We start from the raw sequence: 59,219 nt of genomic DNA, 5'->3' as shown, positions 1-59,219 counted from the left end.
GCTCCCCCCCACCCCCCCCGGGGGCTTCTGCCCCAAATGCAGATTTCCCTTCGTTAACAGAGCATAACTAGTTAATTTCATTAATGGGAGGTCAAACTCCCTCTCGTTGGCAGGCAGTGCCGGCGCTGTGCTGAGCCCTGCTGGTCAGTGACGCCCCATGGGGCCTCGTGGGTGTTAGCATCCAAACATCGCTCAGATGCCCCCGTGAAACCCGCGTGGTCGTCTCCATCTTCCTCCTAATCAACAGCAGCCAAATATGCCCAAGACTGCTGTGGAGGCAGGTGTGGGGAAGAGAGAAGCAGGGAAACTTTCCTTTCTCCAACTAACTTATATCTACCATTTAAATGGTCAACGTAGTGATGTTTTTCCCCACATTTTCTTTCTTGTTGTGGGTTTTTTTTTTTTTTTTGGTGCTGAAAAGTTTTCTCGAGTGTCTCTAGACACCCTTTAAATTTAAACTTACTGCTGGGCTTTCCCTGCTCGTCTTCCATGGATGCTTAGAAGTGGCCAACAAGGCTGAGACTGCAGTTCTTGAAGAGAAAGGCTTCCTGCTCTCTGCTGCAGAGAGCGGAGGCCGAGCCGGGTGTGGAAACGCACTCACATCCTACTGTTTAATGCAATTGTACAAGGGAATTAATTAGGGAATTCATTTGAAGCTTCATCTTATTTAGGAAAACTCTTATGGCCATGTGAGAAAAAGCTATTCCCTTTTTCCTTAAACCAGCAATCGGATCGCCTGAATAAGGATTTCCAGATTTAGCCCCACCGATGGCTCGAGCTGGTTTGCCTCAGGCTCCCTTTTTTTTTTTTTTTTCTCATAGGACGCAAACCCTTTGGAGATATTCTTATACGTTAATAAACATCCTCATCTTCAGCCTTCCCGCGTTCCTCCCACACTTCCAAATTTTGCAAAGTATTGTCTTGTGTGACCGTGACCCGCAGGCGCTGGGGTGCTGCTGTCCCCCCCCTCCCTTGTTCCTTGTTCCTCCTTGCACCCGCCTGCGCTTGTGGGAATGTGAACTTTGCGAAGTGATGGCAAACGCCGCCTCGTTCGGCGAGGGATGTTTTTACATTGCGAGTAAAGGAAGAGTGGATAGGAAACCTCCTTCTTCTCCTGCTTCTTGTTTGGAAACTCACATATGACATCTACTTTTTGCATGCCAAGTTGGGCCCGTCGCTCATCAGAAACACGGGAGCAGCCAGAGGAGGAACGAGCTGCCCCGCTCCCGGAGCATTGTTTAATATGGAAAGAGTCTCTTGCCTTCGGGAAGGACGATCCTGAGAGCCGGGCTGCTGGCTGGGGATGCCTTGCACCGAGTGGAGGGGGATTCCTTGAAATCAAACCAAGAAGTTGAGGGGAGGAGTGGGTATTTGTGGATAAACCGGGGGTGTTGCGAGCTGAGTGGGTGGCCTCTGCTCCATCGCATCTTCTCATTCCCCGAGCTCCTCTCCGTGTGCCGGTGGAGAAGTTTGGCTGCCCAGCTTGCTTAACGCTGGGGCACAGGCTCACCCCATTGCCCGCCCGCAGGACTGTCTCAGTCTTGGGGGCTGCTCAGGATGAGGTTTAGCACTTTTAATTCATGAACTGGAGCACATCTGTAAACATCCTTTAGTCTTGTGGTTGTTTCAAGAGATTTGGCCAAAAGCGTCCATTCTTGACTGCTTCCTGGTGGGGAGGAGCTGGGATTTTCTTCCATCTAGCTCCTGCCAGATGTGGGCAGCTGTGGGGTGAGCCAGTCTGCCCAGCACCCTGGGCCCATCTCCGTCTCCTCCAGCGCTTGCATTCAGCGCTGCCGCCGCGCTGCCAGAGTTAGGGGTGGGTCAGAAAGGTGGACGTCTGTCCTTCTGAGTTGGACAGAGAGCACCAGCCTGGCTTCAGGCAGGTGGGGAGAAGCCGGAGGCCGGGGGGACTGTCCCCTGCAGCAGCATCCCGGGACTGGCCGGAGCTGGACCAGAAATAGTTACGCAAGGCAGAAAGGAAAGGAGAGCGAGTTCACATCGCGCCCAAGGAGCAGAGCAGGTAGGACAATGTTTGGAGTGGTTGTACAACTCCGGCGCTTCCTGTTTTCCCGCGGGCAGGAGCTGTGATTGTCACTTCTTATTCAGCTCCTCATCCTGGGAGGAAGACGGTATCGGGCTGTCCGGGGGCAGCAGGATGTTTATGTGGTAGGCTGAGTCAAGGTGCTGCTTTTAATACTCCCTGGAGCAGAGTCATTGGGGGAAATGTACATTTTAGATTTTTATTTTTATTTAAAAGAAGGCTCATCGACATCCAAAAGCGCTTCGCAATCGCCATGCGGGCTGTGTGGCTTATCGCCAGCGCCGAGTGTCATTTTTTTCTGAGGCTATTACACAAGGATTTTACAAGGTGCCGTGAACTATTGGTGATTTAGGGAGGATTCGTGTAATTAGAGATGCTATATTGAGAGGCTTTGCTTAATTACTATGTAAGCTGTTAAACTTCACATTCACTCAGCCGGGCCCTCGTCAACATGAACACCTAACCATGGCGGAGAGAAGCTGAGGCAGCCGTACAAGCCGTACAAGCTGGAACATAGGAAGTTCCCTTCAAATACACGGAAAAACTTCTTTACGGTGAGGGTGACAGAGCACTGGAACAGGCTGCCCAGGGAGGTTGTGGAGTCCCCTTCTCTGGAGACTTTCAAGACCCACCTGGATGCAGCCCTGAGGGATGTGCTCTGGGCAATCCTGCTTTAGCAGGGGAGTTGGACTAGATGATCTCTAGAGGTCCCTTCCAACTCTGAAGATTCCGTGATTCTGTGATTCTGTACCACCTCTGCTGCGTTCTTGCCTGGAGGACCCCTCTCTCCCTGCTTTATTAGGGACAAGGGCATTTTCCTGGGAGAGGGGGACTCAGTGAAGCTGAGCTTCTTAAAAACTAAGGGGATTACAGCCATCACCTCTCTGCAGTAGCAGATGGAAATCTCATGGAGGGGAAAAAATAGCACGTGTTTGGATCCAGGCATGCAGGGGAAGGATGCTCATGGGACTAGCGCCCACCCCCTCCATCCCATCCCCTGCCATGGGACTAGCAGCCATCCATCCCATCCCTTGCCACGGGACTAGCAGCTATCACCTCCATCCCAGCAGCTCCTCACGCAGCTTCACGGTACCGCCCAAACAGCCCAAGACCTTTTACCACCAAGCATTTCTCTAACCACGTCCCAGTCTTGCTTTGCATCCCAAGCACTTCCCAGCTCCTCCTGGCCTTCCTCGCTCTTTCTCTGACTTTTAAGCTGCAGGAGCACCACAGGGGCCTGGGAGAAACCTGAAGCGCACACAGGCAAACCAGGCAGGACATATGTGTGTGTGGTAATTTGGAAAATCTAGTCCTTCACCTTTTGTTTCTCATTTATTTCTAATATGAAGCAAGTCTTGTCCTGGCTGTTATGTTCCTTAACAACACGTACTTTACAGTGCGACTCTCAGCTGCCCTTTGCATTTTAGGCCCTGACTAAGCAAATTGCATGGGCAAATCCTTATCTATTCAATCCAGATACTTCTCCTCCTTGAACTGCTGTTCCTTTTGGGATCAGAGTAAGAGGGCGATCCACAAAGCACCCTTGGAAGCCACTTCTCCACCCCACCAATGTGTGGGCAAAGCCTGTGCTTGATCCCCATCTTCATGGAGATTGCCCTTTTATTTTGTTCTCTTGGATGGCCGCAGCAGCACTGATGGGGGCTGCGCAGAGGGAACGTGGGTCTGAAATGTCTCAGGACCTCCTGGAAAAGAGGTGGTGGTGGTGAAAAATGTTGGGATGGTGGGAAGGAAGCCTCGGGTGTAAAACATCACTCACTGGATCCAGACTTTGATCTCCCTCCAGTGGTCCCTGAAGGGAGGGTGAGGTATGAGCTGGGGGGAGATGGGCAAAGCAAGACGGGATGTCATGGGATTTGGGCTTGTGTCTCCCATGGCTCCTCTTTTCCTGACCCTCGGCTCCCTCACTGCAAAACAGGGACGCCTTCTCCAGGCTTCACACCCTGCACCTTCCCCATTTTTTTGGAGGAAGTACTTTTGCTTTACATTTACGGTGTTTTCCTCCTTTTGCCTCATGTTTTTGTGCTGCTGCCTGGCCGGGCGAGGAAGCCACTCTTGGGGGGGATGATTTCTCAGGCAGCTTTTGGCCCAGGGACTGGCTTTTGCTGGTGGTCCCTGAAAGCTGAACTTGTTTGAGGGCATGGCCAGACATCTGCCCATCGCCCCTGGCCTCTCCCAAGGGTGCGCTGCCACGTTACGCTGCTGGCTATCAAATTTTCTTGGTCACTGGTTGTTTCTATTACTCATGTAGCAACCCTTCAGCTCTTCAGAGATCCCTGGCTTTTTCTGAGCCACTTTCAGAGGCAACGGCAGCACGGCTCACTTGGGCCACCTCCACACCTGGCTTTGCGGGATGTTATTTCTGATGAGCGAGGTTTACGGGAACTCTGGAGCCTCTGGTCCCAACTGTTTTACTGTACCAGAAGTGGCAGGGGGAAAAGGGTTTAAGGTCTGTTTGTTTTACTTTTTGGTCCAGACAATAAGCCAGCAAATACTCCCAGGTTGTTTATATTTGGATAAGGCTGCTCCGCGTCCTGTGAAAGGAAAATGACACATCTGCTTCTCCTGGGGAGAGATGGTGTGGGACAGATGGACCTTGCTACAGGCAGGCGCAGCTGCCAGAAGCCTCTTGATGCCACTTGTGTGATGCACAGGGTGGCCTGGGCGCTTCGGTCCAGCCAGGGAGGGCACGGCAGGGGCACAACTGCCTGGTTTGTTCCCTGTTGGTGGCATTAAGGTTGGGAGCAGATGCACAGGAAAGGCAGAGCTTGGCCCTCAGTGCCAGCCCCACGCTGCTGCTGCCGCCTCCTCCTCTCCCACGGGCTCCTGCGGGAAGCAGGGCTGTGGACACCGTGAGGTGGCCTCATCAGTCTTCCCACCCAACAAATTGTTTTTGGAGTCTTTTGGGATGTGAACCACAAACCAAAATTCTGTTTTCCTGCATTTTTCCCAAAAGCATGGCACCTCCCAGTGTGATGCCGTGACGGGAAAGGGCAGGAGGCATCACGGGGGGTTCAGCTGCAGGGCTTTGGGCTGGTTCTTCTTGGCTCCTCACTGGGTACCGCCCACCTGACCCCACTGGAGGACACCCAGCTCGTCGCACCTGCATGTCTCCATCCCTCACCGGCCCTGAGCCTCACGTCTTCTCACAACTAACGGGATTTAGCTGCGGCAAAGCCAGGATTGAGCCAGTGAGCACTTGGGCCACAACAACCCCATGCGTCGCTACAGGCTTGGGGAAGTGTGGCTGGAGAGCTGCCTGGCAGAAAAGGACCTGGGGGTTCTAATTGACAAGCGACTGAACATGAGCCAGCAGTGTGCCCAGGTGGCCAAGAAAGCCGATGGCATCCTGGCTTGTATTAGAAATAGTGTGACCAGCAGAAGGAGGGAGGTGATTGTCCCCCTGTACTCAGCACTGGTGAGGCCACACCTTGAGTATTGTGTTCGGTTCTGGGCACCTCAATATGAGAGAGACATCGAGGTGCTGGAGCGAGTGCAGAGGAGGGCAACGAAGCTGGTGAAGGGCCTGGGGAATAAATCTCATGAGGAGCGATTGAAGGAGCTGGGACTGTTCAGTTTGAGGAAGAGGAGGCTGAGGGGAGACCTCATCACTCTCTACAACTACTTGAAAGGCCATTGTAGAGAGGCTGGTGCTGGTCTCTTCTCACAGGTAATTAGCGACAGAACAAGAGGGAATGGCTTCAAGCTGCAGCAGGGTAGGTTTAGGCTGGACATTAGGAAAAAATTCTTCACAGGAAGAGTGGTCAGCCACTGGAATAGGCTGCCCAGGGAGGTGGTGGAGTCACCATCCCTGGATGTGTTTAAGACTTGTTTAGATGTGGTGTTAGGGGATATGGTGTAGGGGAGAACTTCGTAGAGTGGAGTTGATGGTAGGACACGATGATCCCAAGGGTCTTTTCCAACCTAAATGATTCTAGGAATGCCTGGCCCCATCCAGCCGGCTGGTGGAGCCCCTTGCCTCGACACGAGTCTTATCTGAGCCTGGGCAACCGCAGAATTCATTCGGGGGGTACAACACGTACAGCATCCCCCTCGGTGATACCTTCCCAAGGCTGGGTCTCGTGGGTGTGGGAGCATCTCGCCCATGGCCAACTGCAGAGGGACGCTCCGTCCTCCTCTCCTCTATGCTGACACGCTCCTGCAAACCAAACACGTACCCGAGATCTTTTCACGGGAGCTGGGCAGCCCTTCGTGGCTAGGCAGAAGCAGGAAGGTTATAAAAGCAATCCAAAAACTTTTTTCTTTTTTTTAATTTATTTTTTAAATTACTCACTAGCTGCTTGCCCGACAGGGAAAGGTCGGGCAGAGAGAGAAAGTCATGATCCTGAGGCCCTGCAGCGCCGCTGGCACTGAGACACGTCAGGGGAGAGGAATTTTCTTGGCCGGGGGGGATCGAGTGCCTGTTTTACCACTGTGGGGCCTCGGCAGCTCCCAGGATAGCTCTGCCGGCTTCACCCTGGGACAGGAGCTTTGAGAAACCTCCAGGAGCTCACAGCTCCGCTAGACTCTGTAACTCCAACTGGGTCCCACATCCTCCTTCTTGATCTCAAAATTGGTCAGAATTTTTTTTTTTTTTTTAAATTTCCTCAGGGTTATTTTTACCTAAAAGTGAAGAAAAGAGAAACTTCTCTTCCTATTGTTTTTTCCCCAGAGTTTTTGGAAGGAGGAAGAGGGGAAATGACTTTCCTCCCTCATTCAAAGCTGGCAAACACAGCCAAAAACTGCCTCCTCCTCCCTTTTTTTTACTTTTATTAGTAAACCTCACCTAACTGTCTGTAAATTGGGCGTTCCTGTGGATATTTTCATTCTGTGAAAAAACCCACTCCCCCACCTCTCCTCTCTGAGGAGCCTACACAGCAGATACAGGTCGAGGGATCTGCTCTCCATGAGCTCAGGGCTTTGATGGACCCTGCTGGGGGTATGTGGGGAGACGGGAATATAAAAGCCTCGCAGTTCTGTCACTTCTGTTTATCCATGTCTTCATCTTGGTTGACAAGAAAATCGTGGCAAAATCTTCCATCACCCTGCTATCTACCACACTCCTAGCCACCTCCACCGCTTCGTGAAGGACATTGGTTTTGGTGACCAGCCTTTGGTCACAAGGCCTTGGTGACATGGCCTCCTCCTCGGTGCTTCCCCTTCCATTTTGGGGTGCAGTGATTGCAGCATGGCAACATAATGTGTTAAATTACACTGATTTAAATATAGGGTTTTTTTTTTCCCCCCCTTCAAATGGTTGTTCTCAAACAGTTGTGACAATATTATTCAGTGTGATCTCATTTGTCTCCCTGCAGGTGCTGAGGTGCATTTGGTTTAAACCTTTCCAAAAAGGCTGGAGACAAGGGAAGCGGCTTCTCGTCACCTGCAGCACCACGTTTCTGCAGAAATAAAAACGTGATGTTATGAACGAAAGGGCCTGGAAACGCTGAAAAGTCACTTGAGAAGAAAAGTGATGCAAATGAGCAAATCGCCATCCTTTCACCTGCAGCCGTGATTAAAGCAGCAGCAGATCCCGGAGCTGGGGCAGTTTCGGTCTGAAAAAGCCCGAAGGATTTCAGCTGTGCTTCCTTGTGCGGGGCATAAAATGCGGCAGCTGTTAAAAGCCACGCTCTGGTGCTCCACCTGCCCCCTGTGCTGAATTCAAACGCGGGCAATGAAACTCTTAACAGGGCAAGACAGGCGCAAAAGGGAGGACCAGAGACCTCTGTGCCTGAAGGAAAGGTCCAGGAGCTGCCTGGTTCTACGACATTTCGTCTTCCCTTACACCTATTTCCACTGAATGTGCCGCATGGGAAAATATACCATTTGGGAGCTCTTTGGAAGCAGTGATTCCAGATGCGCCATTGCTAACTCTTACCTAAGGCCTTGTGGCAGGTTTTGCCTCTGGGAGCTCGTGACCCCAGCTGGTGGCTGTGCCCTGGTTGAGCACCCTCAGCTGATTCTCCTGGTGAAGCTGAAGAAGGAGGCAAAGAAGATGGGTGATGGAGAGATAGGTCCCTTGGGAAAGACACCCACAAGCAGGCATCTATCGCTCGCTTCAGCCTCGGGGGGAGGACAAGTCGTCAGGGAAGGGGTGGGAAGATGCTGTAGACCCCATGCCAAAAGCAATGCTTTCAGCAGCTCCCCAGTGGTGGGAACTGGCATCGCTGCTGGGATCGATGTGAGAGCGCTGCCCCAGCCCTTGGGGTTTAACGGGAGGGGAGCACTGAAATTCCCCTGAGAATCTGGGTCCTCCTGGGGCTTTTTAAGACCCTTGGCTGGTGGTTTGGTGTTGCTCCAGCACATTCCCACTCCCTTACTCCTTCTCCGGCAGGCCCTTTGAGGAAGACCGTGCTGGTGTCCCAGGAGACCTGCCAGTGCCAGCTGCCTCTATAAATACTCCTGCTATAAATTCTGAGAGCTCGGTCCCTGGCAGGCACATCCCTGCCTCCCATCACCATGTTGTAGGGTGCCGGGCTGGAAACTCCCAGGCTCTGAGCACTGCCACAAGAGAAACAGCAATTAATTCCTTGTTAGGAGGCTTACATTTCAATTTTCAATTGATTAATAAAAGCGATGCAGTGGTGGCTCTCTGGTACTGCAGCATTTCCGTTCCCTTGGTCTTATTTAAGTCAAATATTTTAATTTTTGCACCGGGATGAACTGGTGTTAGAAAGAACACATGGACACGCGTGCCTGCAGAAGCACTGCAGGCTCCGTGGCGGTGAGCCTGGGAGCTGGGGTGAGATGTTGGTGTGTTGGGATCAGGCCTGCGGGTCTTTGTTTCGTTGTTTCGTGGAGGAATCAGCATGGAGCTCCCTACCGTTGTGGGATACCTCCTCCCATTTGGAAGGCTCGAGCTTCCCCAGTGGGCTGAAGGCAGCTCTTGCCGCTCTCACTCCCCCAGCCCGCGGAATAGCAGCAGGGGTACTTCTCAGGTTGAACTAAATGGGACATTTTTTTATGCCGTCCTTGCCCAGATTGACTCTCCGAGCCTTTCCATGTGGTGAGGCCGAGTCCCCGGGAATGGCCCGTGCGTGGAGGAGGAGGAAAACCTCGCCTGCCTGCATGTCTCTGACAGCCCCCCGCGGTATTAAAGGATGCCTCAGGGACGGGCTGCAGCCGGAGCTGCTTTCAGTCCCCAGTGCCCCATCATCTGCATCCACACCTCCAGCGCGAGAATCGAGATGGATTCTCAAAAGGGAAAAAAAAAAAGGGCACTTTTCCTCCTCTTCTCAGGGAAAACTCTCACTTCCTTTTACTGGCTTGCCAGGAGGAATGGCTTGCTGGGGGCTGAGGAAAGTTTCTGCTCGAGACCTGGGAAATGCGTGAATTCCTCTTCACATCCCTCTTGGCACATCTCCTTTTGGCACTTGAGGATTTCTTCCCTGGTGGCAGAGAAAAGCCGGCAAGAGGAGAGTAGGAGCTGGTGGGCGGCAGAGCCCTCGCCAGCGTTCTCCCTTAATATAAACAATGCTGGTGACCTCGGTGGCTTTGGGATAAGGTTTCGGTGTGTGAGCACCTGCCCAGGGCAGACATAGCTGAGGAGAGCGATGCTTTTGCATTACAGGAGGCTGAGCATCACAGAATGGTAGGGGTTGGAAGGGACCTCTGGAGATCATCTAGTCCAACCCCCCTGCCAGAGCAGGGTCGCCTAGAGCAGGTTCAGGCTCGAAACAGCCTGTCCTGAAATTATGTGTCCCGCAGAGGTGTGGAGCGACCCCCCTGAGGCAGGCCTGTATGTACTGCCCTCCCCCCAGCCCGGGAGCTGCGTCGGGGAGCACCGGTACGGGAGCGTGTCACGGGGGAGTGGGAAGGGTGGGAGGAATGTCTGTTCTCCCGTGCTTATATTTATCTCCCGGTTGATGACCAGGCTCAAAAGGCAGGATACGCCTCCCTGGAGCCCAACAAACTCACAAACATCTACCTGGGGAAGGATGCAAACCCGAACCCCGCTACTAAAAATATTCAGGCAAACAGAGATTTTCCAAAACAGAGTTCCGGAAATGCTAAATTTGGTGGCGATTCATTGAGGGAGGGGAGGCACAACCGCTTTATTCTTTTTTCCCCTAAGGCAAGCAGGAACAATGTGAATCCCGAACGCCATTCCTCCTGCCCCCTCAGCTGGGCTGCCGTGCTTTGAAGCGCCCATCAATAACCCCGTGGGCACCGGCTTCCCAAGAAGGCAGACCTGCCGCAAAAACAGGAATCCCTTATCGGGCGGCAGGAAATTCTATTTTTACGTTGAAGTTCAGATTAAAAATAAAAGGGAAAGATATCCACGGCGGGTGCGGGCTAAAATTAAACCCTGAGCTGCTTCTCCCCTCATGGCTGGCTCCTGCTGCTCGCCTGATGGAGAAACCGATGGTGAAGGAGCGTCGAAGGAGCCCGCTGTCACTGGGTGCTCTCGGTGGGATTTGCTCTGCTGTGGTGCTTTTCTCCTCCCAGTGAACTTTATGAGCGTGGCTTAAACTAACCCCCTTGGACCACTGCTGTGGCCAAGGCCTGTGTCCTGGGCAGGTGGGGAGAGGCTCTTTTGCATCTTCATCATGTGGCTCCTTGATGTATTTCTGAGACAAAGGCTTCAGTTTCTTACTGCCCCGTGAGCTGCCCTGACATACATCCAGCCCAAGCCTTTCTCTGACCAAAATTCCTGCATCCAGGTGTCCAACATGATATACGGATGCATCATGAGGGTTTGTCTTGCCCAAGTGACTCCACCGTTGCCAGCTTTGCGTCTGCTCCTCTGCAAGGGATGGACCGGCACATCTGGTCTGGATTTTGAGCATCGCCTTACAAAGTTCTTTGGGATCTGTAGTAATGAAACAAGCCCTGAGCCACAAGCCCCAAATCTCTTCCTTTCCTGCTCTCCAACACTGAAAAGCGACTGCCAAAACAGCGCTGTGGCTGTGTATTTTCATTGCCGCTGTGATTTGTACAACAAATACAGCCCATTTGCAGCTATGCTTTTGTTCTTCGGCATCTCGGGGCTCCGCCAGCTAAAGCCGCGCTCGGGGCTTTCCTCTGAGCTGCACCAGCTTTTCCCAGCTCTGCGGGCAGGGTGCCACCAGGGCAAGTCCCCCAGGGACCATCGGTCATGAAGGTGGCCCTGATGGCACCTCGTTAGCAGTTCTGTCAGGGCACCTCGTTTCAGGCTTATCTGTATTGGACCTTGGACCAAGAGGCTTTCTGCTTGGCTTGCAAAAAGCATTTAAAATCTACCCAGAAAAGTCACTTGGTAGAACAAATGCACGAGATGCACGTCTCCTGACTGACCACACTGATGTTTTTTATGTGTGTGTATATATACGTGTATATTTAGGACGAGGGGTAACAGTTTCAAACTGAAAGAGGGTAGATTTAGATTGGATATTAGGAAGAAACTCTTTACTGTGAGGGTGGTGAGGCACTGGAATAAATTGCCCAGTGAAGTTGTGGCTGCCCCATCCCTGGAAGTGTTCAAGGCCAGGCTGGATGGGGCTTTGAGCAGCCTGGTCTGGTGGGAGGTTCCCTGCCCAGGGCCGGGGGGCTGGAACTAACTCATCTTTAAGGTCCCCTCCAACCCGAACCATTCGGTGATTCTATATATTTATAGGTATAGGTAAAACCTATTTCCTGTCTGGGAAAAGTCCCTCTCAAATGTCCATGGAAAGCAGGAAGGCTTTCATGCTCAGGTGGGGGCTCTTTGCACCACGACAGGGTTTCCAGCTGGGTGAGAGATGCCCAAACCCCATGGAGGGCTATAACCAGCTCCCTGGGGGTTACAGAGGCAGCAGGATGCTCGCAGCTTGCTTTATCGGTGCATGGCCAGGGACAGCTGCTTTAGGGCCTGGAGGACGAGCGGAGTGGGAGCACAGCCTTGCCAACCTTGACACAGCCCAGAAAAGCAGCAAGAGGAATATAAATGGCAGTCAGAGATGATAAACTGCATGTGAAAATTGAATGTTTCAAAGCTCAACAGCAGCAACGGAGCAAATGTGCTGAGCCTGGGGGGAAGCTCAGCCCCCGCTTGCCCTGGGGGTACCGCCACCAGCTCTGCCCAGGCCGGCCCTACACAGACTTTACCCAGTAACTCCTCTGATTTGCTAATTCTGAGAGGGGATAAAGAAAAATCTGTGTGACGACCTTTTTCTGCAGCAAACCTTCACCCTGAGCCTTTGGCTGCAGAACGTACCCCGAAAGGTGGTTTGCTTGGAAGAAGCGCTTCAGGGCATTCGCAGCCTCCATCGGGAGAGGGAAGCCCGGAAAAATCAAGTGGGGCAGCCTGAGGTAGCCAGACCCTGGCAAGTGCTTAGTGGAGGTTTGTCTTGCCAGGTGAACAGGAGTTCGAGAGCAGAATTTCTTTCACCTGAGCTGGTGTCCTCCTAATTAATGCAATTATAGGCAGGTTTGAAAGGCTGGGGAGAGAAGGGCAGTGTGGGGTTGCTGCTGAGAGCCAGGCTGGGTGGAGGGAACAGCCTTTGGAGAACAGGTAGGGGATGGATGGGAAATCATTTGGTGGTGGTTTTGGATACTCTTGAATGCTTAGGACTGGAGGGAGCTGCCTGGGTTGTTGCTTCAGTCATAGTGTCATTTTTAGAAGGTGGCCTTTTGATTTTTGGGAGGTGGTAGGGTTGCAGCATGTACCACCGCTCCTGTTTCTGTCTGGTCTAGTCAGGTGCATGTATTGAGATTTAATGTTATGGTGTTGTTTGCTCTGCCTGTCTTCTTGTGAACTGAAGCGGGTACGTAGGAAGAGCCACTCTCAGCCTTTCTAGCTGACAGGGGCAAGAAATTAAATTGCGTTGGGCAGCCCCGTGTGTGAGTGACCGTGTGTGGCTCACGTGCAGTGGAAAATGAATGTCCGAAAGCCCACAAAAATGCAAGCCTGTGATCTCCACTATGTTGTGTAAGTACTTCTCGCTTCTGTCGCTTACTGTAAGATGAAGTGGTGAAATTTGGCTTAAAGGAAAAGTGATGTGAAACAGTGCCTAGTCTGATTTGGAAAAAACACTGATTAGAGGGCTGCTCTTCCTCCGTGTGGTGTAATCTATTTTGAACTTCACCCTGTAAAATTATCTTGCTTATGAATAGAAGGTTTTGCTTTGCAAAACATCACTTTGCTGTTTCGCACCCTGGAAATCACTGTCACGACTGCTCAGGCTGCTCTTGTGCTGGAGAGCCTGGGGGGCTCTGCCCCTGCCTTCGTCCTTCCCAGGGGCAGAGACTACAAACCAGAGGACAAACAGAGCATTTAAAGTTATTTTTTACTTCACTTTCTGGCACGGACTGAATTCCTAGCTGGCTATTCCTCTTTTAATGAGAGATGGTTTGGGGGATTAAACGTTAAAATCCTGTTTGGGAATCTGGTGTTCCCGGGGGGGACATTGCGTGTCCATATTTGATGTTGAATGAAGTGCGTGCAATGATTTTCCTTTGCTCTCTGAAGACGAGAGCCTTGCGGGGCCGGTGAAAACAGAGGTGCGTGTGAACGCCTTTGGGCTGGGACTTGGAGGGGGGCGAATGCTTCACCAAAAGCCCCTTGGGCAGGGTGGCGCTTGCAGGGAAGGGGCAAATGAGAGGTACTCCTTTCTCTGATATAGCCTGTTTGGCCCAGGTATAGGACCTGTGGTCTGGCCCTAGTAATCGGGAACAGTGGGTCCAGGAGGTGCGTGGATGGAAAGGAGAGGGCTTCCCGTGGAGGCCATGGGGACCCCTGAGCTGCTGTGAGCACAGGGCAATCCGCCGGTGGCTTTGGGGCTTCAGATGAAAACCCGGGTCTGAGATCCGCCCCTCCCCCCGGCCATGAACATAGGGCAAGGTGGGCAGTAAGCAGAAATAGCCGCCCATCTGGTGGCTCTCCTCAAGCATTCACACACACCCAGATGTGATGGAGGTCACACCACCCCCAGTAAGACAGGTAAAGGCAGAGCTCGTGTCCCTGGAGACTTCAGCCTCTTTTGCCTGCACTAGAAACCGCAAGTGTTGCCAGCGGCAGTGCAGAATGTGAGAGGAGAGAGCGCAGGGCAGGAGCAAAGGTGGGCGCTGAAGGTGATCCATCGTCTCGAAGTGGTGATGGACTCCGCATGCTCCGCTCGCCCGCTGCCCCAGCTGCTCGGGTTTCTTGGACCTGGTCCCCATTTCACATTCAGCAAAACAGAACACGGTTTGCCGCACAACGTGTTTGGGGGAGGAAAAATAAAATATCTGTTGGTCCTTCCTTTCTGAGATGTTTGAGAGAGTCAATTTTTATCGGGGGGAGGGGGGGAGGGAACAAAACCAACCCAAACCTCAAAACAGGAAACTCTTATCAGCTTGCCAGGAAGCTCTATTGCTTTGTGGAAGTGTTACCCTACGGTCATTGCTACTTTCAGTAGCTGTTTGTGAGTAATTTATGGCTTTAAGATGGGCGCCAATCTTCCATGCAAGCAGAGGAGAGGCCCTAAAGCTGGAAAGGGTAGTGGTAGGAGCGGAGGGTGGAGGGGAAATACCAAAGAACAGGATTCGTATTATCTCACTACATATATTTACAACGATAAGGCTTTCATTGTCTTCTATGGTAAATTATGATCCTGTTTTTGTTCCGTATTCGGATCAGGAAACAACAAACCTGTGGCTTCAGAAAAGGCGCAAGCTTAGCCTTCAGTGACTGTTAGTCAGCAGAAGTAATCGAGGGGCTCGGGATGACATGGAACTTCTTGGTGGGGGAATTTCTAAATTATTGCCTTATGAAGTTCTGTGTGCTTGCATTCCAAATGTGTGCAGGTGTTTTTGTAAGACTATACATACAGTTGCATATATAATATTAATAGCATATATACGTATATAAAAGCTATAAAAACTTGTCACAGGGGGCTGGCTGGTTCTTTTTCACGCCCCAGCTTTGGTGTGCCCATCTCCTACCTAGAGGGCTTGCTCCTGTCCAGAAGCAATTTCTTTAAAAACAGCGTTCCTCCAAAGTGTCTTTGGATTAAAAAAAGGTGGTATGCAATATAACAAAATGTAAACTCAGAGTGTGTGCGCTTTATGTAAAGGGCTCAGGAGCTTACAGTTCAAATCTGCCACCAGGCAGCTGTGTTGAACAGCGCTGGCTCCTTGCCTGGTATTTCCTTTTATTTTGCCCTTTTTTTTTTTTTTTTTTTTTTTTTTATCCCCTGGTGTATCTGTTTGAGTGCTTTGTGGATCGCTGTCACCCCCGCAGCCACCTGACGTTACAGCAGTCTTTACAACACAGCTATTCGGTGTCCCGCCAGCCATATGGGGCAGGCACCGCGCGGAGAAGGAAGCCCAGTGCCGCTGCCGGGTTATCGTGTTTGTCGTGTCAACTGCTGACTAAAGTGCTTGGTTATCTTTTAATTTGTGCTGGCAAATCTCCTTAGTTTAAAAATAAGAACTGAACTTTAGTCTGGAGAGCTGAGCTTTTTTGAAGGAAAAAGAGAATTTCTGAGCGCGTAACTTGTGACCAGCTCTCTTACAGGAATTTTGGCAGTGGGGCCACGTGGAGAAGCTGGGATGATGTCCTTGGTTAAGGCACCTTTAACCAAGATGTGCAGAGCACATCTCCGTGGGCTCCTGGGCTCTGGCCTGGCACTTAGAAATACACCATGGCACGACCAGGCTTTGGGAGTACAGAGAGCGATGCTTTTTAGGGAGCAATGCTTTTCTCAGCGTGGCTTGGGATCCCTCTTGGCTTGGAGGAGTTCCTGTGAAACCAACAGCAGAGAGGTTAAAGGTCTCCATCCTGCCATCTCTTAATAGATAAGAAGTGCACTTTGAAGCCTGGCTGTGCTTATTGGTTTCTGGTCTGATACCCCTCTCTGAAACAGATCAACGTTTCTTTTTTTCACCCCACCATTTTTAAATGATGGTGTTAAACCCAGAGCAGCCTGTGCGAAGATGGGAGCACGCCGGTGTTCGGCACTTCTGGGAAACAGGGTCGCTTCATGATTCCTTGAAGCCTTTAGCGCAGCATCGTTGATACGCAGAGGTACAGCACGTAACTGCATTCCTGTGTGAACCCATTTTTCTCTTTTAATATGCACTTGCCTTTCTAGTAGGGCATTTGAAGACATTTGTCTGAAGCCCAATAAACAGTGGCCTTTTTTTCTCCTTGGACTACATTCAGCGTTTGCACTTGCACTTTGTTCGGAAGTAAATAGCTTTTTGCTGGGGCTGTGAAAATCACTCTTCCTCTCCTTGTACCTTATCTCATCTTCCTGGGCAGAAGTCAAGAGCCTCTTTCTTTCCCCCATCCCCCCCACCCCTTCCCTCTTGGATATACAATGGAATACAAATGATCCAAGGGGTGTAATATGCCAGGTATTTTGCACACTCATCTCTGGGGAGCTGATAACAGCCGGCCTCTCTTGGAACAGCCTCTTGGCCTGCGCTCTCTTGCTGGAGTCAGCAGTTGCTCGTGCGGCTGGGAGGTGCTCGCCTCCCTCGCCCCTCTGGTGAAGGACTTTGGGGCAGGCGATGAGGTTGCATCCGATGCTTTGGGGTGCCTCAAGAATAATTAACGCTGTAAGCTCATTGGCAGGTCTGGTGGTTTAATCGCAAACCTCCAGCCAAGGTGGTGGGGTCCTTGAAAGGCGTTTTCTTGGCTAGAGGGAAAAAATGGGCTGTGACCGGGTCTGGCCAGCCCTGGAGATGGTGGGAAGCCAGGTCTGAGCATCCTCTTTCCCCAGGGGTCTCCAAGTGGCTAAGGTGAGCCTGCCAGCCCAGTGTCATCCTGACTTTGGCAGCCTTTCCATGTAAATCACAGCTCCGACGTTTACATCTGCAGTGAGAAGCTGGACGAGTGAGCACCCTCTGGGGAAGGGCTGTGGCTGGCGTGTGCCTCTCGGGCTGTGATGGTGGCCCGTGGCTCTCGGCAGGACTGCGCCAGCTTTTGTTCGTAACTGTCCTCCTGAAAGGAGGCGATGAAAGGCTGCCAGTCCGCCTTTATTTCTGTGAAACGAAGTGAAATGAGTGAGGCGACCCATAGGAAGCAGATCGTTAGAAATATTTGTGACCTTATGTGATCCCTGCAGGGCTGGGATAGAGGCAGCTGGAAAGGGCAACGTGTCCTCGCTTGTCACGTTAGCAGTTTGTCATCTCCTGCTCTGCAGAGCTTATTTCTCTCCCTGCAAAAGAGACATCCATGTTTCCTGCTGGGTGGAGAATAGCTGTTTCGGGATGGCTGGACAGACCCTCCATGGAGGCATGATCTCCTTTCAGTATGCTCTAAGTGCACCAGCCTGCCCCAATTGCATGGACATGGCATCTTGGCCAACTTCCAGCAGCTTCCCTCCTGTCCTCTGGTCCCACCTCCGAGACCTTGAGGCTCCCTTTGTGCCTTTGGCAGCTTCTCCTGAGGCCTGGGCTGGAAAGCCACCTCTGCTGTGTTCTTCTGGGACCTAGCATGGACTGGCTTTCTCCAGGGTGCTACAGGACAAGGGCCATCACTCTTGCCTGTCTCAGAAGGTCTTTGGGGCGTCAGGATAAGCACTTTTCTTTCTCCCTCCCACTGCACAGGTTGGATGGAGGTCCGTACTTCCCCAAAGCCCTAGTGGGAGGGCAGGAAGGACAGAGAGTAACCTTAAGAGGGATTGCTGTGAAAAACCACAAACAAAGCCCATAACTGCTCTTTCCAGGTTCTCATGGGAGATGTGAAATGCTGACCTTGGGTCTGTACTGAAATGCTGCCGTGGCTGAGATGGTGTGGTGCTTCTGGGGTTTGACTGAGCTGTCTAGAGGATGGAGGGGGAGGGACAAGCTGTTGAAGCCTAGAGTTTGCCACTTGACAGGCAGCACGTGGTCTCTCTTCTGCGCTGTTCTGCCAAAGTGCTGTGCTGAGGCCTGTCGGGTCCTCCTTTGCAGCATTCTCTCCCCTTGTAGACACAGGGAACAGCTTGTAAGGCTGGGAAAGTACTGCAGGCAAAGGGCTGGAGCAGTTGACTCAGCAGAGCTTAGAGGAAAGTACTGCAGCCAAACCTCAATGCCTTGTCAGTCACCATTCCTGCAAAGTGTTTACTGGAAAAAAACAAAGCCACTAAAACCCCCCACCGCCATAAAGGTCACATTGGTTGCACAGACAACTTTGAGACCGCCAGCGGTCCATTGACTGTGGCTTGGTTACTCTGGGTCTGGATGTTTATGAGGCGTTGAACCACTTCTCTTGCATAGCATTGCTATACTTGATGCCTGCAGCTGGCGAGGCAAGGTCCGTGTGTCAGGAACTAATTGCTGGTTATAGCACGTACCGCCTGCCTTGGGCTGAAGCAGGTTTGAACCAGAGCTTAAAAAAAAAACAGATCCCAATGTATCCCCAGTACTTGACCCATAGTGTTTATTTTGATTAAGGCTCCCTGTGAGACCTGGGGTTGGCATTCCCTGCTTGCGTAACTCTTGTTCTGTAAATATTTCTGTCCACTCCTGTGCATGTGAGACATCTCTGGGCAGCAAAACTACTTCTTTTCTCAATCACTATTCCAGTTGCTGGATTATCTATTGCCCCTGAGCAGCCTACGAAGCTCCAGACCAGCATTAAATAGCAACCGCTAGATCATCTCCTTCCGCCTTTCAAGGCTGCTCCATTTCAGAAGGAAGAGTCAGGTCTTGCATGGCTCAGAAGGAAGAAGGGATTTAGGTGTGCTCTGCTAATCTATGTTGGTGACTGCTGGTGGGACCCTTAGCAAGCATGCCACCATTTCTTTTTATGATTTGGTTTGTGAGCTGTGGTTTCTTGGCAGAGAGGATGGCCATCAGTCTGCTTTTACCCTTTGGCAGGGTGAGTTGTCAAATACGATGCTATTAATTAGAGAACTAATCTTCCTTGTGGCAAATGGTGTGAGTTCCCTAGTCCGCCAAAGGTTTGCTCCATGCTAGAACTGGATTGATGGGCGCTAGTTACTATTATGGATGCTTAAGGTGCTTATGACCTTTCTGTGTATATAATTAAAACTCCTGACTGGCACATGAAGGAACTCTTCACTGATGGATTGGCCCTTTCCACTCTAATTGGGGAGCAACTTCGCTTTGGAGAATTTAACAAACCTGGGGCTGCAGTTATGGTACAAACTGCAGACACCTGTGCTGTGTGACATGTAAACTTTAAAGATGGTTGGATGCAGGTAATTCCCCCTTGTCCTCTTTGTGTATGGCTTAAACACAGTAGGCAGACAGGCAGTGAGCTCTTATTTTGATTCCTTTCCACTGTCTTTTTTTTTTTTTTTAAAAAAAAAAAAAAGCTGCTGAAATCCTGCCTAGAAAGCTGTTGGTTGAAGGAGGCAGGAGAACTGGCCAGGGAGCTTTCCCTGGGGCTGCGCTTCCTTCAGGCCCCTGTGCTGCCATCGCCTTATAAGGACCTTCTGTGATTCTCCTCTTGGCGATAACTGCGTAGGGTGATGGACTGAGTGATGGGTGAAAGCTATTTAGGGAGAGTTTTTAGTTGACGTTTGCTTGCAGTGATCTTGTGAGGTGTAAGGAGAGGAATTCTACACGCCCGCCCTTCGTTTGTCTACGCAATGGCACAGGCGAGGAGGACAATATAATCCCGGGTCTATAAATATCTCCCACGTTCATGTCTTCAGAAGACATTAATGGAGCCCCTGCTGACGCTCGTTTACACGACGTGTAACTAGCTGGAGAAGAGCCCATGTTAAACCCTAGCAACTCGTACAGTGTTTGACATGCTCCTGACCAGCGAAGGGATCAGGGGAACGGGCATGCTGCAGAGGACGTGTGCCGTACCCAGGGATTTCTCTCCCTTCGGGCAGAGAGGAATTGTTTCAAAGTGTGTCCATCCCGCTTCAAATACTGGCTTTGCTCTATCTGCACTGCCCGAAGGAGCTGGAAAGCTACATGGTGATTGACTTGCCTGCACCAGCCTTGAGCTTCTTAGCATGTCAAGTTTCCAAACTAAGCCTTGTTTTCCCCCACCCTTGCGCAGACTTGGGAAGAGGAGGGAAAAGGCTCATAAGCATAAGGAAGGAAAGGGAAAGACCAGAAAATAATAGATGTTGTATTGCGAAAATGCCACAAAAATAACTTGGATGTTATAATCAAGCTGCTCCTCTGGAATAACTCAATGCTGTTCTCCGTGAGTGTTTCCAAACGCCCACCTGTCAATCTTTGAAGGACTCGAGGACTTCTGAGCCTAGGAAGGGGTTAAATAGTCTATCGTGTCCCTTGGTTTGCCAGACCCTGAACGTGGAGTCACCTAATCCCCCTTCCCACAGCTTGTCCCTATAATAAGAGAAACATTGAAATAAACAATAGCAAAGGAGGAAGCTGTCAATGATGCAAGAGGTGTAGCATGTTCTGAGGTGAAGTCTGGAGAAGCTTGTCCCTGGTTCCTGCTGGGCTTGTGGGAACACTGTCACTCTATGTAAGGTCAAATCACCCGTAACTCTGTGTTCCCCAACCAGAGGTTGCCATCATAAGGACAAAACATTAAGGCGTAATAAGAAGAGCCAGTTGAAAGAACAGTTTCCAGACTTAAATCTGAATTTCCTTATTGTATGAAGTTTATGTTGGAACTTAAGATGATGGAAAATCTGATTCTAATCTTTTCTGTTTAATTAAAAATCCCTCTGAACTCCAGCACGCTGGATAAATTCCAGCTCCCAGAAATAATTGCCTTTCGCTAAACTACACACCTCATGTGAAATCTTATTCGGGGAACTTGGTGTAATTACTATCCTTCCCTTCAAATAAATGGTTGTATAGTGCTGTTGGTCCAATCTGCCTGTCATGTTCCACAGTAGAGAGAACTTCATTTTCAAGAAACCCATACGTTAGCGCATATAGCATGTAGGTACAGATTCTTCTTCTCTAAATCTTTCCCAGAAAGGAACAGAAAGAGAGAAGACCAAATGCGGTTCCTATTTAGAGATAAGGCCTTTTTGTTCTTCTGACCTCGTGGAAGCTCTTCTGTCTGAGGATGGGTAGAGAAGGGCATGAGAAGGATCAGAGTGAGTGATATTGGTATGTTCATGTGATATAACCCCACCCCCCACCCCAGACATGAGCAAATGAATGGGTTCCTCTGTGGAACTTCCTGGGGAAACCTTGTTCAGTAATTGAGAACTGTTCTTGGAAAAAGGAAGCCCTGTTGGACACAGATAATCGCCTTTGGCATCATGGCTCCGTGAACAGGCACAGCCCGAGGGCCTGTTGGGCCGGGGAAATCACATCCTTGCCACAGATGTGGGACACGATACAAGTGCCCGGGATTGCCCAAATAGTCATAACTCTGGAGGGAGGGGGGTGTGTGTGTCTGTGTGTGTGCGGCTGCTGTGGGAAGGGGATGGAGAAACATATGTGTCTTTTCATGGCCATACCGGAGCGGCAGGATTGCATGTATTTTTGTATAGGGAACCTCAGGTTGCTTGAGGTTTAGTATGGTGGGTTTTTTTTTTTCCTTTATTAAATTTCCTGAAGAGCTTAGCAAGAGTGAAACATGCTGGATAAACTTATCCAAATATGGAGGACTACTTGTAAACTGCCTCTCTGGAAACACAGCCTCTCGGGTTGCTGCCCTGCTGCCTCTCTGCAACAGGGTTGCCTCGTCTCATTGTTCATCATCATCGTCACATCGCGCTCGTTCAGCCCTGCTGCCGAAACACAGTGCAATCCCGTTCAGTAACCACCTGTTTGTCACTAAAAGGCTTGTCTTGGTTTCTCCCCTCCGACACAGCTGGGGAAGTTGCGCTCTGACAGCTCAAGTGGTTTCTGAGCCAGTGTTGAAAGAAAACCCCCGAACTGCTGTTTGCTGCACTTGAGCTCTGCTGGCAGAGCTCACTGTCCCGCTGCCCCTTCCCAGGGAATCCTGCTGAAACATCCCGCAGCGGCTGGCACGGGGATGCAAAGGAGCCTCTGAGCGACGCGGGCAGCAGAGGCAGGAGCGGTGGCATGTGCTGTAGTGGTGGCATGCCCGAGCCGTGGTGTGGGGGGTGACCGCTGCTACCCAGCGACACAGAAAATCTCTTGCAGTTTCCCGTTTGACAGCAAAGCCTTTGTTTTGAGATGGCTAAAGCGCAACCACAGTCAATGCAAACTAAGCTACCGTACATATTTTAACAACAGGCTAGAGGTTTGGCTTGTGAACTTGTATGCCCCAACAGTCAAGCACAAAAGTCTTTGTGCCCTGAAAGCCTTGCTGTATAGCGGAAAAAGACTAATAGACCTCACCTTCTCCCACCCCCTTGGAGAGAATCAGTGATCTTCCGCTTTTTAAGAAAGTGTTAAACTTCAGCGTGACACGATTGGCACAAGCGATGTGGCCATCAGAAAATGGTGCCTGCAGAGGCAGGGCTGATTCAGGGTGCTCTGTTCAGCCTCAACCTTGTCCTTCAACCCGGAGTCGGGTGGGTGCAAATTCCACAGAAGGACCCGGACAGCACTAGCAGATGCACATGCTGCAGTGGCGGTTAAACTGGGGGTTACTGGGTAGTTGAACTGGAGTGACATAGTCTGCTGACTACTCTCTAAATTTGCATTTATTGCTTCTTGCTCTCCACCCTGATTTCCTCCCCCTGCTCTCTCTCATCCTGTACAGATGCTACATGGAAACTCTGCCAACCATTACTGCTCACGCCCTCTCTCCCTGTGCTTCCCCAGCACTATCCTTATCCCCTGCGTCTCACTGCCCCCTGGTTCTGCGGATAACAATTGCTGTAATGAACATGTAAAGAAAGGGCAAGGCAGACAGACGAAAAATTAGAGCCAGCAAGATTTAAGACTAAGGTTTTCTTGTGTGTTCTTTCCAGATCTTGATAAATCTGTAGCGTTCTCATCTGTGACTGGCAGGAGGAAACTCTTTCACTATACTCCTTTTCCTAATGAAGTATTTATTTGGTTGTTACCTCTTCCCTACGTTGAACAAGGTGAATCGTGGGTACGTGATTTCACTTGCTTCAGCAAGCGTTGAGGCTGTGATTAGACTGCCAGAAGAGAAAGGAGAGAGTGCAGATGTTAACCAGTCATCCAGCAGCGCACACCCCAGTCCGGCAGGGCTGATCCGTACATACACATTTGGGAATACGCTAAGAATAATTTCCTCATTCTGTTGCATGTAGAAACAATCTTTTTTTCTGTTCAGCTGCATTTGTTTTTTCTATGTAAATAAATAGACAGATCTGGCCTTTCTTTTTTAATAATGTTTCATGACCAGGGTACAAAAAAGGTTAATGCATTAATTTTTAAGACAAGTGATAAATGTACTGCAATAAGCACATCCTACATACACAGAATATATTTCTCTATATAATATGAACACAGAGATATAAAATAAGTTATACTTGTCTTGGTTTTTCATCACAGTAGGAGCTCAGCTTATATAAAGTGACAACAGGAATTGGAACAACACGCTGCTCCAAAGCAACAACAAAACGCAGAAGAGTGCGTGTGTCTGTGTGTGTGTTGGGGAAACAAAATAGGAAACCAAGGGATTTCTGCCAAAATTGGGTTTTACAAACAAAAATTTCATAGACCGTGGAATAGGGGGGAAGGTCTCTTAGCTTAGGGTAGAGGTTCTGGAGGGGATCAAGTGTTACTGTGTGGTGAGGAGGAGGGTGGGTGAAGGCTGTCAACATCTTGGCTGTGTTTGTGGGGGCGCAGGCAGCAGAGCAAGCTCTGCCCGCTGCCCCCCACTGTGTTCTCTGCTCTTACCACAGACCATCTACCCGACGCTGCGGGGTTCTGGTCTTTACAGTGCGAACGTAGCTTTCACTGTGCATGATGAGAGTAAACGTTATCACTTCACAGGAATGATAAACACCACCATTGTTCAAAGAGAAAACACTATGCACTGGTTGTGAAATGCTCAGTGAGCCTGGGAGCGGTTGCTCCCTTCCAACCCACCTGAAGTCTGCCTCTAGTGCCCCCTCCTTCCGTTTCCCTTGGTGGGGTGGTTCTCTTGGCCATGCCCGCAGAACAGATGTCCCCCAGGGACTGAATGGGAGGTAGAGGTGATTGGGAATTCTTAGTGCCTGTCCCACAGTGAACAATGAGGAACTCCAGCTGCCCAGTTCAGAGCCATTTCAGATTTTATTTATTTTTTTTTTCTTTAAGGACAGGGAAATGCTTGTAAAACTTGCACCTAACAGTAAATCAAGGTTCCTAAAATTCTTAACTTCAGGGTTTAGTATCTAGTATTTTAGTGTGGGCTATGTTAATTAGGAAGTGCTCTTTAGTTTGGCCAACAGCTTGAACATCTTGTGGTTTCCTTTTCACTATCTACATCTCAAGTCTCCTGAAGTTTGCGAGACCCATTAAACAGCAGAAGGTGCAGCCAAAGCTCAGGAGTGATGCTGGCAGTTAGCAGATTTCTATTAGTGCCTATACCACTCTCAAAAAACGCAGCCCGTTTCAGTTTTTCTTCTACTCTTGCTTATCTGATTCCCCTGGTCTCAACATCCTTTCTTTACCTTTGTGTTTACAGACTACGCGTTAGAAAGCAGGGACGTTACACTGGAAGAGTTAATTGCATGTTATCATGAAGAAGGACTGGACTTTTTTGTTCTGCTTTAGGTTTTTTTTTCTTCATACAGCAAAATAGGTATAAATCCAAAGGTGATCTCACATCTAAACGTATAACTTAAGTAAACATGTTTTTCTAGATCTTCCCCCCCTCCCTTCCCTGTCCCCTGTAACCTTCCTTTCACTCTGTTATTTTCCTTTTGGATGGAGGGAGGAGATGGGAAGGCAGCTCATTTGGCAGCTCATGACCCTCCAACTTGACTTTAATGAGATGATTCGCCAAGGCAAACTCCTCATCATCCAGCATGCCATCTTTGTCAATGTCAGCCAGTTTCCATATCTTGCCCAGCACCGTGTTGGGCAGCTTAGACCTTACCATCTCCTTCTTTGCATTGGCACCAGTTATTTTACCATCGACAGGCGACAGTGTGTAGAAGATCTCATCATACATGGGCTTGTCCCTGGCCACCACCCACTCGGCATCATCGATCCCTTCACCGGCACCTTCGCCATAGCCATGGCCGAATGGACCATGCAAGGTGCCCTCGAAGGCTCCTCCCTTCACCATCTGGGTTGGCCTCTGTGACTCTTCCTGGCGTACGAGCACCATGAGCTGAGCGATGTCATTGGCCAGCATGTCTTCCACGGTCTCCAGCAGCTTGCTCTTCAGAGGCTGGAACTTGCTAAAATCCTGGGCTTGCAACTGATCCTTAAAGTGGGACAAAATAGCAAGAGGTGAGCGTCGTGGCCGTGCACAGTACAGTAACAGTGTAGAGTGGGATGCCTGTCTGCTGTTTGGCTCAAAAACCTGCTATTTCAGAGGAGGAGTGGGGAGCTTAATATTTTCTCCCCTGATAGCCCTGCTCCTCAGCATGTGATGGGGTCTACCTGGCTGGCCTTGTTCTTACTTAACTGCTCTTTAAGCCCTACAGAAAATAATGACCTTCTCAGCTTACAAAGGGCGACTGACATGGTACAGAGAGGGGAACTGGTTTACTCAAAGGCACAGATGATGGCCGCGTGCAAATAAGACTCCTCCTTTCCAAGCCACATAGCAGCAACTTCCTTGAAGACCAGATTGTTCAAGGCAAACTGGTTGTGCAGCTCTTGCTACATCCTCCAGCCAGTGCTCTGCATTCCCTCCCCCTCTGCGCTCCGGGAAGGAGGTGCCACTCTGGCAAAAGCCTATTTTACTCATCATCATGCGGTGCATCTTTCAGACGCCATAAAGACAGAAGCATGTCTGTAAAGAGGTGACACGTCTTTACAGCATGGCTCAGTTCCTGTAATTTTCACAGCTAAGCAAAAGCACCTTGAGCTGGGTCTGCAGATAACACTCTTCTTAAAAACTGCAAAGTGACCTACAGCTTTGTCCTTCACCCTCTATTCGTTAAATCCACACTATTCACTCCTACTGGATTGGTATAGTTATTTTTAAACACATTTTAACAAGCAGTAAATGGGATCTTCTATTGGATACGCTCCATAGATCTCATTCCCAAGAACTTATGGAAAATATACTTTAAAAAAAAAAAAAGCAGATGCTGTGTTTTCCATAGGGAGCTAGTAATGACTTCAACAGCTAGCAACTCAGAACAGGTTTCTGCTTGGACTGAAGCCACACAGCAATGTAGCTGTGTCCAGCATTGTTTGAATATACAATACAAGGCTCTGATCCAAGGTCCTTTGAAGTCTTTGACTTGCATGAACACCAGGTCAGGTCTCAGCTCTGTAGAACAGAAAACCTGCTTCTCTGCTCAAAATAGAAATGGGGCTTTAAGCTTTCACAGCCTCCTTTCTCTCTTTCTAGAAACAGAGTGAAGTAGAAGACAAAAAAAAAAATACAGCTCTTGAGGAGAGGGGCATATGTAGGCTTTTCAGGATATAGCTTTCCTTTTAATATAAATTAGCTGTATTCTTATACCTGAAAAATCTGCAAATGGAACGCAGAATTAAAAGTAAAGAAAAACAGAAGAAATAATTTGCTGTAAAGTGCTACTCAGGCAAAGATTTGAGAAATGAGGACAGGTGTAGCTTCACATATGCTCTATGTGCAAAAGTGTTCATGCCCAAATACAGCATGCACATATTTCAAGGCCCATTTCAACATTACAACAGGCCTTTCGCACAAGCAACAACAACAGTCAATGTCTGCGTGGCTTCTGTTGTATTCCCAGCGGTTACTCTTATGCCCCTTCCTTGGATGTTTGGTGCCCTGGCCAAGATGTCACTGCTTACCTGCATCTTTCTCAGATTAGGGAAGTCTCCTGGTGAGATCTGATGCTCCCGTTCAATCCGGGCATAAATCTCTCCCAAGTTGTTAACAAGCTCTTTCTTTTTATTGTCTTTCCCAAACATTGAAGGCATTTCCTTCTTTAGAGAACTGATGATGTATGCGTGGACCTGAAGGGCATTAAATGATATGGAATGAAGAAAACTGTTAAAGAGCACATCAGAAAATTCTTCCCAGCAGAGAATACCTGTGCCTAGGCCTCGACCCCATCTTGTATCGCCCTGAAGAGCAAGCTCAGCCCCTCAGCTTGCCTGTACCTACTGATTATTGCTCCAGCGCTGCTTAGCTGTGTGCTCTGGCTGCGCTGAGACAAGGTGAACACAGTACTGGGCACTCATATGCACTTCCTGGAGGGAGTGGTGTGGTGTTTGTGGGTTTTTTTGTTTTTCTTCCACTGGGCATGGCCTTCCAGGGAATAGTCCTTTTCCAGACCAAACCAAACACACAGGTTTTGAAGCTCTACAGATTTGTTTAATGCTTTAGTATGAATACCAGGCCTTAACTTATGAGACGTTCTGGCTCTTTTTTTTTAATGGTGGACTGAGTGTTTTTTCTTGAAAATGAAGAATCTTGCACAGAAAGGCTTTTTAGTGATCTTTTGATCTCTTTTGTCAAGTGATAGGGGGTTCTTCCCTGTATTCTAAGGGGTTTCATTCAGCTCATTTCAAATATTCAGAGATATGGCAAGCTTATTTGCCGTTCTTGTGAGTCTCCATCTCCTGTGCATCCATCTAAGCTGGGTATCTCTCTTGGCTGAGAAAGTTTAAGGCAAAAGACCTAGAACTTACCAATTCCCTTCATGTGTGATTCTGACATACTGAATTGGTCCTAATTCTCAAGCTGCTACCACAGAGCGACTGCTGTCCAGATCCCTTCAAGTGCTACCTGCTTTGATCTGTGGCTATCTTCCTCACCCTGGCCTGTCATGATTGATGCACCAAGCAATGGAGGTGCTTTCTTCCTTGAAGTGCATAGGGCTAATATGCTGTGCCTGAGTGAAATGGGATGGAAAAAGAGTAGGATCCACCAGCTCTGCAAGCTGAACTGGCCAAAACCACTTCCCTAGAGCCTGCGTACTGCGGGCAGTCCAAACCGAATGCTTGGGTTCTTCTCTGCCAACACCCACCTTGGCTAGCCGTGCTCGCTTGATGAGATCATTCAGCTTCCTCAGGGCTGCATTGCGGGGCAGGCTCTGGATATCCCTGAACAGGTCTTGCTCCTCTGCCTCAAACAACTTGCGGTTGTCGGGGATGAGCAACGGATGGGACCAGAAGGAGCCAATATAGACCCTGATGACCTCAGGAGTGTTGACGATCTTTCCCAGGGACCACATGAGGGCACCGTATACCCGCATCAGCTGTTGAGTCTCTATCTGGTCAGCCTTGTTGAGAACAACTCTCATTTTGTCCTCGTGGTTCTTCAGGGCCTTGATGACCTCAGAGAATTCATCAGAGATGTCCAGCTTGTGTGCATCAAAAAGGAGAATAATGCGGTCAACCCGCTCTGCAAACCACTCCAGTACAGCGGCAAAGTCATAACCTGCAAGGGGTGGAGGAAAAGCAGAGATGCACATGCATGGGAGTAGAGAAGCCTGCTCGCTGTACCTGAACTATGCCATCTGAGGGTAAGTTTGCAAAGAGGAAGCTTCCCCAGTAGATCAGATAGCTTCATAAAGGAAACATGAAACATCATTCCTTGTCCCAGAGAAGGTGGAGATGAGGCACTGTCCTCCACTCTGAAATGCCCAAGGTGTGCAGAGTTAAGGATAGCTCTCATCCTCTCCACATTAAGATATCACCCAAAGAAGTACTGAACTTCTGCTATAGATGCTTCATTTAAATACATATCATGGGGAAAATGCTATATTTAAACAGCTACCACAAAAGTCTTGCGTGTGGCAACAAGAGAAGCCTGGTTTCTGAATTACTAGCCATCAGCATAGCCTACAAAGGCTGTAGAAAGCTGGATAATTGCAGTACTTGCACCTAGACTGGTTTGAGATGCGTATCTCTACTGCTTAATAACTCTCATGTCTTGTCTAGTTGCGCGAGACCAACTTTGTTCCATCCAATTCAAAACCCAGGATGCAAATAACCTGCATTACCTGAGTAATCATCCTGTCATACCTGCTGCATGCGCACAACGCAAAATGATTTGTGTTTACTTTGCTAAGTACTTGATGCTTAGAAGACAGCATTGCTGTGAACACCAGAGGTGAACCAAAACACAGTGGGTTCAAATTTCACATGCCTCAGAACTAAGGATAATGGCTGCACAGTATTAGACTTGGGTCCACTTCTAGGCAGTACAGGGCATGATAAATCGTGTGTGTGGAGATTTTTCAGAACAACAGCCATGACAGCAACAAAATGACCTTCTTTCCTAGCTCTGTGGTGTTTTTTCACCTTCTTTAAAGCCTCACTGAGAGACTTGTGCTCTCCCTCTGCTCTGTCAGGCTCTCTTATGCTGTGCAACATTTGCGGTTATCTGTGTTGCCAGTGCTGCACTCTGTTAGCGGAGATCAGGACCCAGCATATGCTATTTGCATTCAAATCCTTTAACATACTATTTTAATCTTGGCTTTCATGAATAAATGTATGATAATTAGTTCAGTGATTTCCCCTCCCCCCCCACTCCCTTTTTCTTTTTTTTTTTCTTTTTTATTCCTGTCTTCTCTAAAACCTAGAGGGCAACCAGTGCACCCTAGTCTTTAGATCAGGACTACAGAAGGGAGGACTGCTGAGCTCTGATCTTGATTTTTGCCACTGGCCTTTTCTCCCTTGTGACTAAGCAAACTGGGACGAAATCCTGGCTCTCAAGTCAGGAGTAAACTGGCATTAACTGTTTGTCACTGAGAACTTTTATACAATTGCAAAGTATTATTACTGGGTGGTGTTTTGCTTTGGTCAATTACAGTTTGCTCCTTACAAGAAAAAGTGGGGGGAGGTGGAAGTGCTCTTGGATGTGGATGGCTTACCCTGGTCTCTTCCATGGGATCGACAGCAATCCCAGGTGGGGAAGGTGTTTGTGGCTTTCTCAGGACACCGGTGCTGCCTCTAGCAGCAGCAAATGATGCTGGGCCCTGGTACTTTGCTCAGCTATGTTTGATGCTGAGAACTTCAGAGAATTCAGAATTAGTATTATCTTTGACAGAGACCTGCTGAGCATTCAATATATTATACTGATATACCTGTACCTTGCCCAGTCCGTGTGTCTGACCTCAGTCACAATCATGAGTCAGACCCTCTTATAATTGAAATAAACTTGGCCCTGTTTGCTTTCAGATATTTAACAACCTTTTAACCTTACATGTTGTCACTGCAGGGAGCTCACCTCCATGGGTCTAATTGCATACCTGCTGGAAAGCTATGCATGCTGGCTCCTTCCCACATTGCACTAGGAGGCAATGGCAGCAGGACAGAGTTAATGCCAATACCTCATTTCACTCATACTGTGTTCAGGCTGTAAGCTGTCCCTCCACAAGTAGATCAATGAATTTGCAAATGGAGCACTCCCCCAGCCCCTGAGACTTTGCTAAACGTGCACGCCTGCACCTGATGTTCAGTTCTGCCTGGGCTGTACTGGAAGCCATCTAGCATGGCAGGATAGCTTATTCTTCATAGGCAGAGCTACGCAGCTTGCTTTTTCACCATGGAAGCAATGAGTCAGGGTGACTTTGTTTGGAGATGTTTGTGCATTTAATCTTGTCAAATCTCACTGACTGGGATGCTTTCTTGTCAAGCTGGCACGTGTTTGAATTGCACCACAACTATTTCTTCCAGCTGTTTTCTTGTGAGCATCAAGGGGGAAAGTCATACTCTCTAGGGGACTTTGTAATGCGACGGTGATGCCTGTTACGCAGTGTGTGGATGGCTTCCCTCTGGTAGTAGAGTAATAGCCCCTGTTAAGGTCTCTGTCGTGTTCATAGGAGCTGGGTGAGGTGGGGAAAGTGTCTGCACCTGACACTCAGACCACCTTTTAGTGATTCAGTAAGTGGGGACTAATTGTTTTTATTTATTTATTTTTTAAAAAGTGTTATTGTAGTTTTGGTATCGGCTGAGGACTTGAGACTGACTTTAGCCCTTTGCTCTGCCTGGGTCTCAGGGTTTGTCCAAAAGTATCTTCAGTTGCTTAACTCTGTTGATTTTTATCATGCATCAAGCCTGGAACCACAGTAGCGCTTAGAGGGTATCTGCTCTGTGAGCCTCTCTTTCCTATTCACGAATAAAAATGTTGCTCTACCCAACAAGAAAAGGGATTTAATATCTGCACAGACCTTTTGTGTGTTCCCAGCTGCTACAATAATATACAGTGACTCTTGAATGTCCCTACGGACTTCATTAAATGTCTAGATTGATTAGCAGACTTTCTTTCCCAGCTTCTTTGCTTGTTCTGAGATATTCTCCTGACAGCTGTCCCGCATATCTCCATTAAAGAGAAAACAGCCCTGGGGAGTAACACTTGGTGGTGTTTCAAAGCAGTCACAACAAGATGGATTCATGTGCATCCCATGCTGGGACAAAAGCCCAATCCACGTGTTCCTCTTGTATGTCCTGCTTGCTTTGGCACTTAAGGGAGTATGTGAGACCTCTCTTGTTGGTGCTTAGCTAAGCAAGAAACCTCCCCCTGCGTGTGCAGCTCTTAACAAGTGCTAATCACATGTGCATCCTCCTGTATGGAGGTAATTAGCAGGAAAACCAAGGTGTATGTAACTTGTTCTGAAGTGACAGAATATTTTAGAGGAGGAAAGAGAGGAAAATTATCCCGAGTGTTCTATTGCTGCTTAATGCATAGCATGACATGTGGAAAGGGCAGGCGGGACAGATCTCTCTTTACAACTATCTACGTGGAGTCACTGACTGTGATGGTGTTTTCTCCCACAGACAGGTGCCTAGAGAATTGTCACTAAAGGGTTGACCTTTTAGTTTTCTTTTAGCATATATGAGGGTAGATAGCTACTAAAGCATTTGGATACCAGGGTGATGGTGTAAAACTCTAAGGACAAGCTATTAATAAAGACATTTAAAAATAAGCTCTTAAACTTGTATTTCAATGTATAGTTCAGAGCTTTCATTTTCAGAAGACTTTCCAACAGCATTGAGACATTTTGCCTGATTCCAGCTATAGCTGGAGGTGTTCAACACCTGAAAACACTTAAAACTCATTCTGTACCTAAATCTAAGCATTATAGCCTCACTGCAATTCCTCTCCTGCCCCTCTTTTATTTCACAGATGCACAGGGCCTGACTCTACCTTATTCTGTCAGTTTATTACAGTGTGAGCGTAGACCAAGAACTGATCTTCATCTACGGTCAAATTAGGAGTTTTCAAAGTGCCCCCTTGCTCATTCCACTGCAAACGCGTGATGTCTCTTTACACCCTCCCTTAGTGTTGTAGAGTGTTGCTAAGGCCTCTCTCAAAAGCAGCCAGTTTACTATCTCTGATTTGGCAGCGTTTCAGCGATGGGCGAAGCTATCCACATAAAGCACAGTTTTATTGTGAAGTTTCAGAGAACTTGGGAAGCCATCTGCTTGCCAAAGCTGCATAAATGCAAAACCATTATTACAGGGATATTCAAACAGAAATGTAAAGGCAAGAATTTTCTGTTCAGTAATTCCTGGCTGTTTGTGATTGCACTTGCATTTCCTTTGAAAAATATGATGCGTATTTAAACATTCTCTAATATCACTGATGCAGCTTCTTTTGCAACCTCCAGATATGGTGAACACAGGTAGAAAATTAATCCCAGCCACATGGTACTAGGGGGGCAAGATGAACACGATAATAATTTTCTTCTATCAGATGTTTTTTCTTGGGACAGATTTCCTTCTGACACTGTGAAAAGGACTCAACAGATTTAATGCAAAGCTGACAAGTCAGCAGGACTGTCAGTGGATTCAGCCTACGGAGAAAAAATGATCTTCTTGCAGACACCCTGCCATCTAGACTCCATAAGGCAGACTGACTTAATGAATGCTTGCCTGTGCCCTATTGGAATATCTGGCAGCATGCGTTTCGTGAAGATCTGGCAGGATTATGCAATTACCTTTCTGTCAAGTCAGACCAGGCATGATACAGGCTTTATGCTGACTGTGGGTAGATGGATCATACCTGACCCAGCATAAAATCTGCCTGGCCGTAACATTTTTAAGCCAATTTAAACCAGCAATGAGTCTGCATATATTGGTTCAGCACTTCTCAACACGTAGCTACAGCAGTTGTTTTTTGTTTGGTTGTTTTTTTGTGTCTGATAGTAAGCTCACTACCGGATTTCCTGTCTTGTGGAACTGTGGCTACAGCCCCTGTGGTGGTGGAGTTCAGGTGGGATGGAAGGGGCATAGTAAGATCAAGAAACGATGAAAAAAACCCAAGCTGCTGCTTTGCACCAGGATATCTCACAGCTTGCTGACAGTACTGCTTTAAACTATGCTGCTGCTTTTAGGAATTTACCTCTTTCTTGCTGAATTTTACTCACCAGGAGCTCTCTTCTCCTCCTTTTAAAGCTGGTATTATCCAGAGACTTGAAAATTCACTAGATTGTAGCCCCCTATAGGGCAGAGTTTTACGGCTATGTCTCTATTTGTCAACTGATAGATTGGCTCCGTGTGTCTGAGGACAGCATCAGAAGAAGATGGGATAGCTGGCGTAGCGAACACTGACTACCTAGAGAGGGAGCAGCTCTTGGAGATGAAATGAGTGCCTGTTCAGGGAGCTAATGACTTGATCTGAATTTTTAAATTGAATAAGAGGGTTTGGAGGCTTAGTCTAACTGCTCACAGTGATGTCCTGCCTGAAAGCCCTTCAAAATCCATGCAAAAAGACTGTTATGGCAAAACAAGCAGGCAGCCCGCACCAGAGGGGGAGAATGTGCCAGCAGGGGCAGGTGTTACCCGTGTGTGACAGATGGCTGTAAGCAAAGGAGAAGGAAGGTGACATGCTGGTCAGGGGAAGAAAATGAGGGGAGGAAGGGAGGGGAAGTGACACATCCCTTTGAGGACACACAGTGAGCAGGAAGCAGGGTGGGTGGCTTTTCTGAGACCCAGGGAGAGATGGCGCAGTGGAGAGAAGAGGGTGCTGGGGAAGAGTACGAGACATGAAACAGCTGGGACTGGGTGGAAGAACAGTGATTTGGGAAAGTTTCTCTCAAAGTGAGGAGCTGGTAGTGCCAGCAAGGAGAGGACAGAAGGGAAGATGAAAAGCAAGGGATGAGTATTGGATATACCTCACTACAGTTCATCCTAAACTATCTGTGTAAAAACCTGCCATACTCTTCTCTGGAAGTGGTTGCCTTCCGAGGGGATATAAAGAAATTCCTGTAACGTATATCTGTGGCTGCGTTGGGAAGTAGACAGCGGTCCTTCAGGATGAAAAGATTTCTATGAATGTTACATGTTATAATTTCTAGAGCAGGTCTCGGCTTGCCAATCACTTCTGCCTTTGCCTATACTTAAAAGAAATAATCTGTCCTGGAGCTGGTGATTCACAGCACTAAGAGCTACATCTTTCAGCCAGTGCTCTGCATTTCTTTCCCCTTGCTACCACAGAACTAATGGAAACATGACACACGTTTTGGAGACTTAAAGGTTTCCACAGCAAAGGCAAAAGGACTCAATAAAGCACAGTAAATCTGCCTATGTTCTCAGCTAGGAAAGATGGGCTGGTGTCAGATTTCTAATGCTAACATTTACATTAACCAGTACCTGGAGTGGCAGACTGCTGGCCCTTTGCTTTCATGTTGTTTATTACTAGGGTTTCAGGGATGGGAAGAGACTCAGAGTCTGACAGGGCTTTTGCTTTATGTCAGTGGAAATTGAGTGAAACCTCACTAGACATGTTCAAGTCGGGTGGAGTAAAACTGATTGATGAGAACATTGTTCAGGCAAAGTTTCCTTACGACAGCCTATTTAGCTTCTATGTGCGCACAGCAAAACTTGTCCCCTCTACCCTTTACACATTTATATCTTTGTCATTTGTGACAGATGGACTGAGTGTTTCCTGGTACTTGGGCCAATCCTCAAAACAGTTCCCAGCCAGATTTTGAGACCTCAGAAGGCATCTGAATATAGGTCAAGTTTTCCAGAGAGGTCAGTGCAGAGCAACGCTGACGCATAGCTTGAATTCCAAGGAAGCTTTTTTACTATAGCTTCCAAACACAAACTGAACTCTCCCAGTACAAATAGTTTAAATGTGGGGAGGAATCATGTTTGAAAATGTGGCCCAAAATGGTCATCAGTAACTGATAGCTGCTACCAGTGCCCAGGAAACACAGTCCTCCTCTGTTGTTACTCAACATGCTGAAAGAATACATGATGGGCATAAATAATGCAAGCTGATACACTAATGGGCATGACTACCTTTCCTTGATGAAATGGATACTTAGGATATTTCTGGAGCACACAGCGGACAATAAAATGGACAAACTGAACAGTCGATCTAAAAGTTAAACTTGTTAGATCAACTGTTCAAAATCAGACAGAAATTAAGTACTTGCTATATATAAACAGGAGTGTAAAAAGGAAAAAAAAAAAGAGGCAGCCCTCTTTATCCATGCAACTATTTAATTTCAGTTCTTTTGCATTATTTTTTTCAGTTATGTAAGTGCAAGCAATATTTCCAACCTAAATCATGAGGACAGCACCTCACCCCTCTACTTTCCTCACCCTGAACAAAATCACGGTTTGGTCTTCCCAAAACCCAAATATAATCTTGAGTTTTTGTTTGCATCCTGCTTTCAGGTCAGAAGAGTTAGGCTTGTGTCTTCACATATTTCTATGAATAAAAAAAGGACAGAACTGTGCAGATTTCATGCTCGCATTTGTGTTGCTCATAGAGGAAGTGCAGAGCTGCATGACTGTAGGAACTGAGCCTTTCAGTGGAACAGTATATGTTTGTGAGACTGACAAAATCAGGCAAGTTGGCAGAGAGACTACTGCACTGCAGTAATGGAGGTAAACTGGAAAGTCAAAACTAACCAGTGCACTTTCACCCTCCCAGGCAGAGTGAAATACAAGATATAAGCAAACATCACCAGTAGGGAGTATTATAGCAAATATTTGAAATGCCTTCCTTGTAGAGACTTTCAGGGTGGATGCTTTCAGTTGCGTATCGTGCTGTTGCTAGCACATGTGACAAAACTCTTTGGAAAAAATATTGTCTTGTTGCCATTGTACCCTAAACAACGTTGCATGATGTGGAAGAACATCAGTTCCCTTGGTGTCTGCCTTTCCCTTCCAAGCATAGCTATTTGAGGCACAGTCAGCCTGAAAGCTCTGCATTGCTTAAGACCGTCGTCCATTAACATTTTTCTTCTCAATGTCAGGCTGGTAAGTGACTAAATATCCCTGGTGCTGAAGCTGCTGGTCATTGGGAATCCTTCCCTCCCAGGAGAGACAGCAAGGCTACTGTGTGGTTTCCCTGGCTATGGGAAGCCTGGGTTGCACCGCAGCCAGCAGAATGGAATTGAGTGGAAGGCTGGAAAAAGGCTGGAATAGTGCGTACTGGAAAGAAAGTCGATGGGGAATGATGCTGTCAGTCCTTACCTTCTGGCTAGGACGCTGTGCTCACTGCTAATGCAGGAAAGGGAGGGGGGGTGACATATGTAGTGTGAAGATGAAGTAAGCGTTCAGGATATATTCAGGAAGTACTACCCTGAAACAGGGATCAAATACAACTTGGCCAGGGCATCACTGAACTTGGCAGACTTGGATCTGCTTAGCTCAGGGCATGTATAGGTCGAGACTGATGGTTAGCAGAGAGTGTAAGGCTCAGCCCCCCAGGGATGGCCCTGCTACTGAAGAGCATGAGTTGCTGTTACCAGGTGGCTCAATTAGCATGGCAGACTGCTCAAGATGATGAATTATAAGGAAGTCCTAACTCCTGCCCTCGCTCCGCTGTACTGCATGGCCTGACCTGTGGTCCTCCCCTTCGTCCTCATTTATTTCAGTACAGTCGTCCCTTTCTCATCTTCCCTCCCAGCAAGACGGCCTGAGCTCGTTATGTGGCTCCAGAACAGTGTTTTGCAAATGGATAGCATCCATATTATTGTCAAATTGTCAAGGCAGCCAACACTTTTGCTGCTTTGGTACAAATACCTCCCCCTGTGGGCATCTCTGCAGTCTGCTGTTGCCTCATGCTCAGTTTGAAACAATGAAAGAAAGGAGACAAATACAGAGTCAGGGACAAGGCAGTGCAATGATTAGTTGTTTACATGTGGACATAGATACATGCCCTAGTATGTGAAAAAGACCAGAAGAGAAATGGCTGATCTCCAGGCAAGGATAATACAGAAGCAGCGAAGGGCAGGATGCTTTGGGCCATGACATCCTAGGAATGCTTCCCCACCAGGCCTTTAAATGAAACCTGTATATCCTAGGGAGGGTCTAGCTACCACACCTGTGACACCATGGGTGCCCACCACATAGCCGCAGATGAGTCACAGGAGCTCAGTAAGACAACTCACTGCAGGCAGCTCCTTGGCTACGCTTCTTACCAGAGCCTGAGAGCAGCAGCTGCTCTTTCAGTGCTGGTGATCTCATTGCATGCCGAGGGGATGTGGACTTCGGCTATGACAGGCTGCATCACCCCCAGCTCCCGACAGGCCTAAACCTGCAGGTCTGCTACTGGGGTCTCCTACATAGGCTGCTCTGTGGGGGGAAGGTGGCTCTTATGATCATGTAGCGCTGTCCTGGAAGACAGCCAGCGCGGAGCTCTCTTTCTCAGGATTATACAGCATTCCTTAGAGGAAAGCTTGCTATGCATTTGCAAAGCCCTGCTGCTGGCACTAACGCTGGCGCACTGGTGCTTCTGCATGCTGTCTGTCCGTCAGGGAAGGGATTGCATTATCTTTCGAACAGCAATGAGGCAGTGAATTTAATTAAGAGTTGAGTTCAAACAGGTGAAAAGCTTCAGAACCTGGTCTTGGCCCCTGAATCATTCCTTTAAACCCAGTTTCCTCACTCCTACTCCTTGAAACATGGATGCAGTAACAGGAAGAGCTATTGCCTTAAAATTCAGGGGCATAAAGTGGCCCTGGTGGATTGCTAAACTTTGATACCATGGTATTCTGCTAAGATGGCACTGTATAGATTAGCTAATGCTCTTGACATCTAATGGGAAATGGGAGAGGCTTGTGATGTTCCCAGTGAGAGGAATTTTCTATTTTTAGAAATGCTGCTGGTTCTCATGGGATGGGCAGGCTGGGAAAGTCTGCCACATTTTTTTTGCATCTTTACTTTTCCCCTCAAATTTATGACAGCTGCTTTACTATGCACTCCCTCCCCTGACCTTGCATCACAGGTTCCCCAGTCTGAGGGTCTTAAAATCTACTACTAGCAAACAATGGGGGTAAGAAGTGCTCTTCTGTTCCCCAGCAGTTAAGAAACTTCAATGTGTCTCTTGGGGAAACCTCTGTAAGACTTGCTTAGATCCTGCTTCATTCTGAAGTGAAATCTGAGCAGGCTGGGAAGGTGTAGAAGGGCAGGAGCATTCTGTTGTGTCAGCAGTTTTTACCACTGTCTTGTTTTCTGCCTAGAAACCACATTATTTCTCTACCTGCCTCCAAAACCAACTTGCTAATGAGGGCAGCTGGTTTGTAAGCCTGGTGGCAAAGGCGCCAGCCTCACCACTTTTTCCTATTCCCCTTCCATGGGAGCCAGGAGGTAGCACTCCCTTTCAAACACCGGCTTCCTTGAGATAAGTTCAAGCCAATGCCTGGCAGCAGCCCTTCCTAAACATAGGCACCTCAGCACTCTCTTGACTCTTTTTGCTGCCTGGGCTGGATCCCCTGCAGACAGAAATTGCTGGAGTTCTGCCAGCTTCAACAAAGCTATGTTGATTTAAACCAGATGAGGATCTCGTCCTGTAGCTATTGAAAGGCTATCCGATGTGGCACACGTGAGCAGTTTCAGGCTATCCTGGATAGAAACGGTGACGTAGAGAGATCCCACCTACCCTGTACATTTTAACTGTTGTGATTAGGTCAGTTGACAGTCAGGTTGCGACAGCCCCCTTGTCCGGTTGGAGGTGTAGCAGAGCAAATTCCTTGGATGGTAGGATGAGCAGGAGATGGCTGTTCTCCATCTAGAGTTCACTCCATCTAGAGTTCTTACCTCCTGGCAAAAGGGTGGAGTGACCACGCGCTGTAGTCACAGGGCCAATGCACGAGCACTTAATCGCACTAAGGCCAGAAAAGTAGTCAAGGAAGAACTTGCCCCACATGCTGAGACAGGCCTCCAGTCCTACAACTAGGTACAGCATGCAAAAGTTTACAGAACTGGGACTCCCTTTTAGCCTTCTCTGCGTATGAGGAACATTCCCCCAGCTGTTCCCAGATGTTTGGAGAGGCATTATTGGCTCAGGTCAAAGTGCACCAGTGACTTTCCCAACAGTGCACAGCTGGCATTTACTAGAGTAGCTGCAGGAATAGGACACCAAGGCCCACTGGGAGGCTGATAGAGAAATTTTGCAAAAGGAGAAGCAAGAAGTGCCAGTACATTTTGTAGGAGGGTATTTTTAGTACTGGAAATATCTGGAAAATAGGAACAATCTTGCAATATATGTCAGGATTTGAACTGGAGAGGAGATTGGGAAAGGGCGCTATGGAAACTTTTTGGGGGACTTGAAATGGGTCTATTCTGACTCGTATATAATGTCTTTTTTTTTTTTCCTTTAAGAACAAAAATATTTCCTCCTAAGCAAGTTTTCTTCACAGTGATAGCTCCATAACAAAACTGGTTGCTTTCAGTGGCACTTTTTGACTGAAAAATGTTCACACCATGTAATATAAATTTTTGTTTATATCCACTTTTAAACACTTTCTGCTGAAGGGAGGAATGCTTGCACAGCATGTTTTTCAACCTTCTGATGAAGGCTTGCGCATCTTGCTACCTTTTGTAGACTGCCTGGAAGGAATTTATGATCTCCTAGCAGTGCACGGACCCATGTTGGAAAAGCTTAATGTGAGTTTTCAACTAACTCTAGCTGTCCTTTACAGCTTTATCGACATTTCTTTAGCTATGTCCCTGTGGTGGAAGATCCCTCTAAAACAAACAAGACCTGGCTCTGTGCAAGGTGGCTGCCCAATTAAAAAGAGAAAAGGAAGTTTCCATGAACAATTTCAATGCAAAGGAGCATTATAAAAGTGGGAAAGGCACAAGTCATCAGAAATCTTATGGTACAGAACACTGAAATATGGGAAAAGCCTAAGCAATCTGGGCAAAGCCTGTGCTGATGAAACTTAATTGTGCATTGTTAATATGCGGTGTGAATAAGAACTGATCTTCTCAAACCTGAACTCTGCGATTACTACTCTTAGCTTTCTTCAAATGAAATGATGCATAGCTACCAGCTTTGTCTAAGGAACCTACAAGAAATGCGAGCTATGCCACCACCACCTTACAGAGTAAGAAAACGCCCACAGATGTTAGGTTTAAAGTATCAAGATGTTGCCCACTTCAGAGGATCAGCCTGAGACACTCAGAAGCTCACTAAGAGATTTTGTGCTATTCATCAGATCTATTTAGTGTCCCCAGGATTTCCAGATTTGCCATTGCAATGAGGAACCTGGGTGCCAATCCCTCTTAAACCCAATCCAGTGCTGCGCTAGATTTAGGAAGCCTGGACAGGGCAAGAAACCTGCTAGGTCACCTGGAAAGAAACCAGGTTGATTACCATGGGAGCCTTGTCTATGGCTCATCAATAAGTCACTGAAAGCAAGTGTTTCTGCAAAGCAGATAGGTATTAATTGACTCTTTCTAATGGAAATCTGTTCCACTGGGAGATACTGGACTGTGACACAGGTACTGCTCGCTTTGTCAGCAACCTTTCCTGAAAGCATTTAAATTCTCTATAGCAAATTGCAAATCAAGTCCAAAGGGACATTAGTAAAGTCATGCTGTATCTCTGAGAGGCTCCTACTAGCGTTTCTGTGTACAGCTTGTACAGCTTGAGGTGAAACTCATATAGAACCCCTTTGGTTTTCACTACTGTCATTTGGAAGACTTACCTCTGCTAATTCTCTGTTTTTCTCCAGAAAGGATTCCTGGCGTATCAATGACACTGATGCTCTCTAACACGGGATTAGGTAGCTGGGCACAAACGAACCTGTGTGAAAATGAATGTGTTTAAAACAAAAGCAGAAGGTATTTATGATGTACCAAACATCACAGGCAGTATGGGACAAGCCAGGCTCTGATCTCACAAGCTGTCAGTTGGAGTTTGGAGTTACTCTTGATTTAAAGAGATGAGAAAGCAGCCAAAACTGAGCTCTTTCTCTGACTACTTTGCTGCTTCTGGAACATGGGTCTCAGTCACAACCTATGACAGTTTTTTTGTTTGTTTGTTTTTTTTATGTGTCCCCCAAATTGTGAATTATTAATGAAAATGTGGAAATCTAAATTTTTTCATTTGCTGTTTAGATTTTAGCAAGAAGTGGTATTTGTTTTTCTTCACTTAAGCTGAACTCAGTAACTTGTTTAAAAAAACCCATAAAAATCTGCAATGTAGTTGGACTTTTGTTCTCTTTTAAATCTGGTCTTAAACAGACAGAAAGTGTGCTATTCTTGCAGCATGAGATCTTAAGAGGCTGCTTAGTCTATCCTCCTGCCTCAAGGCAGGATCGATCAGATGTTTGTCTAAAGTGTTCTTAGAATCCGTAATAATGCAGACTCACCAACACTTGCTGGGAGTCTGCTCCATTACTTAATTTATCCCTACAGCAAAACCTCTTTTTCTTAACATCTAATCTAAATCTCCCATGCTACAACGCCTGTCAGTCTCAAACACAGAAGATGTGAAAAACCGTTTATTTTTCCCTTCTTGTCACAACGTATACTGTTCTCATCCTGTCTCCCCCTGGTCTTTCCTCTAAAGAAAACAATTTGGTATGTTTTTGTTTTTTTTTGTTTGTGTGTTTTTTTTTTTTCCTATCCCCTCCCTTTCAGTTCTCTTTAGCTGTCTTTCCAGCTCATTTCTAAATCCCTGGAGACCCTTGCAGCTTTCCTTTGGGTCCTCTCAAACTGCTCCACGTATTTCTTCAGGCATGATGCCCCAACCTGATGTGGTACTCCAGCTGTGACCTTACCACTGGTGAACGGAGTAGATGGAATGCTCCTTATCTCTTACATATGACTGGTCCTGTTTACATATCTCAGTAAGATGTTTGCTTTTTTTAACAGCAGTATGACACTGTTGACTTACATTCAGTTTGTAATTCACTCCCCCCACCCCCTGCAGCTCCATTTCTGTGTAACTGTTCTTTAGCTAGTTGTTCCCCATCTCGTATCTATGCAAATTACTGCCTAAGAAGAGTAACTTGTGCTTGTTTTTAGTGGGTTGCAGCTCATCTATTTCAGTCGCTGGTAACAGCAAAGGACGGTAAACCCCTATCCACTTACGTGGCTCCTGGTAGCATTTCATGGATAGCCTTTTTGTGATGGCATTCCAGGCAGCTATAAATATGTGTGTGTATATGTACATATGTGTATTAATAGGGTGGTGTGACGTCCAGGTATAAAAAACATGTTACTGTGGGGGGAAGTAGAAGCACATAAAGGATGGGGGTTGGTGCGAGGGCCACTACATGCGGTAAGGCAGACAGAGCCTTGCAGCGCTCTGGTGAGTGGCTGGTTCTGCTGAAGTCCCTGCAGCTATGAACTCCTCCAGGCTATGCTACAACCTCACCCCAATTTTTCTACTTTTATGACTCCAGGAAGGTTCTGACAAGAGTGAATCCTCATGAGTTAGATGAGAGCTGACAGCTTAGGAGAGAAAGCAATTTCAGACCACATATTACAGCCTCTCTCCCACATCCACAGCTTGGCAGGTGGTAACAGGGAGCATTTCTGAATGCGTAACATTTCATGTAGAAGAGGGGGACTGGCTTGATTCCCCTGTTGAGTTCCAGCTACAGCAGAGAACAAAAGGCTCAGGAAGTCATGTTATTCCCCCGTCCTGCCATCCCAGGTTTGCTCTCCGTTGTCATAGCCCTATGCATTCCTTGTGGTCTAATATTAAATGTCTCAGGCAAGGGGATTTTCCACCAGTTCCTCTAGGGAAAGTACTCTACAGGAGACTTCAGATACAAGGTCAGAGGCCAGCATGAGTGAGTGCATTCTGGCTCTGTTGGCAAGGTTGTTAAGGCTGCTGCCTTCCTGCTGTCCCAGCAGAACTGCAGGACCTCAGGGAACATGACCTAATTCTGTCCAGGGCCATATGAAGGCAAGAATGTGGTGCCAGGCTACACTTTCACTACCTTTACAGGCAGAGCATGGGCGTGAAGGAAGAACCTGTTATCCACGATGTCTCCTGTCGCTGACAATACAAAAGTGGGACTGACTCCACCTTAGGTTTCCCAAGACAGACTTTGGGGGTGGGAGGAATCTTGCAACCAAGCCAATGTGATATGAAAGTAATGGCTGAGATTCCTGATTTTGCTCCAGGCCCTTGGTGCCAAAACAAGTCCTCCTGATAATGAGGTGCAACCTGTAATCTCTCTGCTGGGATCCCTCCAGAGCTGAGGTACTGCCAGCAGAGTTGGAGTGAAGAAAACAAGCCTTTCTCTCAGGTTCTCAGGAACCATCTGGGGCAAGAAGAGGAGAACAAGAGACAGGGTCAGAGCATGGTACTGCAGAGCTGCAATCCCTTCAGCCCTGGGCAGCTTGTCAGCCCTATCCTCTGCCCTTAGCCAGGAAGGTATGGGCAGGCGCTCCGTCTCCTGAGAATGAAGGGAGGGAGGAGACAGGCTCTGAGCAGCACAATTAGCTGCTGTCTCCCAGCCAAATTCTGACTGTACCACTCTTCCCCTGCTTCCTGGAAGGCAGCAGATCAGTCTCTGCTGGGAAGGGAGTACCAGCTGAGGCTGGATGCTCACTCCTTCTGTTCCTCCACTTAGCTTCTGTGGAGCAGCAGGCTCTGCATTCCACAGGACACAGTGCCATGGGCTGCCACCTCCCAGCTGACCCCACCTTGGTCTTTGTGAATGCTACTGCCTTGTGCTACTCTGCTCCTTTCCACCGGTGCACATAGCCAGCTGATATCTTTAAACACCCAAGGGTCAAGCAGACTGGCCATGGTCACTCTTTTATCTTAGTTCAGAAGGGTTGTTCCTGGAGATTACCTCCCTTCTTTCAATTTCCTGCTTACGGCCTCCTAGTTGAGGTTAGTGCCTTAGTAAACACATAACGGCAACAAGGTATGTGCAAGGCAGAGACAGCTCTGTATTGTCTCTTGCCAAGAAGCCAGGCCCACAACAGGGGTAAGCGTGGGTGGCTTGATTCAGTCCAGTGGGCGCACCCTGACTTACATCTGCTAAATTTCTGACCCTCTGAGTCAATTTTTGCATGTGCTTAATTTCCTAATTAGCTGGGTATTACCATCTGCATTTTCAGCACTGTGAAGCTCACACTGCTGAGTTAGTCCCCCTTAGCGTGTCTTCCTCTGACAGCTTAGAAATCATTACCCCCTTTTTTTTTTTAAGCTGTCAGCAGAAAAAGGGTTAATTAGCTGTTGTGGCTACTCCCTGCACTGCTAGTAGGGCTGCACTTCTGCTGCTGCTGAATCACTGCTGTGCCTCTCTGTCCTGCTGTCCTCACAGGCACATACTTGACTCCTTCCTCACAGGAGAAGGAAGAGTAGCTGAAGTGTAACAAGAACACAGCATGATACAGTGAACTAGGCTAATGGATGCAGAGATCCCTTGTTGTATTAGGAGCAAACTGCATTCAGGACACATAAATCAGTCCAGTTCAGGAGCGTTTGCTTTTTTGCCCTCCATGCCTGGCCTCCTTACTCCTGACATTGCTTCTCTGCAATGAACTGTCTGCCAGCTGTGGCTGTTCTTGGCTATCAGCAGAGCTGCTCTGAATGATGTTCTCTTCATCTACTATCTCTGCACTCCAGGCGAGAGGCCTGTTATTTTCTTGTGGCAAACCACCTTCCTCCCCTGGTGTAGGGAGCGGGCAGTCACCTGACCTAACTGTGGGCCAGGCGCAGATGTTCTGGGTCCTATAAAATATGGAAAACCTCTCAAAGTCTCTCTGGGTGCAGGACCACATTGATGTATTTGAATGATGAGCCTGTGTAGTGATCAGATATTGCTTCCAGAGTCACCCTGAGGTACTGTGAGGTTCACTGCATAGTAGCAACTCTAGCTAGGTCCCTGTTCTCTCATCAAGCTTCTCCCCAGGTCCCTTTCCTGTCTCACTGCAGCCTACACGAGCACTGCTGTGGTCAGCGCTGGTAGAAGATGCTGCGCGCTCTGGGTAGACACTCTTTAAGCTCGGAAGTTAATGGGGGAACCAAAGCCCAGCTTCCCTGGTTATTTGGCTAAGCAGCTGCCATGTTTGTAATGTCTGCCACACTGTGTTAGCAAGGAAGGCGCCAATGATGGGTGTAGTCAGACAGTTTGTTCCCATCTGCCTGCTGTAGCACAGTTTGTGCTCATCTAGGATATGGGTGTGTGCTGCTGGCTTCCTGCAAGGCCTAGATCCAAAATTCAGTATGGTTCGGCTAGGTCTAGAGGATGGAAAGGTTACATTCCTCATGTCACAAAGCTACCGTCCAAGCCCCTGCTACAGTTTGTTGTTTTTTTTTTTTTTTACGGGAAAGACATTAGAGTGTCATCAGTTTGCACCTGAGGTTATATGTATAAGGCATCAGAATGGAGAGAGCTTGGTTTTATTACAAGGGGGGCACTCAAGCAATGTCTAAAAATGCAAGACACCGAAGGCGTGCATATTGTGCCAGTTCTATTTCTTTAATGACTTCAGTGGCTATGTCTGGTTGGACTATTTAATTTCAGGGAACTGAACTGATGGCAGAACAGAAAAAGCTAGGGATATAAAAGCAAGGGAGAGCAAAGTGTAATAAAGAGATTTACCTCTAGACTCCTACCGGATGAGTCTGACAGGCTGTGCTGTGTTTTTTGTTTTGTTTGTTCAAGTAAAATGAAGGTTTGTCCTATGTTTGACTGATGTGCACCCGGTAGGACTGGAATGAATGGCTTTGCATCAGCCATGTGGATGGGGAAAAAAAAATAAAATGGTGTAATGCCTTATCCCTCTAAATTGCTAGCTATACTGCTCATTAGGTTCTAGCTTTATTCTCCAGAGCAACCAAGTTCTTCAGTACTGACCTGTTCAAAAAGGCATTGCCAAAGGCATTGAGCTTCCTGAACGGTTTTTTGGGATCCACCACCAATGCGTTTCCAGGAACGATTCCTTCCACATCTCCTTGCATAACCGCTATAAAGGAGTCAGTTGTAGGCTCTGGTCCAATCCTCATCCCTGGGAAATCCTGCTCCAGCAGGTACCTGTAGGCAAAAAAACAGGGTGTGGGCATGAGACATGAGCTGTCTAAGTCCGAAATGAGTTGCACTGAAGACTGCAGTGTAATTATGAAGCTCAAGAGTATGGATCCTTTTGAGGCTATTTTTAGCACTGTCACTGAATCACTTGATAAATGTCATGGTAGCTTTTCTACTCAGGATCTCCACATTTAAAGCTTTCTTATTTCAGGTGGATTAAGAATTTGAGAAGATTATAGCCACTGGGAAGAGATTCTCATCATGTTTGATCATTTTGTGTATTTTAATCCTCAAGACATTTGGAAGGGACTTAACATAGCAAAGTAAAAACAGCAGTTCACTGCAATTTACAGAGTTAATCCTGAAACCTTACTGGCCTTTGGTGCCAATATCAATTACTTCACTGCTGCTCATTTCAGCAGACTCATCTAACTAATGTGCTTAGCCCCCAGTCCAAATCAGTCGCTCATATGCCAGCTTCTCCTGTACTTGACTGTTGAAGTCTCAAGTCTCTCTTCTTGTGTGCTTCTGCAATGCAGCTACAGGTCTGCATTACAAACTGCTCAAGCATATTGAGCACTAAGCACGTGGGTGGCAGAGTATATCCCAGTATCAAGCTAAATAGCACAGTAAGCACAGCATCCCTTATTATTTCCTAAGCCTCTGGCACTCTCTCTGAAGCTACAGCTTGGCAAATTTCAGGGAAAGATAGTCACCCATGGGGCTGTAGAACTTTGAATAGGACCCTGGCAGCACATCCTGACTTAACCCTGCCAAATTCAGCGTGGGTCCATGGTGTGTATGGGACAGTTACCTTTAGCTCATGAAGGAGCCAAATGCCATCACTAAAGCCAGGTCTGTGTTTATGTGTGTGGGTGCAGAAAACATCCCATCTGCTGATCCTGTGCTGAAAACTGAGACCATTACGGCCATGTGGCTTGCAAACGGGAGCTAGCACTGGTCTGGCCCTGAGTATGGGAAGCTGCTGGACCACCTGACCTGGTGATAAGCTCTGGATTGTTACATAAGGAACATAACCACTGCCAGGTTATGGAAGTTAGTACAATACTGTGTTGCTTGTTGCTAGCAGGTGGCTGGCACTTCCTCTTTCTTTGCTTTGACCTAATCTTTAGTAGGTAGAAAGATAAATATAAAATTGCTGTGATGTTAAAAGTAGATTCAGGGGATGGGGAAAAAAGGAAATTGGGAGAAGGGCTGAAGATTCTTCGTGATTGAGACCAGTGTGTTTAACAACCAGCATTATTGGCTCACTCAGGCAAGTCTTATCAGAGAGGCTAAGTTCCTATATGAGGGACTACAGGACCACTGGCATGAAGGCTTGTGATAACTTTTTTTGTGTTCCTGCTTTCACCATCCTTTTGACAGAGGTAATCACCATCCAGTGCTTTAGGAACAACAAAAAAATAAGTGTGTTTGTTCAGCAGGGCTGTTTACCGACACCATGTCAGCAAACGCATCTTCTGTTGCCAGTGGGCAAGGACAAATCAGCTGGATCTAAAGGTAAAAAAAGCAAGTACCTGGCCAGGATATACTGCAAATCATTGCTATTTATCTGTCTTTGTACACATTAACGAGGAGAATGGCTGCAGCAGGAACTCTGACAATGACATCCAGAATTCCCTTAAGAACTGACCACCTCCTGTGTTGGTATTTTATCATGTATTTTCTTGTATCTTTCATCCAAAGTGATTTCCAAGTCCTGTGTTCACCAGACTGTCACCAGAAGTGACTTCTGTTAATGTGAGCAACTCTTTGAGATTAAACAGCAGCTGTTTAACTGTTCCCAAAAAAATTGAAACAATCCAGGAAGCGAACAGCCCTCTGACCTCATGTATTAGTGTGGATATATCCTACCTATCTAAAACATATGCAGAGGTTCCTCAAACTTTCCTACAAAAGTGGGTCATTGCTTAACATAACCAGACTGCAGCTAATGCTGGTGTGTGCCACCTCCCTGGATGGTGATCACAATACACCTTCCTGGCAGCTACAGTAACATCTCTCTAGGCTGAAGCAGCTGAGAACAAGGCGGGAGCTACTTTTCTCCCACCAAGGGCTCTGTAGACTATGATATGAATGTTCTTGGCTCTCTTCCCTGGAAAGCTCTTTACACTGAAACAACTAACACAAGGTTAGAAGCCACTTGGCTGGACTTGGGAAACTAGGCTCAGAACTCCTGAATGGCAATGCAAAAAATGTTAGGCCCTGATGGATATCACTGCAGTGGCTAGTCACTGCTATCAGCTTCCCTCTGCTCCCACTCTGCACTTTGCTTTTGGTCCGACATAGTGTTTTTAAGAGTGATATGCAGATGAGTATTCACTGACTTGATAGAAAGAAATCTTTGAGTCCTCCCCTTGAAAACACTAGAGAGAAAAGAAACAGGTAGTGGTAACAACTGCCCAATGCAAAAAGTGAAGTGCTTTTGAGAAACACCCCTTATTGCCAATGCCAGGTTGCAGCCCAGCCATAACAATAACTTGCTTGTTTTTAATGGGTTGAGATACACATGTAATACAATAGCTTTTGAGCAACAGGAGAAAAAGTGCCTGGGGGGGGTTGGTTTGTCATTTATAGACAAAGCTCCCAAGAAAGTCTAAGCAAAAGTCCTGCATAAAATAGCAACACTCCTCCTCCAGCCAGGCTGCTCAAAAGAATTTTATCACAGCTCCATTCAGCTAATGTTTCAAAGCATTTCTATGTTTATTTCTTGTATAAGACTTAAAAGAAAACAAACCCAACAAAAGCACTCCCATACAGAAGTAGCTACAAGAGCATGTTAATTGACTTAATGTGCAACAAGTGATATGAAATCAGAGAGATGAAAACTTGCACTGCCTAGTATTGTAGCATCTATTTTAAGTAAGTCTTCCCTGGGAGATTTGGGTACATTGTGCAGCAGGGTGTCTGCAGCACAAGAATCTCATTGTACACAGGACAAATACAAAGGTATTTATTGACACTGTCTGATGGAGGGAAGGCACTTCTGCTAGGCAGTGACACAGGCTGCCTCTGCTAACAGAAGCAAGCTAGAGAACACACGCAATTGTCACATTGTGGGGTCTTCTGGGAGGGAAGAGCAAACAATAGTTGTGGAAAACACCAACTGACAGCAAGCAATTCTTCCTGCCAGTGCAGCATGCCTTATTCTGAGCTGCTGAACACCTTCAGGAGGCTGGGGGAGTGACCTCCAGCCAGGTTGGGGGAGAGTGCCAGCCAAGAGGTAAATGTTTTTTTTTTTTTTTTTATGGCCAATCTGCTTTTAGAAGTGTCTGGAATTGATACGTGACTGCAAACATCAAGCTGTTTGTGTCATTTCAAGCCTGTTGCTGCTTCTGGTGAGGGGGGAGGTGAGGGACAAGAGCAGGAAAGCAGCATTAGTGCCAGCCTGGCTTGGAGGCGTAGCCTTTCCCAGGCAGGTTTGAGGCCGCATAGGAGCCAGGCAAGGAGATCCCAGGCTCTCTGGGCAGGAATGCTGCAGGATGTGGGGGCAGGGGCCGTTTGCTTGTGATGAGTCATGCAGGAGCCCTGCAGGATGCTGCTGTGTGTGGCAGCAGAGGTGATGCAGAGCAGGAAAGGGAAGAAGGGCAGAGAGGGAGGAAATGGTGACAACTGCCTGGTGCAGGCAGAGATGAAAGGTTCAGGGCCACACAGGGAGGTCACACCAGAGCTCTGCATGTAGCCTGTGACAAACAGTCTGGAGAGGCCAGGACGTGTAAATGATTAGCTGTAGGAGGAAGGGGTGGCTACACCAGAAAAGCAAGCCATGTTGACAGTTAGTAGAGCTCTGTCAGGCTTGTTTATTTTATTAGCAGGGTAGCTGGACAGAAGCCAGGATTATTTTTAGAAAAGACCACAGAATCTAAGTTAATTAGGAGAGTAATGTTCTGTCCTGCACTCCCACCCTCTTACAGGAAACATAAAAAGCAATAACGTTGCAGAGGCAGGCTCCGGTGGCATCCTGCTGTGGCTGTCAGATATTTCCAGGTAGACGTGTTGCCTCTCCCTTGCCATCACAGCCTTTCAGACCCCAGCCTGTGGAAACATTCTCAGCCAAATGTATCCTCAGCTGAGGAGAGAAATGGGAGTGAGCGAGAAGAGAGGACGAAGTAGGAATGGAAAAGCTGCAGTTAGCAACGCTACATCTTTCACATAGCAAAATATGGCTCGGTTCTCTGCATCCCTGAAAGCAGGGGAAAGAACAGCCTGGTTCCACTGAAAACATGCCAGTACTCTGGTCTTGCTACACTAGTTTTGACCCACACAACTTGCCTCCCGCCTCAGCCTCTAGGAATGTTCCTCACTGCTGACCTTGACTACCTTCTTTCTGCCACCAGCTCCTGACTATGGAGCAGCTTCATAGCAAGATGCTGCAGCTTAGGTGCTTCAGAGCCTTGTGTTTCATCTCAGATTCCCCAAGAACAAGGAAAGATGTTTGGGAGACAAACCCACCTCAGGTAGGTGACTAAAGTCCTCTGTCTTTTTTTTTTTTTAATGGTGTAATGGGATCCAGGTGAACTGGGACTGAGTTCATTCCACATTAGCGTTTAGGGGCACTAAGTCATCTCCCTAAATTACATGGCAGTATAAGCAGGATACAGTGTTAACAGTGGAGTGGATATACAGGGATAACACTAATTATCCCCCATCATGACAAGATTATGGAAGAGATGTCTAGAGGCTGTTTCTTGCTTTACCTCTAATACCAAGACATAATGGTTCTTTCCCCTCCCACTTCCTCCCCCAGTCCCCTCTAACTCCTCCCTGTTCTCAATTTTAGGTCCCAGTCGCCTTCCCACAATAACTCTGGATGCTAATCTGGTGCTTATCCCAGCTCTCTAATGACCAGTGCCTGCAAACTCACACTGGAAGCCTATCAATCACAAGCAACACTTGGTTTTCTGGCACCTTTGTTTGGTTGGGATCACACTGGAGTACCAGACCCTCACACTCCTCTTACTATAAGAGGCCCTGGGTTCTCCAACAGTTCTCAACTTTCACCTTCTTATGCACTACTTTGTGTAAACACAAAGAAAACTCTGTCTTCCTGAAAGGCCTTCTCAGGTCTGTTTTTCACTCCCGTGAAGCCGAAGCTCCTGGTCACTTCTTCTTAACCATAATCCTTAGGTAGGTTCCTCCCAGCCCTGTGCACAGAGAAAGCTGGGAGATGAGGACACAAGCATGAATGAAATGCACTGGTTGAAGAGGCTCAGATCAGCTTGCTGACAGCAGAGCAAAGGAGCTGCTGCCATCCCATAGAAGCAAAGACTCAATCTTTTCCTTTTGCCTGGAAAATGCTTTAGACACCCAAACTTCTTGCAGAAGGAGCTCAGGCTTGCAGAAAGAGGACTTTACTGAACAGAGAGAGGCAAGACAGGAAGTCTCTGCTAACAACAGAATGCAGGGGAGACTGCAGGGAAAAGCTGATGCTGGCAATCCAGAGAGAAGCATTAAAAAGAGATGCTCTAGTTACACAGCCAGCAACGTCAGGAAAGGATATTCAGCAACCTCCTTGTGTTGAGGGGAAGTTCTGCTCTGAGATGTCAGCAACCCAGAGGGCAGAAAAAGCCTTTCAAATATGTTTGGTACCAAGTTACAGAACACAGATCTGGGGTGGAACCAGACAACTATGTTATCCAAGCTAGCCTCTCTGATTTTTCAGAAGAGCAAATGCCTTTATGTGTCAAATTCTTCTTAGGGTCATTCATGCCCCTTCACCATCTACTTGACCTGCTCACATGAGAAAAGCCTTCTCATTTAAACTTTGTTTGCCAGGTGCATGACAAGGTAGCAAAAATGCACTCTGTTCTTGGCTCCTGGCCAGGGCATTAAGTAGCAGGAATATTACAGGACACAAAAAAAATTCCTGCATTTCTCAAGGTCACTCCTGAAGAAGTACAGTCAATTTGATTCACCTCTCTACTCTCCACAGCTCCCTCCTCCTCCAAGAAATACTGGTAGAACAAAGGTCTGGCTGCTTGTGGCTTGTGTCCAGTTTTACACTGGGGTAATTCCACAGATTTCAACACAGCCACACCAGAAAAAGGGTGGAATTTAACACTAAGCTTATGAATCACATAGGAAACACAGACAGCACAGCTTCAGCGACAATCCCAAGAGAAAGGCTGCTACAAGTTGAACTAGCAGTGTGGCTGAACAGAGATCCCTGCAATCAAGTCCATCTGGAAAAGTTTAACCCTCTCTTTGACAGTGTCACATTAAACCTGGTGCTGGCAGCTGTCCTTTCTTTACAGTTTGGAACAAACTTGCTGCTCCCAGCATCTCAGAACAGTTAGATCAGGGCTTACTTTTGAGCCCTGATGATGGACAGGTCTCTCTTGTGGGCACACACACAGCTGAGCACACACACTTCTCAAACTAGGCTGTGAGCATTGGTGCTAGGCACAGTGCAGAGAAAGACAGGCTCAAGAGTGAAACACAGATCATTACAAACCCAAGTACCCACTTGAAGATTCCCTAGGCTATAGGTTGCCCCACCACCCAAAAACTACATCAAGTTGCTAAGAATGGCTGTTGGAGGGGCTTCCCTGACCTGAGCAGTCATGGGAAAACCCTGCGCAAGGCTTCCATCAGCCTTTGCACTTTGAGCAGACAAGGGGCCCTTGAGTGACTCACGTCTCCATGCTCATGCCCTGCCTGCACTCCTCAGCCCTGCCCTGGGCTACTTTTTGCCACGTCGGTGCTTCATGGGACATCTCACTTGCCCTCTCCTCACAAAGGGACGCTCTCAGAGTTTGAGTGGAGGTGGCTTTTCAATTGAAAGCTGCTGATAGGCGTCAGGGGCGCAGAACGGGGAACAGAAGAGAGACCGAGGGGCAGCACGGGTAGCAGAGACCCCCCTCTGCCCCAACACGGCCCACGGGCATCAAGAGTGTGGGCACACCCGAGAAGGAGGAAGGCAGGCAGCCGGGTTTTACCTGATGAAAGTGGTCTTCCCAGTGGAGTACTGCCCCACGAGCAGCACCATGGGCTTATTGTCGAAGTCGGCATCCTCCAGCGCCGGCGAGTGGAACTCGTGGAACTTGTAGTGCTCTTCCAGGGGGAGCAGCTTGGTTTTGTAGAGCTTTTTCAGGCCCTCGCTGACCGTCTGGAACACCTCGGGGTCCTTCCTGCGGCGGTCGTCGGTGCCCAGCCAGCTGAACATCTTGGGGCCGCCTGAAGCCAGCTCCGCAGCGACCACCGAGGCTGGGCGAGGGACGGCGGCAGGGGAGGAGCCGCTGGCTGGCTAGCTGGCTGCCGGGGCGGGCTACCCCCGCATGCCCCCTCAGGCCGGGCCCCGGGGGACAGCCTGGCAGGCCTCGCTCCCCTCCAACGCCCACCCGCGAGGGCCGCCGCCTTATTTCGCGACCCGCAACCGGCGGTTTCAGTCAGAAAAACGGTCCCCGCGAGAGGCTAAAAAAAAAAAAAAAAAAAAAGCCGCTTTTCTCCTCGCAGCCTCGGCGCTGGTGGACGCCGCCTCCCTTCACGCCGCCGGCTCCCGGCGTGGGCATGCCGCGGAGGCAGGGCGGGAGGGGCGGGCGGTGGCGGCAGCGCCCTCCGAGCGCGGCGGGCGGTGTTTAAGGGCGGCCCTCCAGGAAATGGGCCGGCGGCGGAAGTCGGCGGCTCCTGGCAGGCGCCGCCCGTTCTCCCCGGCGGGTGAAGCCGCGCCGGGCGGCGCCATGTTGAGGCGGGGCGGGAGGGGCGCGACGCCGGACGGCACAGCGCCCCCTGGGGGCCGCGGGGGGCATTTGCATCCCGGCCGCCATTTTATTCCCCATCTCACCTGGCTTTAAAACAAAACCCCTGCGTGCGCAAAGCTGACAGGGAGTTGGCTGTTTCTGAACACTGCCACCCCCGGCTGTGTCCCCAACCCTTCCCTAGGCCGATGATCTGCTGCACCGCTGCCGTCCCTCACTGCTTGGGGGGCTTGCAGAGACGAGGCTGGCTGTGCCCAGAAGAGTTCCCCATTTAAGCGGATTAGCTGCTGCCTCCACACCTTTATTCCTCCAGCGATTAGGGCTGACAGCAGGAAAGGCTGCACTGGTTTTCCAGCAGTGGCCTGTGGCTCAGTGTGTCCCCAGGGACGGCCATCGGCCGTAGTGCCCCGCTGCTGGGCTGGCCTCATCCGCGCTGAGCAGCTGGGACACAGCAGGGAATTTTTCCTAAAATACCTCCAAATGTCTTTTTCATTTGAGTTAATCCAGTGGGCTCGAGAGGTGTGGCGAGAGGCGGTTTTGGAGGCAGTCCCGCCATGTGGCAGGCTCCTGCTCTGTCCCAGCCATTTGCGGGTGGGAAGAGCCCAGGCCTTGTGTTAAGGGGTGGTGGTGGTGCATTAAAAATGGTTATTTTTCATGGAGGAGACAGGACACCCAGAGACCGCTGTGGCCCTGCGTGCCTGGACAATGATCCAGGTCCCTTTCCATGCATCCTGCAGCCATTTTCCTGGCTGTTCCCGTTGTGTGATCCCACCGCGTTTGTGCGCTCTGCGGCACGGCCTGACTCGCGAGATGCAAGCCATGACTCCAGGGACCGTTTTTTTCTTTTTTCTGGAAGAAAATAGCAAGCTGACTGTATTTTCTGAAGGTCAGGCTTCTCTGCTTTGCTGCCAATGCCTAAAGCAAGTCTGAAAGTGGAATTAATGTTTTGAAACCTCCTTAAAACTAATTTCCCTCATTTCTTTAGTTTTATAAATAGAGACTCTTGGCTTTAAGAACGACTCCTCTCCAGTGAAAACTCCTGAAAATGAAAGGCCCCGTAGAAATCAACACGTTTTGGCAAGAATTCCTCATTTTGTAGGAAAAAATCGCTTTCATCTTCTAGATAGTTCTGCCATTTAAGGGCTGTGCTGCTCCGATGCCGTTCTGGTAATTCTACATCTATATATGGAGTCTCTTTGGTGCTTACTTGTGATATCCTCAGAGCTGAGTAAAGGTCAGGCCAGGAAGCCTTTGATTGTAAATCTCCCCAGGCCACCTTGATGTCCTTCCTGAAAGCAGTGAGTGGGGGAGGAAGGCAAGGTTTCTGTTGTGCAAGCTGCGGGAGCTGACTGCTACAGGTACGGCAGAGGCACGCTTGTCCCACGTTTACAAGAAGAGGATAGGTATTAATCATTAAGCTGCGCTAATCATGAATATGTATACCCGATGGCCAAATGGACAAAAAAAATGTTTCCTTGTCTTCTCTGAGGAGAGTCCCTTTCCTTTGGATGCTTTATCACTTGGGCAGATCACAACCACACTTGACAGTTTCTATAGACTTTCTTTAGGTGACTCACAAACATTGCATGATTTTATTTATTTTTCAGCCTGTTTTCTTAGCCATTTTTCTCTGGAAGGCCGACTTCCTCAAGGTCTCTCTTTACCTTGAAGTATAGAGCTTGTCAAGAACAAAGGGAAGTAAAATTAGGAAAGGAAGTTTAGAGTATAATTAGGCTTTTCTTTTTGACAAACTGAAAATTTTACTCTGTGTTCATTGTTTATTCCTTTTCACTTCATAAACAGGGATGTTTTAATGGATTGTTTTTTCTGTTGGACAGATTGGTCTCATGGTGCAATCTTTAGGCAATTTAAAAAAAAATAAATTAAATTTTTTAAATTTTGAAAGCAGAAAAAGAGCAAAAACAATTAATTTTTTTTTCAATCAATGATTTTTCATTTAAAATGTCACTGCTGGAAGAAAGGCTTTTTTTCTTGACAGTTTCTGAGCTGTTCAAATGCAAAAGCACTGTCTTGAATGCCGTGCACAGAAACTACTGTACTGCAGTGCTCAGGACATAACTGTATCTGATACTGATGGCGGTCTGCTATTGTCCTCTACTATAGAATTTGCCTTTTTCTCTCAAGCCGTGACAAATTAAACATGTAGCTCTGTAGCTTCTCGGTTGTGTCCCTGCTGCTGGTAACAAGGCAGGCAGTCACTGAGCTGGATGCTGGCCTTGGCTGGGAGAGAGAGGCTTTGCCAGAGAAGATTCGCTTCCACTTTGCTGAAAGTGAACGGGGATGGACTAAGTCACGTAGTATTTGCATTCAAAATGAAACCTAATTTTTGGGGCCGAAACACAACCTTGTATATCTGAAACTAATTTCATGTGAAATCAAGTCACGCTGACGTGTATGTTTGCTTATCTGCTGCCTTAGGTTGCACAGGTTTACTTCCTACGAGAGATCATATGAGGATGGGGACATTGGCAAGTGACCGAGTTTGAAAAGAGGTGGTGACTCAGTTGGTATCGTAACACTTTGACAGTTTGAAAAAGCTTGTGGGAGCAGTGTAGTTCAGTAAAATTCACTTCCTGCCAGTGCAGTTACTGTCACTCTTTGTTCATTACCAAGTAAGAAACCCAAATAGACAGCGTCAAAAGTTCGAGTAGCGATGGGTTCAACAGGGAGTAGCAGGGTTTGTGGGAGAGGGATAAGGGGAGAGGAAGGCACGGCAGGCCCCCAGAGTTAAACCGAATACACTAATTTGATAAGTAAGGGAAGGAGCGTTTCCTCTGGTTCAGCTAGATCAAACTTCTTGACCGCCTGCTGAGGAATAAAATCATCTACAGCATAGTCTGTCCCTTTCCTCACTCATTGCTTTGCCTTTACAACTCAGAAAGCTGCTGCCTTCCTCTCCTGCCCTCACTGCTCCTTCATATTCCTGTGAAATCTTTCCCATTGTGTTTCCCCTGCCGTTGTTCTCAGCGCATACCGCTTGGTATGCGCACGCTGTCCTTTTCCCTTCCCTCTCCATGCTGCTCTTACCCCCTCACTGCCTGGGGAGGAACAAGGTTCTGGTACCCAGAAGTGCCACCAGAAATGGAGAATGTAGGGTTGGATAATGTGTATACAGTGAGTGGGAAGCATGCTTGCCTCCAGAGAGTTCACTCCTAAAAATTGTACGGCAAAGAAAGCATGTTGTATTGCACATAGGGGACCTGACCCGCCTGATGTCTGTAATGGTGCTGGAAAGAAAAATCCTCTGAGCCCTTAACCATGCTTGCAGTGCAGAAACTGGGAGGTTTCTCCTATAACTTCTGGATGGTTTTGTCTGTCTCCGTCATAGGAAGTATACTTCCCTCAGACTTACATAAACGTTCTTTTTTGAAATTGTTCCGATTTAGTGATTGACAAAGTGGAGAGACTCATGTCCCTGTCTGTTCTGAGAAAATGTGGGATCTTTGAGGGTATTTCCTTTCTGAACTTTACCTTACCTGAAAGCAGAAATCCTGTTAAAATGTATTAAGACACAGTTCAACACATCTTCCTATTCTACCTTATGTCACCTCCAGTGGTATGTGGAGAGACGTGGAGTTTTGTGCTTTGAATAATCAAATGGCTAACTAAACAAGGAAGCTGCCTTCTACTGAAGTGATGGGTGAGTCAAACAGTTGTCTGGACGATGGGCTGACCTGTTCTTTCATGTCTTCTATGAAACATTTTGTACTGGGCTCTTAAGAAATTTTCTGGCATTACTCAATATGCTTTTTTTCCCCGCCTCCTGCTTTTACCACAGTGCTTGATAGGTGAGGACTAGCTCTCAGGGTTACGTAGGCAAGAGTTATATATACATGCATGCATGCATGCATACAGATAACACGCATAGGTAGAGATAACATATATACTATTTATAAGCAGCAGGCATCACTGCCGGTGGAACAATTATCCTTCGCTGTGAGGACACACCAGGAGAAGGTAGGACATCAAACGCCAAGTGCTATGTAGAGGGATTTGGTGCCGGCATTCAGCTGTCATCTGTGACCAGCACAAAGTTAGGATTTTCTAGGGGTTTGAAAGGCGTATAGCTCGTCACCACTTCTTGGAGGCATGGTGCTGAGATGAAGATGTCCTCTAGGATCAAATGGGTGTATTAGTTACACGACGCTGCTGGCCATGCTGCATGCAGCAGCAGCTGCTGCTGTACTTTTCTCTGGAAATGTTGAAGGGAAAGGCAAAGAGTTCGTAACAGCAAACATGAGAAGAATGGGTGTGATGTAAAGCAACTACATGAGCCGTATCAGCTGCCCTGCATGTTACAGCTCCAAAATATCTGCCTGCCAAATGGCTGGGAACATAGGCTGGTGTTTTAGCTAACCCAGATTTTGTGCACCCTTGTCCTCTTAGTTTTGCTGTTTAGGGGTGGATTAGCTGATCACAAAGTATTCTGCAGAGATCAAAATACTTTAACGGGAATTGTGGGCAGTCAGAATCTCTAACGATTAGGATGATTATGAATAGGATGGTGTAACCTTAAGCGCTAAAGGGCAGATCTTGAGTAAATGGGATTTTCATATTTCCACTGATCTCAATGTAGCTTGAACAATTTACACAGCAAAGAATATGTATTTTAATTTCTCAACCAGAGTCCTTAAAAGTGAATCTTTGTGTTGCTTGGAGTTCTGAATGCCATCCAGACATTTTTGCTACAGGCTCTTTGTTAACAGTGGGAGACTCTGGGGGATGTTCACAGCTCGGCCTTGAAAGTCTCAGCACCAGGAGGTGTTCATCAATTTTTGGGCCAATAATCTAAGCAGAGGCAATTCAGGATAAGGTCCTCCACATGTCTGTAGATTCATTCATTTTGTGAGAAAACACAGTTCAGTGCTTCTTTTCAGGATATTTCTATTTGCTAAACAGCCCACAGGAAGAGTGTGAGCCAGCTTTTATTTTATTTCTGAAGTACACCACTATGTTTAATCAAAGACGAGGTTATACCTGCAAGTGCCGTTTTCATACTGTGTGTTTAGAGACTAATAAAGATTAACAAAGCCTAATACAGCCACATTTCCATTTTGACTAATGACTGCTAATTTCTGTAGCTAATGTTCTGCTGTATTACAAGAATGGTTGTAAAAGATGGCCCTGCATCATTTGTTCTGCTCACCCTAAAATTTATTATTTTGTATGCAGACATTTCCTCTGTTACACACAGCCAGGAGCGGCTCCTCAGCCCAAATACAGATTGTCTTTGTTAAGTCAGAGCTGGGCTGAGCTCTGTGAGCTCCAGGTTTAGCCCTCAAATTGCCCACTACCCCAGTGTTGCCGGGGATAAATCCTCTCATGGAGAGAGTAAGAGGGTCTCAAAGGATTCTTTCACGGTCCGATTACTTTTAGTAAAAGTGA

General features: G+C 47.8%; 1 protein-coding gene across 1 annotated transcript; it reads right to left on the bottom strand.

The window, feature by feature from the left end:
- Nucleotides 1-23,161: 23,161 nt before the first annotated feature.
- EHD3 (EH domain containing 3) lies at nucleotides 23,162-53,814 on the bottom strand. The gene is made up of 6 exons (XM_074578964.1): nucleotides 53,055-53,814; nucleotides 45,925-46,101; nucleotides 40,798-40,895; nucleotides 27,922-28,334; nucleotides 26,741-26,905; nucleotides 23,162-25,211 (listed from the first exon to the last, which is right to left on the bottom strand). The coding sequence occupies exons 1-6, from the start codon at nucleotides 53,279-53,281 to the stop codon at nucleotides 24,684-24,686; spliced, it is 1,608 nt and encodes a 535-aa protein (XP_074435065.1). The 5' UTR covers nucleotides 53,282-53,814; the 3' UTR covers nucleotides 23,162-24,683.
- Nucleotides 53,815-59,219: the final 5,405 nt, after the last annotated feature.

The sequence above is a fragment of the Larus michahellis genome, chromosome 3 (genome assembly GCF_964199755.1).
Source record: "Larus michahellis chromosome 3, bLarMic1.1, whole genome shotgun sequence".
NCBI lineage: Eukaryota > Metazoa > Chordata > Aves > Charadriiformes > Laridae > Larus > Larus michahellis.
This window is presented reverse-complemented; position numbering and strand designations above follow the sequence as displayed.

What these genes read in the sequence shown, in the direction of transcription:
- EHD3 (XM_074578964.1), bottom strand. Translation starts at nt 53,281, where the DNA reads ATGTTCAGCTGGCTGGGCACCGACGACCGCCGCAGGAAGGACCCCGAG. An exon ending in AAAACAGAGAATTAGCAGAG is followed by an intron (nt 28,335 to 40,797) that starts GTAAGTCTTCCA and finishes CACCCCTTGCAG; the next exon opens with GTTATGACTTTGCCGCTGTA. An exon ending in CTAATCTGAGAAAGATGCAG is followed by an intron (nt 25,212 to 26,740) that starts GTAAGCAGTGAC and finishes TCCCACTTTAAG; the next exon opens with GATCAGTTGCAAGCCCAGGA.